This window comes from Salmo salar, chromosome 16, assembly GCF_965601325.2.
Source record: "Salmo salar chromosome 16, fSalSal1, whole genome shotgun sequence".
Classification (NCBI taxonomy): Eukaryota; Metazoa; Chordata; class Actinopteri; order Salmoniformes; family Salmonidae; genus Salmo; species Salmo salar.
Window position 1 is genome coordinate 73,263,552 of NC_138306.1, and position 60,436 is coordinate 73,323,987.

General features: G+C 41.6%; 1 long non-coding RNA gene and 1 other non-coding gene across 2 annotated transcripts; both read left to right on the top strand.

Annotated features, from left to right (window-relative positions):
* The first annotated feature begins 7,155 nt into the window (after positions 1–7,155).
* LOC106574518 (uncharacterized) lies at positions 7,156–14,345 on the top strand. The gene is made up of 2 exons (XR_014380966.1): positions 7,156–7,454; positions 9,681–14,345. It is a non-coding gene; the product is annotated as an uncharacterized LOC106574518 (transcript).
* A 2,451-nt stretch (positions 14,346–16,796) lies between these two features.
* LOC106574517 (uncharacterized) lies at positions 16,797–46,673 on the top strand. The gene is made up of 2 exons (XR_014380967.1): positions 16,797–17,376; positions 43,535–46,673. It is a non-coding gene; the product is annotated as an uncharacterized LOC106574517 (long non-coding RNA).
* Positions 46,674–60,436: the final 13,763 nt, after the last annotated feature.

Below are 60,436 nucleotides of genomic sequence, written 5' to 3' on the forward strand. Positions count from 1 at the left end.
TCTTTTCCATGGTGAAGAGTTTGGAATCTGATTGATAAATTGCTTCTGTGGACAGGTGTCTTTTTTACAGGTAACAAGCTGCGGTTAGGAGCACTCCCTTTAAGAGTGTGCTCCTAATCTCAGCTCATTACCTGTATAAAAGACACCTGGGAGCCAGAAGTCTTTCTGATTGAGAGGGGGTCAAATACTTATTTCCCTCATTAAAATGCAAATCAATTGATAACATTTTTGACATGCGTTTTTCTGGATATTTTTGTTGTTATTCTGTCTCTCACTGTTGAAATAAACCTACCATTAAAATTATAGACTGATCCTTTCTTTATCACTGGGCAAACATACAAAATCAGCAGGGGATCAAATACTTTTTTCCCCCACTGTAAGTGTTTCCAGTTTTAGAGATTTTTGTTCGTTCCAGTCACTGGCAGCAGAGACACAGGAAGGAGAGGCGGCCGAACGAGGAATTGGCTTTGGGGGTGACCAAACAGATATACCTGCTGGAGCGCGTGCTACAGGTGGGTGCTGCTATGGTGACCAGCGAGCTGAGATAAGGGGGACCTTTACCTAGCAGGGTCTTGTAGATGACCTGGAGCCAGTGGGTTTGGCGACGAGTATGAAGCGAGGGCCAGCCAACGAGAGCGTACAGGTCGCAGTGGTGGGTAGTTTATGGGGCTTTGGTGACAAAACGGATGGCACTGTGATAGACTGCATCCAATTTATTGAGTAGGGTATTGGAGGCTATTTTGTAAATGACGTCGCTGAAGTCGGGGATCGGTAGGATGGTCAGTTTTACGAGGGTATGTTTGGCAGCATGAGTGAAAGATGCTTTGTTGCGAAATAGGAAGCCAATTCTAGATTTAACTTTGGATTGGAGATGTTTGATGTGAGTCTGGAAGGAGAGTTTACAGTCTAACCAGACACCTAGGTATTTGTAGTTGTCCACATATTCTAAGTCAGAACCGTCCAGAGTAGTGATGCTGGACGGGCGGGCAGGTGCAGGCAGCGATCGGTTGAAGAGCATGCATTTTGTTTTACTTGTATTTAAGAGCAGTTGGAGGCCACGGAAGGAGAGTTGTATGCCATTGAAGCTCGTCTGGAGGGTAGTTAACACAGTGTCCAAAGAAGAGCCAGAAGTATACAGAATGGTGTCGTCTGCGTAGAGGTGGATCAGAGATTCACCAGCAGCAAGCGCGACATCATTGATGTATACAGAGAAAAGAGTCGGCCCAAGAATTTAACCCTGTAGAACCCCATAGAGACTGCCAGAGGCCCGGACAACAGGCCCTCCAATTTGACACACTGAACTCTATCAGAGAAGTAGTTGGTGAACCAGGCGAGGCAATCATTTGAGAAACCAAGGCTATTGAGTCTGCCGATGAGGATGTGGTGATTGACAAAGTCGAAAGCCTTGGCCAGGTCAATGAATACGGCTACAAAGTATTGTTTCTTATCGATGGCGATTAAGATATCGTTTAGGACCTTGAGTGTGGCTGAGGTGCACCCATGACCAGCTCTGAAACCAGATTGCATAGCGGAGAAGGTGCGGTGGGATTCGAAATGGCCGGTAATCTGTTTGTTGACTTGGCTTTCGAAGACTTTAGAAAGGCAGGGTAGGATAGATATAGGTCTGTAGCAGTTTGGGTCAAGAGTGTCCCCCCCTTTGAAGAGGGGGATGACCGCAGCTGCTTTCCAATCTTTGGGAATCTCAGACGACACGAAAGAGAGGTTGAACAGGCTAGTAATAGGGGTTGCAACAATTTCGGCAGATAATTTTAGAAAGAAAGGGTCCAGATTGTCTAGCCCGGCTGATTTGTAGGGGTCCAGATTTTGCAGCTCTTTCAGAACATCAGCTGACTGGATTTGGGAGAAGGAGAAATGGGGAAGGCTTGGGCGAGTTGCTGTGGGGGGTGCAGTGCTGTTGACCGGGGTAAGGGTAGCCAGCTGGAAAGCCTGGCCAGCCGTAGAAAAATGCTTATTGAAATTCTCAATTATAGTGGATTTATCGGTGGTGACAGGGTTTTTTATCCTCAGTGCAGTGGGCAGCTGGGAGGAGGTGCTCTTATTCTCCATGGACTTTACAGTGTCCCAGAACTTTTTTGAGTTTGTGTTGCAGGAAGTAAATTTCTGCTTGAAAAAGCTAGCCTTTGCTTTTCTAACTGCCTGTGTATATTGGTTTCTAACTTCCCTGAAAAGTTGCATATCACGGGGGCTGTTCGATGCTAATGCAGAACACCACAGGATGTTTTTGTGTTGGTTAAGGGCAGTCAGGTCTGGAGAGAACCAAGGGCTATATCTGTTCCTGGTTTTAAATTTCTTGAATGGGGCATGCTTATTTAAGATGGTGAGGAAGGCATTTAAAACAAATAACCAGGCATCCTCTACTGAAGGGATGAGGTCAATATCCTTCCAGGATACCCGGGGCAGGTCGATTAGAAAGGCCTGCTCGCTGAAGTGTTGACCCATTACGGATGCAGGCAATGAGGCAGTGATCGCTGAGATCTTGGTTGAAAACAGCAGAGGTGTATTTAGAGGGAAAGTTGGTTAGGATGATATCTTTGAGGGTGCCCGTGTTTACGGCTTTGGGGTGTTACCTGGTAGGTTCATTGATAATTTGTGTGAGATTGAGGGCATCAAGTTTAGATTGTAGGATGGCTGGGGTGTTAAGCATGTCCCAGTTTAGCTCACCTAGCAGCACGAGCTCTGAAGATAGATGGGGGGCAATCAGTTCACATATGGTGTCCAGAGCATAGCTGGGGGCAGAGGGTGGTCTATAGCATGCGGCAACGGTGAGAGACTTGTTTTTAGAGAGGTGGATTTTTAAAAGTATAAGTTCAAATTGTTCAAATTGCCCATGACTCACTACCTGGTTAAATTTTGAGAAAAATATCACAAAAATACAAAAAGTCATATGAATGTTAGAAGGACCTTGGGCTGGTATCTAATGTCCTTATCATCAGGATATTCATTCCTTGGAACATGTTAATCATGTTCAGCTTTGTGTAGGAGAAGTGGAATTTCAATAGCATCCACTTCATCAGCAATAACAAAGGCGAATGCCATGTCTGACATTATCGTGTTTCGACTTCCTGTCGGTGCACACGTACCTCGTCGACTTCTGGCTACAGTCGGCTACTTTCGCCTTCGCCTCAAACGCACCCATTACCAAACCAGTCAGGTGGTTGTTCAGTTAAACGAGGCTTCAGATGTCATTGATCACGTGCTTCTGATAAAGGGATACCAAAGATTTTTTATAACTAACCTAAGAGGGATCACAGACTGTCGTTTCCAATGGGAGCAAGTTAATCATAGTGAATGATTTGCACGATCTAGCATGTATTTGCATATTTCCGTTAGGGGACGTCTACTCTGTGAAGTGTGCAATAACTAAATTCGCCCTTCCATTCCTTCTAAACAATGCAATTCTCTGAAACTTTGGCAAAGGGTTAAGTCTAAAAAAAATTGTCCACTCTGTTCGTAACAGTTTTTTGTTTTAGGAACAGAAATCTGTATTGAGATCAAATATTTAATTGATGTGTGAAATGTCGGCCAAAATACATCTCTCTCCAGCTTCTCCCAATGCCAGCCACTGGGCTTCCTCTCATTACCATATTTGGTGATGAGCGGAAATGCCAACCAGATGGTTCAGATTTATATATCCGGTGAAACATCTAGCTCATTGTTCTATTTATGGTCATACATGCATCGCCATACTGTTTTTAAGTAAACTTCTTAGCGAGGATATATCAGTTATCCTCTTAAAGCTTTTGTGCTAAATCCACTGCAGTGTTTCAGGTACCATGTTTATGACCATGTCACAGCAATGTGTAGGAGGTAGATTCGTAGATGTTGGAAATGTGCTGAAGGGCATGGGACAGAGGATTGTGCCGTTTCGGCGGAAAAAATTGTGTGTGTCAACTGTGAGGGTGCCCATGTTGCTGGGGATCGGAAGTGTTCAGTGCAAGAGAGGCAGGTTGAGGTGGCCAGAGTCAGAGTAGTGCAGAAGGTGTCTTCTGCTGAGACAGTGAAGAAAGTAGAGGAGGATGGGTCAAGGGTGAGCAGGGCTGGTCCTAGCCATTCTGCCACCCTAGGCAAGACAGAACAATCCCCCCTCCCCTGCAAAACTAGAATAGTCCCAGTAAGCAAAATGAGGTTGAAAAGACATCTAAAATAAATATTTCCCAACTTTGAAGCTAGGTTGATTTTTGGTTCTGAATGAAAGTTGAAAACATGTATTTTCCATAGTTTAAAATACATATTTTCCAGACATCGAAATCAGGTTGATTTTAGGTTCTGAATGAAAGTTGAAAATAAGTATTTATAGAATCAATGTCATGGACCTCACCAAATCTAAACCAAACATAGACATCTATGTTTGGACCAAATCAATGCTGATCCAGACCGGCTCAAATCTGAACCAAACATAGATGTTAAAAAAAAAGTCCAAAAGATGTCAGCCTTGGTCCGTGCTTACTGGGTAAATTGACATTATCAGTGGTTTCAAGTTAGTACCAGTACATTTTTGATCAGCTGACTATGGCGAAAAAAAAAATACTTCTGTGTAAACACATTGCAAGTAGCTGCAGGATAACTCCTGATAAAATTGTGTAGCTGATATTCAGAGCTTAAATAGCCAAATTGATTAGCCACAGGAATCAGGACTAATAAAGCAAATGCAACAGCTTGTTTTGCAAACGTGGGCGTACCACATTGATGGGAATCCATAAAATTCCATTGCGGGCCGACACAGTAGGCTACAACCCCACAGGTTGAAACTCCTGGACAGCAGTTGTGGGTATCATAATTGTCCATTCCATTTTGTCCTGTCTTGATTTTAGGAAATGTTGTTTGTTAAAAAAAACGATTTGTTTGGGCGCCATTTAAGTTACGCCATTTGATCAAAAACCAGCATGATGTATAACGTGTCGGTGTCATTATATTGTCATACTTATTATCTCAAGCCTACAGAAGGCTACAGAAAAGGCCACATTACTGTTTCTACCATATGCTATATCCAGGGGTGAAATAAACATGTATTTCTTCCCGGTACGGGACCAAGCGTGTTCACCAGCATGTTTTATGGTCCTAATCATAGAATTACATATACAATCCCTATTAATTCAATAGCATCTCTGTGGGCCTAGTTATACAGATTTTTCATAATGTATTACCTTTTATTGTTGCATAAACACAACCAGTCAAGAAGTTTTCATCTGATTATCAAACAATCACTTCCAAGGGCTCCTTCATAGGCTACCTGCGCACAGCCATCAACTTGCAATATATTTCCAGCTTCAGAACAGTGGTGAATGGAAAGAGACTTCTGTTACACAAAACACCAAAAGGTGTAATGACAAATTTGGCAATCGTTATTAGGGCATACTTTATGAGTCCACTGCCGCGTTTTGGTGTCGGCCACTCATCTCTGCCTTGGCAAAATGTCACAGTTCGTAAAACCACATCCCATTTGAGTGTAGGCTACAACACCCGTTTTCAAGTCCATTAGCTCATTTTCATGTCTCTGCCATGCGGTAACCGGTAATGATAAAAAGTGATGTAATGGCCTAAAGTTTTCTTGACATGTTGCTTTAATTATTGTGAATGGCTCATGTTTTACCCTAGCTATATCTGCTACATGCTTTATGTCAGATTTTTTGTTGTTGACGGAATGTTGATGGAGCGACGCAGCGATTCATCTCTCTAACAGCATCCTGGAGAGGAGCGCTGCTGCGCTGGGAATGTACAAGCGAAATATTTTGCTCACCTGCCTTTGACAAAGTGGCCACTGCTTATCACAGGGCGGCATCAGCGCTCACCTATACTGAACAAAAATATAAACGCAACATACAACAATTTCCAAGATGTTACTGCGTTACAGTTCATATAAGGAATTCAGTCAATTTAAATCAATGCATCTATGGATTTCACATGACTGGGAATACAGCAATGCATCTGTTGGTCACAGATAACTTTAAAAAAACAAATGGACCTCACAATGGGCCTCAGGATCTCGTCACAGTATCTCTGTGCATTCAAATTGCCATCGATGAAATGCAATTGTGTTCGTTGTCTGTAGTTTATGCCTGCACATACCATAACCCCACTGCAACCATACGGGAGGCACTCAGTTCACAATGTTGACATCAGCAAACCGCTCACCCACATGACGCCATTCACGTGGTCTGCAGTTGTGATGCCGGTTGGAGTACTGCTAAATTTTCTAAAATGTTTTTGGATGCAACTTATGGTAGAGAAATTAACATTAAATTATCTGGCAACAGCTCTGGTGGACATTCCTGCAGTCAGCATGCCAATTGAAGGCTCTCTCAAAACTTGAGACATTTGTGGCATTGTGTTGTGTGACAAAACTGCACATTTTAGAGTTGCCTTTTATCCCCAGCAGAAGGTGCACCTGTGTAATGATCATGCTGTTTAATCAGCTTCTTGATATGCCACACCTGTCAGGTGGATGGATTATCTTGGCAAAATTGAAATGCTCACTAACAGGGATGTAAACAAAATTGTGCACAAAATTCAAGAGAAATAAGCTTTTTGTGCATATGGAACATTTCTGGGATCTTTTATTTCAATTCATGAAACCAATACTTTACAAGTTGCGTTTTTATTTTTGTTGTGTAAAAAGCCCATATGCCACTGTTTTGGGGCAAAATTATGTGAGGTTTTTTGTGTTGTTGGAGATGTGTCTTGGTCAGTTCAGCTCAGAAAATTCTTCCCTCATCAATCTGCAGGTTGCACGAGTGTCTGGCCCTGAGGGTGGAGGATCTTGAGTAGTAGATAGATCTGTGCCAGCACAGAGGGATATGTCAATGAGTGACATGCTTCAGTAAGATTGGCTTCTTAGCAATGCTTATCATTGATCAACTTATCAACTGTACCTCACAGAAAATAGATGTTGTGGTGGCAGCTGCAGAGAAGTACTTGGGTGTATGAGATTTGACTTCAGAAGAGTTACAGGGTGTGTTGAGTAGTGTCTGGTCTTCCCAGGCCGTTGGCATGGTGCAGGAGCCGATGGGGTTAAAGTAGTGGAATGGGGCAGTGGGTTGGAATGGTTTACCCCACCCACATTTTGTATCACAAAGTAGAATGGATTTATACTATAGTCCAGTTGGTGGCGATAATGCAACATATTGGAAGCCAACCGCCATTAAACCCCACCGAAGAAAAATAAGAAACTGCTTAACGATTTCGACACATGCCTCGGAGCTCGATATCAAACGCAACATCACTAATCAAATGTAGCGAAAAGCTTAAATTGCTAGCAACAAAATAAGACAAACCTGTTGTGTATAGAATAGCACAAAATACTTCGTTGTTTTTACCCGCAACGCTTCTGGTGGGATACAAAACATACAGAGAAAATGGCGGAACTTCAGGAGGAGGCAGGACTGCCCGAAACCATTCGGGAGAACCGAGATGAAGAGGAGCCGGCTAATTCAAAGGTATCATAATGGCTCTGAGACTCCGATTTTCACTTTGAAAGAACCGAGTTGCCGGATCAGACTATTTTTTCGGGATGTTTAGTCCGGCAATAGCTAGAAGGAATCCAACTTTTGTAAAATGAACGTCAGATTTGACTTTTCATAGTAGGTTAGGATAATTAACGTAACAGGTTAGTTAGGGTTTGCTAAAATTCCGAAAATTATACTTTTGATGTTCATTTGACTAGTCCCTTTAATTCCGGAAAATTACAGATCCGAAGCTTCTGCGCATGTTGTATCACTTTCTACACAGGTGTATATTTTCTATGCACAGATGACAGGCTACTCAGGCGAATGTGCTCGTTTAATAAAGTTAGATCAAAGCTGAACGTCTGCAAGATTACATAATGATCACAGTATTCTACAGAACCGAATACAATAGGATAGAACAAAGTTACTGGTCTTACATTAACATTACACTATGCTATTATTTGGTTCTGTTATGTAGAATTCCAGATTTTTTTTTATAATGTGATCTTGCAGACATTGAGCTTTGATCTAACTTTTATTAAATGAGTAGCCTGTTCTCTATGGGTGAAGGAGAATAATACACATGCGCAGACGAGCGGATTTAGTGATTTGGAGGCCCCAGTCAGAGGCCAGTCTAAAGAAATGCGTATTGTATTCCCCTAGAGTCTAAGGTCCCAGGGCTGGATTTCTACTAAGCTAACATGTGGAATTGTTTTACGATGGTCATACCAAGGATCATTTAGCTATTTGATTTAGAATTTTAGGACCCTAGTAGGTATAAAAAAAAAAGTATTTGACGAAACATTGATTTTGGCCTTACTGCTACTAGACCATAGAAATGCATTGAATAACAGATTCATACATGTAAAAACAGATAGTAAAAAATGTCATCGAAAGGAAGTATGTTTCGGTGTCTGTCCTATATCTGAGAGATACAAGAAAACTCAGGATTTAAAAAAAAAAAATCCATTGGAATTGCCTGTATACCTTTTTACATGGAAATGCCCTATTCAATTTTTGGCCCGGTTCCGGGTTACCTTCAGACGAGTCCTGTGACAACGTTCGGACGCTACAGAAGCTTTTGTGAAAATACCGATTTTTCAGGATGTCTCTTGGTCTGACAAACTCCTCTGTAGCTCGGGCACCTTCCACCGCAGATACGGAAGGCTGACATGGGCAGATTTGGTGGATTGAGATGCAGCCCATGTTAAAAAAAAGGTATCTCTAGCTTATGTCCAGCTCATGAAGCCCCTTGATGAAATGAAGCCTGGGGAAATTGCCTCTTCTGCCTGATGGTAAGTCTGCCAGTGTGCGCAGAATGTGATCTGCGCAGAAGCTTCTGGAAGCTCCGGATCTTTTCCTTTCCAGACTAAAGATCCCGAAAAAGTCGGATCCGCAGCCACAGCCTTAAAAGTATGCCAAACAAAAGCCATTGAGTGCAAAGTTAAACAAACCATACAACTCCATGCACATCACAAGGATTACGTTTAACAATTTCCACAGAAAATTTGACAAAAACACATTTACTCAAAGACAGTGCAGATGTAAAGTGGGACTTTTTCCGAAACAAGATCAAAAGATTTCTGCAGAAAGAATTGGTTGTTGGCTATGATATTACACCTCGAGTTTAATTTATTTTATTTTGGTTATTGAATTACAGTAAGTGAAGTGGATTAACACCTGGTAACATAATGATGGTAACAGAATGACATCATGGGTCCCAGATCTGTCCAATACAGAAATCCATAGTTATGAATGTCATTCTCTTCATGATGATGTATCCTGAATAGACACAAAGGTAGAAAAATGTAATATCTTCCTTTGCATGTTTGGGTATTATGCCTATTCTACAGACTGGCTATTATTCTAATGAGGTCCCCAAACAAGACCACATTTGGTTTGTCTCGACCCAACTGTGGTTTGTGACTACTATGAATTCCCATTGCAGCCAGTTTAGTTGCAGTCATTCTGTTATAATTTTGGGGTCATTCTGTGCCTTAATTTAAAACAAATATAGACTCTTAGCTTTCATTTGACACCAAATTCAATGTATAGACTTAATTTATTTTAGATATTTATTTTATATGCTATCTATTCTAATTTGGACTTTAATCATAATGAAACGTAGGATATATTATCGATTACAAAATGATGTTGTTTTGGAGAACAGAGACTATAGGCCTACTAGTAATTATGCTATTTTAAATGTATTTCCAGGCAGAGAAGATGGACACCCTAGAAGACCTGCAAGATGACAACCTGATCGAGCGGGAACACTTCCACAGTTCTAATAATGAGCAGCAAGATGGACATTTGGCAGTTAGGAGGAATGTAATATTAGACCGAACTAAATTCAACCAAAGACAACAGGAAGCAGGAGAGACAGCTGATGATTTTATCACTGCACTTTATTGTTTGTCAGAACATTGTGGTTATGGAGCTCTACTCAGTGAGAAAATAAGAAACAGGCTTGTCATGGGCTTATGTGACAGAAGACTGTCCGAGCAATTACAAATGGACCCAGAAATAACACTGGATGAAGCTGTCACACGCATTCGTCAAAAGCAACAGGACCTGCCGGAGAATACCTTCAAAGCTACCAGTAATGTGGCAAATGTAGAGAGTGCGCTTTCACATAGCAAACAGCAATGCCCAGCCAATACCCAGTGCCAAACAGAAAATAATCAAAACTCAGAAAGACCACAACAACCCCAAACAACGCAGGAGAATGAAGAGGAGCCCCTAGATACTGATGACTTCATTGAGGGTTTCAGACCTGGAGGAGAGAAGCCTCACTACTGCGCCTACTGCGGTCAGAACTTTCAAAAAGTAAGGGATCTTATAAGACACCATCGAACACATACAGGAGTGAAAGAAATGTTCTGCCCTGATTGTGGGAAAGGTTTTACCCGCTCTGATAATCTGAAAAGGCACCAGAGGACACATAAGAAAGGGGGTGATTGTCTTTACTGTGATAAAAGCTTTTCTGAACCGGGAGAACTAAAAATACACATGGAAGTACATAGTCAAGAAAGGCCATACCTTTGCCCCGACTGTGGGAAGCAATTCAAACAGTTATGGGTGTTGAAAAATCACCAGCTAAAACATACAGAGAAGATCTCACCACAAGAAAGGCATCACTACTGCTCCGACTGTGGGAAGAGCTTTACACGAAGGCATAGTCTTAGAAGACATCAGCAAGAAACACATACAGATGAAAAGCCGTACCACTGCTCTAATTGCGACAAAAGTTTTGCGGGACGTGAGAGACTTAAAAAACATCAACTAACACACAAGGAAAAGAAACATAAACATTACCGCTGTTCAAGGTGTGATAAAAGATTTCCTGACATGGCAAAACTAAGATCACACCTTCCAGTACATTCTGTAGACCTGGCACTCCACTGCTCGGACTGTGGAAAGTGTTTCTTAAACAAGACAAAGTTTGAAAGACACCTAAGAATACACACTGCAAGTGGAAAAAAGCCATTCCTCTGCACTGACTGCGGGGATGGTTTTACAACTTTACGACGGTTGGAAGAGCATCAGCGAACACACACCGGAGAGAAACCGTACCACTGCACTGAATGCGGGAAGCGTTTTGCACGTGAATGGACATTAAAGAGTCACAAGCAAGTGCACAAGTTAAAACACTCTGGAGAAAGAGCAGCCTATCCTTGCTCTGAATGTGGAAAGTCCTTCTCCCGTTCACGTGATGTGATGACTCATGTGAGAAGGGTGCATAATAAAGAGAGACCTTTCCAGTGCTTCTGCTGTGAAAAACGTTTCTTCCAAAAGAACTTCCTTACAGTACACATGAGAATTCACACTGGAGAGAAACCGTACCAGTGCTCAGACTGTGGACAAAGCTTCTCCCAAATTGGCGACCGAAAACGCCACCAGAAGAGGCAACACTCTAAAGAGGAGACTTGACCTCTATACAACAGTGTGGAAGGCCCCCTAATTTGGGAAAAAGTCGATGACTCCGTCCTCCTCCGTGACCTGGAAACCGATGAGTGGTCGCCATATGTAGGAGATTGCCTCCTTTGTCAAAGGAACATCAGGGAAGAATCTCAATTGCATACTCCTCGCATGCCCTCGCCTCCTTCTCAAAACCCATTGGAGGAGAAGGTCATAGGGGAGGGACCTCTGGTTTTCTCATCCAATGGGTTTTTTGAAGGATTCGATGAGAGGGTACGTAAGGAGTACGCAATTGACATTCTCCCCCCGTGTATCCTACAGGCTCCCAAACACAACTAATCTTCTATTTATAAAATGTCTGGAACAACCAGCTAAACTTGTTTTTACCACTTTACACATATTTTGGGATTCCTCCTCTGTAAGCATCATTTGCTTGATGACGCGCAAGTGGAGTAGAAGAGTAATTTCATACATGCTATGGTTTGTTTTCACGTTTCCTCTCACTGATTACTTTTGACCTTTTTCAAAAGGAGGCGAGGAGAGTTTGCGAAACCAATTGAGAATCTCCCACAGAGACGCTCAATATGAAAGCACTACAACAGTAAAACAATCATATGCTATTACAATATTGGCAGTCTTTATTGTAGTTTTTTTTTGTCAAATTTGTCAAACAATTATTTGAATATTTTGTATCAAAAGTAAACTATTTTTATAAATGTATATTTTTATTTTATCACCCTCGTAGTTTTCACCCGGCAAATTTGTATTTGTTAATCCTCCCCTGCACAAAGCATCCCATAGGCCTTGCGGGTAGGAGCGTTGGGCCAGTAACCCAGAAGGTTGCTGATCAAATCCCCGAGCTGACAAGGTAAAAATCTGTCGTTCTGCCCCTGAGCAAAGCAGTTAACCCACTGTTCCCAGGGGCGACAAAGACATGGATGTCGATTTAAAGCAGCCCTCCGCACTGCTCTGATTCAGAGGGGTTGGGTTAAATGCGGAAGACACGTTTCAGTTGAATGCATTCAGTTGTACAACTGACTAGGTATTCCCCTTTCCCTATGGCCTGACTCCTGTGTGCACTTGCATGTGGGTTTTGACATGATTGGCTTGTCTGAATTGTGCCCTGCAGACATCACACCAGAGAGAACAGTCTATGACTAGGGTGGCTGGAGTCTTGGGCAATTTCTAGGGCTTCCTCTGACACCACCTGGTATAAAAAAAAAAATGTAAAAATGTAGAGGTCCTGGATGGCAGGAGTTTGGCCCCAGAGATGTACTGGGCTGTACGCACTACCCTCTAGAGCACCTTGCCGTCGTAGGCCGAGCAGTTGCCATACCAGGAGGTGATGCAACACGTCAGGATGCTCTCGTTGGTGCATTCCCGCCACCTACTGTGCTGGAGTGTGGGCCAGAGACACTGCTAGCAGCCGCAATGGCAATGGGCACGGCTTGTAGTAAGTTACTCATAGTGGGTGCGGCATGTAATAACCACAGTCTGCAGATATACATTATTGAGGCGTTTGGGTAGCCAGGCAATCCATATCAAAGATGATCTATTATATTGACAAGAAAACTGAGTTGACTGTTCTAACAATGATTGAAGGCAGGTGAGATCAGGTGGGACCATTCCAATGAGACGGGGGTCACCATTGAGACCAGGGTCTCATTCTCAAGGGAGCCCTGTGAACATGAACACACAATTCAGTACAACATAAAGCAAAATAACAACATCAATACAACAAGATTAATCAAAACAAACACAATGATCACATCTCCCTCAAGATTGATCTAAACTGTCCAATGGTGACCAGCGAGTCCAGTTTCATGGTGGCCTGAAGGCTATTCCGCCCTATGGGACTCCCAATCACGGCCGGTTGTGATACAGCCTGGAATCAAACCAGGGTCTGTAATGACTCCTCTTGCACTGAGATGCAGTGCCTTAGACCGCGGCGCCATTCGGGAGCCCTCTGCTGCATAAATAATGTAATAGGCCAGGGAGATATGTATACTGTAGCTAAGAAAGTACTACTAAGTGTATGTTTTGTTGTAAGCTGTTAGTAGCCCATGTGCCTCAGCCTAATAATTTGGTCTGTTTTCACACCTACTGTTCTGATTTGGTGATGCACATGTAGCCTATAACCTGTTTTTGAGAAATGTAATCATTGAATATTGTAAGAGCTTTCATTGTCTGTTTATATAACCCCTTTATTTATCCTACGGTTTTGACTTGGTGTACAGGGCGAACACTAAGAACGGCCCATGTTCTGAATTCTGTTGCTGTACATTTCAAAACAAATAGTTACCTTGACAACGTCTGTCTTAGCTCGCTCATTAATGTCTTAATTGAAATTATGGATTGCCTCTTATCCGCTTGTCTTCCCCTTATGACATAGTTTCTACATCTCAATTGTCAGTAGAAACCACATTTGTTTAAGCAAGTCAGCCATATCACCTATGTTTTTTTTTTAAAGGCAGTAAATGAGGCTGAATGAACTGTTTCCCTGCTAGACAAGGCTCCGCTGATAGCCAGGTGTAGCAGTGATATAGTGCAATTCATGTATTGTTTAGTGTTGTGTAGTGGCTTAGCTGGCATACATCCCACATTTGTTTTATTTTTTTGGCCCCACCAAGATTTACATGCTAAAATTGCCACTGCCCAAATCAATAAAGTCACACTGCGGTTTTCCTGCTGTTCAATTGTTTTTTCAACCCAAATAAATGCCTGTATTATTCAATCATAACTCAATGTATAATACTGTATCAGTCCATTGTTTTTATTTTTACATTTGAGTATTTCTAGACAAACAATTTAAACCACCATTGACATCCTTGTATCCACAGCCTTGTCCATGTGTGAGTGGGTACATGTTCCAACCCCAGCCCTGTGTTTATCAGACAGGGGCAGGCTATAGAAAGTGAAACATATGTAGCTACAATCCTTAATTAAAACAATAACAAGGGGCTCACTCTGCTGTTATTTTACTTATACTGTGGTGTTATAGTTAAGCAATTACATGTCGTTTTTTCAGAGGATGCGTAACAATCAACGGAAGACCCTGAGCAGAAAAAGTCAACCAGACGACATACAGGAGTGCAGAGATGCACAGCCATCTACAGATGGCCAAAAAGGAACATCTTGTACACCATTGAAACAAGCAAAACTACAACCAGGAGGACCACACACCTCACAAAGCCGGCTTAATCACCTGGTATTTGACTTCATAGAGGATGTGCAACCCTTTTCACTAGTAGAGGTGCCTTCATTCCGCAAGCTAGTAGAAGGAATCAGTGGGGGAGAAAGGTCATGTGTAGAAAGACCTTTGATTCAATGAATTGAAAGGAATTTGAGTCCATGAAAGAAGCTCTCTGAACCAAACTCCAGAGTGTAAAGTCAGTCTGCACCACAGCAGACATCTGGTCTGCCCATAACAGAAGCTTTTTCGGTATGACATGCCACTGGATCGAGGAGGACACCTTGGAGAGGAAGGCAGCTGCTTTGGCTTGTGCGAAACTAAGAGGACGTCATACCTACAAAATAATAATTTTGTTAATAAAGCCGCATAAACATGGTCTCTTTTTTTGCTTTCTCAAGGCAGCTCCAAAATGCAGGTGTTTCAGCCTAGCTCAGTGCTTTCTGTGGTGGTGGGGCAGCCAGTGGAAAATATGGAGCGTAGGGGTTGGTAATGTTCTCTAGTTGCACCGTGATTGGCTCAGCATTCTGTCACTCTTGGGGAAAATACGTCACCACCAAATCTACGGGAAAAGCTTGAAAATTCAAGCTCATTGGGTGCTGCCATAGACTTACATTAGAAGTGCCCATCCAAGAAGGCTCAAGGTCAATGGTCAAATCATGTTATATCTAGCGTAGCTTTGATTGGACTCATCATGTCATCATCATGCATCAAGTTGGCAATCTATTGGCAAATCCTTTTCAATCCTTGTCATATAAAGAGAAATTATAGATAAAATGTATCATCGGCTATTAGACATTACATAAGTTGGAAATCGCAAATTCAACAATGAGTGCTAAGGCACCACTGCAGCCCCGGGTTCAATCCCAGGCTGTGTCACAGCCGGCTGTGACCGGGAGACGGCGTACAATTGGCCCAGTGTCGTCCGGGTTAGGTGAGGGTTTGGCCGGCCGGGATGTCCTTGTCTCATTGTGCTCTAGTGACTGCTTGTGGCGAGCTGGGCGCCTGCAAGCTATCTTTTGGTCAGTTCGACAGTGTTTCCTCTGACACATTGGTGTGGCTGGCTTCCGGGTTAAGCGAGCAGTGTGTCAAGAACCAGTGCGGCTTGGCTCTCGACCTTCGCCGAGTCTGTAGGGGAGTTGCAGCGATGAGACAAGATCTTAACTACCAATTGCCTATCACGAAAAAGGGGGGAACGCCATGGCCCAGAAAAGTTTGAATACATTGGCAAGGCTGTCAATCCAGCATGACTTCTGCCGCGTTCAAAACAACTGGAATCTCGGAACTGGGAAATCTCAGACTTCAAAAAGTTAAAGACAACTGGGAACCCGGATGAAATTGGCTCCGACAGGGAAAATACGTAAAATAGTTTTGAACAGTCATCCAACTCGGAATTCCAAGTCGGGATTTGGGCCTCTTTCTAGTGCCCACAAGAAGGACCCCCGTCCCACCTTTCTGTTCAAGTGAGCACAGCACAACAAGGTGAGTCCAAAAATGTCTTGAATGCTGCTGCATAAATTATGTATTATGCCAGGGAGATATGGATACTGTAGCCAAGAAAGTAGTACTAGGTGTATGTGATGTACTAAGGTGTTAGTAGCCCATGTACTAAGGTGTTAGTAGCCCATCATAACTTAGCCTACTGTTCTGACTTGATGGTGAACATGTAGCCTGTTTTAGAGATATGTAATAATTGAATATTTAAGATATTTATTTGTTTGTTTATATGTCCCCTTTATTTATCCTATGGTTTTGATTTGGTGTACAGGGAGAATTTGTTCTAAATTCTAGCGGTGTACATTTTCAAAATACTGAACAAATAGTTATATTGACTACGTCCTTCCTAGCTTGCTCATACATTTCTTAATCGAAATTACGGATTGCCTCTTATCCGCTCGTCGTTCCCTTATGCCATACTTTCTACATCTCAATTGTCAGTAGAAACCACATTTGTTTAAGAACAAATTCTATCAGCAATGTTTTTTTAAAAGTCAGCAAATGAGGCTGAATGAACTGTTTCGCTGCCAGACAAGCCTCCGCTGATAGACAGGTGTAATGGTGGTAATGATTCACTCCATGGTGCTGAAAAGAAAGCTCTGCTGTTGGGACAGATTCATGTAGGCCCTAACAGTTTGTGGGCACCGTTTGTCACCGTTATAATGCAATTAATGTATTGCTTAGTGTTGTGTAGTGGCTTTGGTGGCACTGAAAAAAAAAGATTTTTGTGGGGTTTGCCCCACCAACATTTACAAGCTAAAATCAACACGGTCTCTCATTGACTTCTCTAAACCCAACAAACCCCGGCCTTGTCAGCTTCGTTTTCTTCGCAAGCTTTCCCGGAAGTCTCGCGATGTTTCGCCTCTGGTTTTAGAAAATCAATACTCTGTATTCAGGCGTAAAGTGAAACGTATGCAAGCAGTTTACGACACTTTGTTCTCAGTCGGTAGTTAAGCTTCCTGCGTTTTCTTGTTCTTTTTTATCCGTAACACGTTCTGATGTGAGAGAGGAATACCCGACAGTGGATAGACGTGCAGCAGTACAACAACGGTCTTGTGAGATTTTTTTTCTCCCACTTTGAATCAAATCTACCAAAACGCTTAAATTTGCTACCTGCAAAAGCAGACACAAATATTGTGTATAGAATAGAACAGCAGACTTGGTTGGTTTGCAGCCTCTGGTTTTACCCGCAACCCTTCTTTTGGGATACAAAACACACCATAGAAAATGGCGGAACTTGAGGACGCAGGACTGCCCCAACCAATGCAGGAGACCCGAGATGAAGAGGAGCCGGGCAATTCAAAGGTAACAATGACGCTGAGACTCCGATTTTTCACTTCAAAAGTATACCAAACAAAAACCATCGATTGCAAAGTTAAACAAACCATACAACTATTTGCACAATAAGTACTTTTTAACAATTTCCACTGAAGATTTTACAAAAACACATTTACTCGAACAGTACAGATAACGTTTGTTAACAGAATGACCTATAATCTCCATCAGTTTGTGACCACGTTTTCCAAAAACTCTGCTCCGAATTAGGATTCAAAGATGTCGCTAGAAAGAATACGGTGTCAGATATGATATGAAGACTCAAGTTTAAAATATATATATATATATAGATTTATCTTATTGAACTACGGTAGGTGAAGTGGATTAACACCCAGTAACATAATGATGTTAACAGAATGACATCATGGGTCCCTGATCTGTACTATACAGAAATCCATAATTATGAATGTCATTCTCTTCATGGTGATGCATCCTGAGTACACAAAAGCTAGAAAAATGTAATATCTTCCTTTGCATGTTTTAGGTGTTCTACACACAGGCTATTATTCTGAGTTCTGTCCCCAAACAAGACCAAGTTTGGTTGGTCTGGACCAGACCAAATCTGTACCTATCATAAACATCTATGTTTCACAAGTTTGGACATTAAAGTTCAGCACGGTAGTGTAGAGTACAATATAGTTCAGGAGAGTACACAGTAAATTATACTGAACCTTAGTGTACTAAACTCTACTGTACAGTACTCTATTGTACCGGACTATACTCTGCCCTACTTTTATTTTACTGTACTGTCCAAACTTGTGAAACAGACATCTGATTAGTTCAGATTTGGACTGACCAAATTTCAACTACATTTCAACGTCCAGGGTCGGTTGGTGCTCAGTGGGTGGGGATGCTGATTACAGTAAATGGAAAGAGAGGGGGCTAATGTGTAGGTGTCAGAAAGTGCAGGGGTAGTTAACATTAATTGGAGAGAGAGACAGGGAGAGGGAGGGGTTGTCCAGATGTCACAATCTGGCTTTGACCACCACCTGACAGAAAGAGAAAGTAGGTCTACCTTTACTTCTGTGAACTTAGCAAATATTTTAAAGATATGTGGTTTTTTGGTGACAGACTTACTTGCATTTACAGAAGGAAAATAATTTCTGCAAATCTACATTTAAATGTTGATATTAGTTGGCAGGTGTCTTTACACATGATTGTGTTTTTATCTATTTCTAATACATTTTATGACTTTCTGCTAGATGTTTCTAAGACCCCGTGTCCATCTGTTTGACCAGTGTTAGGTTCTGAACAAACAGAGTAGAAGCTAAAATGGACGACTAGAAAAAGCTCAAACCAAGTTTATTCAACCCACTGGGTGCTTTAGCTGCAGACACAACATACAAGTCACACAAGCATATATTTATACCTTCCGACTAGGCAAGTCATCTCCTTGCATGTCTAAGATAAACAATCCTTCTCTGTTAGGCAGAAACAAAGTAGATTCCTCTTACTGGTATTGTCATTGCTTGCCTATGATCCTTATGGGTGTGGAAGTGTGTGTATGTGAGATAGGACTGTAATCAAATGGTGTTCGGGGTGGGCCCCTATGGCCCCCCCTCCAAGCAGTGTCTTCTCTCTTCAACTGGTGACCTTATCTTGAGTTGAGTTCCACATCCCCCATGGTCCTAGTTCCAAAGCAACTGGCCTTCCTTCTCAGGAACTGAAACTAGACTGTTTGTCTTTGCCTCCTTGCTCAGGAATATTCATATTCAGCAACAAGTTTGAACAGAATATGAACTTTCTGAATATGAACTTTCTGCACTTCTCCTTTTCACACTAACTTTCCATACACAGCGTTCCTATTCACACTTCATTGACTCCCAACATATTCATTTCTTATACATGTAAAGTAATAACTTCTAGTATGGTAACATATATTTCAAGTTCGAATCCAACACTCTCCTTTTTGAATAGTATCTCCATACTGTTTAACATTTTATATAAACGTTAACATTACTTATAAATGAACATAAAATAAAACATTATTATTCCCACATTTCTTTTATATATTCACACCTCTGAGATTTATGGCCTCTGGTTATATAATCTGATTCCATGGCATAAGGCCCTGGCCTCAAAATTCTAATCCCACTCTTATCTGCCACTACCCCTCCTATTGTACAGCTGATAATGACATTTCAGCTGGAGCTTTTGATTTCTCTTCTTCCTTTGGGTTCCTAAGAGAGTGATGGCAAAAGACCTGAAAAGAAAACACACAATGAGCTGCATTAGTAATGCTTTAAGCTATGCATAATCATATATGGCAAAAACCGAAGTTGGATTACATGACGTTTCCCACTCTCCCATAGCCTGGGCCTATACCTTCGGGATACTGTTCTGCTTGTACTCAGACATTCCCCTCAGGCTGCAGGTTTACAGGAGGTGTTCCCATGCCTGTCTATTTGGAATGGTGGAAAGATAAGTGGTGTTGGGAGAGTGTCTAACTGTACAAAACTCTGAGTGACATGTTTCTTAATCACACCCTGCAGGAGATGCGTTGCTACTAACACAGATAACTTCCCTTCTGGTGAGGTGGCTTCCTGTATACAGGGATCTGTGGCTAGTCTTTCAAGAATTTGCCTTCCTCGATGAACCCCTCACTAAAAGTTGATAATAGCGTCTGAAATGACATTATCTCTGCTACTACAGTGGTTGCTCCACTAAAAGTTTTGTGATTATGCTGCGGTACTTAGATGTAATTTGTGGTTTAGTACGGTACCCTGCATCACCACTTCATTGCTCCAGACCAGCGCAAGGGGGAGTTAGAGCACTGATTATGCTATTGGGTCCTACTGTGTCTAACTGACAATGAATGGGTGACATAAACCTAAATAGAAACGGATAATTGTGCACGACTAAAACTGTTGCTACACTAAGGTTTTATTTTGTTAGGATTATTTTGCTCTTACTGTAATACTGTAGGGCACTCCCGACCGGTCACGTTGTACAGTGCCTGAGTGGCGCAACGGTCTAAGACACTGCATAGCAGTGCAAGATGTGTTGCTACAGATGTTGGTTCAATACCTGTGCCGGCCTCAACTGGGAGACCCATGAGATGACTGAAGGTTTTTGGTTTTTCTCCCTCTAAAAAAGATAATTAAATCATTCTAAATAACAAACTGGCTTTATTTACTAATTTGTAAATAATGTCTCGCCCCATGTTCAAGAATATCCTTTTTCTAACTCATTTTACGTTATTTGAAAACAAAATCATCTCCAAAATATTATTTTTTACATTTACATGGGGCCTGATCAGAGCCTGAAGGTACGGCGGTGCCGTTCCCCTCACAGCTCCGTAGGCAAGCACCATGGTCTTGTAGCGGATGCGAGCTTCGACTGGAAGCCAGTGGAGAGAGCGGAGGACCGGGGTGACGTGAGAGAACTTGGGAAGGTTGAACACCAGACGGGCTGCGGCGTTCTGGATGAGTTGAAGGGGTTTAATGGCACAGGCAGGGAGCCCAGCCAACAACGAGTTGCAGTAATCCAGACGGGAGATGACAAGTGCCTGGATTAGGACCTGCGTCGCTTCCTGTGTGAGGCAGGGTCGTACTCTGCGAATGTTGTAGAGCATGAACCTACAGGATCGGGTCCCGCCTTGATGTTAGTGGAGAACGATAGGGTGTTGTCCAGGGTCACGCCGACGCTCTTAGCACTCTGGGAGGAGGACACAAGGGAGTTGTCAACCGTGATGGCGAGATCATGGAACGGGCAGTCCTTCCCCGGGAGGAAGAGCAGCTCCGTCTTGCCGAGGTTCAGCTTGAGGTGGTGATCCGTCATCCACACTGATATGTCTGCCAGACATGCAGAGATGCGATTCGCCACCTGGTTGTCAGAAGGGGGAAAGGAGAAGATTAATTGTGTGTCATCTGCATAGCAATGATATGAGAGACCATGTGAGGATATGACAGAGCCAAGTGACTTGGTGTATAGCGAGAATAGGAGTGGGCCTAGAACAGAGCCCTGGGGGACACCAGTGGTGAGAGCACGTGGTGCGGAGACAGATTCTCGCCACGCCACCTGGTAGGAGCGACCTGTCAGGTAGGACGCAATCCAAGTGTGGGCCGCGCCGGAGATGCCCAGCTCGGAGAGGGTGGAGAGGAGGATCTGATGGTTCACGGTATCAAAGGCAGCAGATAGGTCTAGAAGGATGAGAGCAGAGGAGAGAGAGTTAGCTTTAGCAGTGCGGAGAGCCTCCGTGACACAGAGAAGAGCAGTCTCAGTTGAATGCCCAGTCTTGAAACCTGACTGATTAGGATCAAGAAGGTCATTCTGAGAGAGATAGCAAGAGAGCTGGCCAAGGACGGCACGTTCAAGAGTTTTGGAGAGAAAGGAAAGAAGGGATACTGGTCTGTAGTTGTTGACATCGGAGGGATCGAGTGTAGGTTTTTTCAGAAGGGGTGCAACTCTCGCTCTCTTGAAGACGGAAGGGACGTAGCCAGCGGTCAAGGATGAGTTGATGAGCGAGGTGAGGTAGGGGAGAAGGTCTCCGGAAATGGTCTGGAGAAGAGAGGAGGGGATAGGGTCAAGTGGGCAGGTTGTTGGGCGGCCGGCCGTCACAAGACGCGAGATTTCATCTGGAGAGAGAGGGGAGAAAGAGGTCAAAGCACAGGGTAGGGCAGTGTGAGCAGGACCAGCGGTGTCGTTTGACTTAGCAAACGAGGATCGGATGTCGTCAACCTTCTTTTCAAAATGGTTGACGAAGTCATCCGCAGAGAGGGAGGAGGGGGGAGGGGGAGGAGGATTCAGGAGGGAGGAGAAGGTAGCAAAGAGCTTCCTAGGGTTAGAGGCAGATGCTTGGAGTTTAGAGTGGTAGAAAGTGGCTTTAGCAGCAGAGACAGAAGAGGAAAATGTAGAGAGGAGGGAGTGAAAGGATGCCAGGTCCGCAGGGAGGCGAGTTTTCCTCCATTTCCGCTCGGCTGCCCGGAGCCCTGTTTTAAACAAAGCAATTTATTAATTTAGAATATTTTAAAAGCCTCTTGGATATTCTCACAGATATTATTAACCCTGTTATTAGCAGGTGAATGTTTATTGGTCATGGTTCCCGAGTGGAGCCAAATGGGATTGCCTTGCAGTTCTCCAGCTGTATCCACTGAAGCGTGCGAGGTTCAAGGCACGAGGGCAGGGGGCATGGGATGGACCGCAGAGCTGCGCACAGAAGATGGACCTAACCTATGGGGAGGGGGGGGCTACCCAGTGCGGCACTTTAACCTGTTTGGGCTAGGGGGCAGTATTGAGAATTTTGGAAAAAATATGTGCCCATTTTTAACTGCCTCCTACACCAACTCAGAAGCTAGAATATGCATATTATTGTTCAGGTTTGGATAGAAAACACCCTAAAGTTTCTAAAACTGTTTGAATGGTGTCTGTGAGTATAACAGAACTCCTATGGCAGGCAAAAACCTGACAAGATTTCATGCAGGAAGTGGCCTGTCTGACAAGGAGTCTTGCATCTGTTTATTGAAGAGTAAGGATCTTAGCTGTAACGTGACAATTCCCAGGGCTCCAATAGGCTCTCAGAACCCGGGAAAAACCTGAACGATGACGAGGCAGCCTCTGGCTGAAACAGATTATCGCCTTATCCAAGTGGCCGATCAGAGGACCATTGAATGAGGCGCATGCACGATTCGCCCCCGTGGAGAAATTTCATTCGGCTGTTTAGCTTATTGCAGATTCCCGGTCGGAATATTATCGCTTTTCTACGAGATAAATGGCATAAAAATTGGTTTTAAACAGCGGTTGACATGCTTCGAAGTACGGTAATGGAATATTTAGACATTTTTTGTCACGCCATGCGCACGACCGTTATTTACCATTCGTATAGTGTCTAGAACGCTCGAACAAAACAGAGGATATTTGGATATAACGATGGATTAACCTACATTTGTTATTGAAGTAGAAGTCCTGGGAGTGCATTCTGACGAAGAACAGGAAAGGTAAGAACATTTTTCTTATAGGAAATAGGATTTTGGTGAAGGCTAATCTTGCCGGGTGTCTAAATAGCTAGCCGTGATGGCTGGGCTATGTACTTAGAATATTGCAAAATGTGCTTCATCTGAAAAGCTATTTTAAAATCGGACATATCGAGTGCATAGAGGAGTAATGTATCTATAATTCTTAAAATAATTGTTATGGTTTTTGTGAACGTTTATCGTGAGTAATTTAGCGAACTGTTAGTAAATTCCCCGGAAGTTTGCGGGGGGGTATGCTTTTTCTGAACGTCACATGCTAATGTAAAAAGCTGTTTTTTGATATAAATATGAACTTGATTGAACAGACATGCATGTATTGTATAACATAATGTCCTAGGTGTGTAATCTGATGAAGATCATAAAAGGTTAGTGCTGCATTTAGCTGTGGTTTGGGTTTTTGTGACATTATATGCTATCTTGAAAAATGGGTGTCTGATTATTTCTGGCTGGGCACTCTCCTGACATAATCTAATGTTTTGCTTTCGTTGTAAAGCCTTTTTGAAATCGGACAGTGTGGTTAGATTAAGGAGAGTCTTGTCTTTAAATAGCTGTAAAATAGTCATATGTTTGAGAAATTGAAGTAATAGTATTTCAAACGATTCAAAAATCGCGCCACTGAATTCAGGTGGCTGTTACGTAGGTGGGACGAATTCGTCCCGCCTTGCCCATAGAGGTTAAGGGGCTTTGCACTAATAATGGCGCTGACTAGGGAAATGTTCCCGGCTGTTCTTAGTGCCAGTCTGCACATTCAAACTAAAACAATAACTAATAATGGCATCTTTATGCTTTTGTTAATAAAATAATGATAAAAATACTCTTTCAAAATGCCAATATTTATTTAGTTTATTTAGGATCCATAACGTATTACTATGGGAATACATTTCACTGAATTACAGAAATATTGGAACAAAGTTGTCTAATGAAGGTAAACAAATTGTTGCTTACTGGAAAATACTCTTTTAAACACACACGGTCACGTTGTACAGCGCCATTATGGCTTAGCAGGTAGCTGGACAATAGACTTGCCTTGAAGGAGGGTAGTGGGAGAATTCTATCGTCAAATGCATTTCTAAGTTAGGTTGGCTGTATCACAACCGGCCGTGATTGGTTGCAATTTCAGTTTAATCCACCAGAAAAGACAAAACAAAATACAACAAAAAGTATTATTATTCTGTATCACATCCGACAGTGATTGGGAGTCCCATAGGGCGGTACACAATTGGCCCAGCGTTTCTCTCCCTCTAAAAACAGAAATATATTTTATTTTGACCTTTATTCAGATTACAATCGCTTACTTTTGTTTTTTTGATAATGAAATAACCTCAAATATCGCTACATTATCAGGTTGATGGCACAGTCATATAGCGGTACCTACATAAAGCTGAGTGACTCACTCGTTCATGACTTTGGATCAAAATAAATAAGTACCAACATTCTTTCTGATAGTCTTTAACCTGTTAGGGCTAGGGGGCAGTATTTACACGGCCGGATAAAAAACGTACCCGATTTAATCTGGTTATTACTACTGCCCAGAAACTAGAATATGCATATAATTATTGGCTTTGGATAGAAAATACCCTAAAGTTTCTAAAACTGTTTGAATGGTGTCTGTGAGTATAACAGAACTCATATGGCAGGCAAAAACCTGAGAAGATTCTGTACAGGAAGTACCCTCTCTGACCATTCCTTGGGCTTCTTGGCTCTGTTTATTGAAAACTTAGGATCTTTGCTGTAACGTGACACTTCCTACGGCTCCCATAGGCTCTCAGAACCCGGGAAAAAGCTGAATGATGTAATTCCAGCCGCTGGCTGAAAAACATTAGCGCCTTTGGTAAGTGCTCTATCAGAGGACCATCGGACTGAGGCGCGTGCACGGGGCGACACCATGTTTTTATTTTCTCTCTCTTTGTACTAAAACACGATTTCCCGGTCGGAATATTATCGCTTTTTTACGAGAAAAATGGCATAGAAATTGATTTTAAACAGCGGTTGACATGCTTCGAAGTACGGTAATGGAATATTTAGAATTTTTTTGTCACGAAACGCATCGTGCGCGTCACCCTTCTTTACCCTTTCGGATAGTGTCTTGAACGCACGAACAAAACGCCGCTATTTGGATACAATTATGGATTATTTTGAACCAAACCAACATTTGTTATTGAAGTAGAAGTCCTGGGAGTGCATTCTGACGAAGAACAGCAAAGGTAATAACATTTTTCTTATAGTAAATCTGACTTTGGTGAGGGCTAAACTTGTTGGGTGTCTAAATAGCTAGAATATTGCAAAATGTGCTTTCACCGAAAAGCTATTTTAAAATCGGACATAGCGAGTGCATAGAGGAGTTCTGTATCTATAATTCTTTAAATAATTGTTATGTTTTTTGTGAACGTTTATCGTGAGTAATTTAGTAAATTCACCGGAAGTTTGCGGGGGGTATGCTAGTTCTGAACGTCACATGCTAATGTAAAAAGCTGGTTTTTGATATAAATATGAACTTGATTGAACAAAACATGCATGTATTGTATAACATAATGTCCTAGGTGTGTCATCTGATGAAGATCATCAAAGGTTAGTGCTGCATTTAGCTGTGGTTTTGTTTTTTGTGACATTATATGCTAGCTTGAAAAATGGGTGTCTGATTATTTCTGGCTGGGTACTCTGCTGACATAATCTAATGTTTTGCTTTCGTTGTAAAGCCTTTTTGAAATCGGACAGTGTGGTTAGATTAACGAGAGTCTTGTCTTTTAAAATGGTGTAAAATAGTCATATGTTTGAGAAATTGAAGTAATAGCATTTCTAAGGTATTTCAATAACGCGCCACGGGATTCCACTGGCTGTTACGTAGGTGGGACGAAATCGTCCCACTGGCCCTAGAGAAGTTAATACAGACATCTTTTGGTTATCCTGACCTGGATGCCATGTACAGTTTTATAATAGCCCATTATGGGCTATTAGCAGGACAATATACCTTTACCAACACCTCTCTGTATTTTGATACTTTGTGGATGGGGCCTCCCCAGTGGCGCAGCTGTATATCACCACATTGCAATGCAAAATAAGTTGCTACAGATACCCGTGCCGGCCGCCACCGGGATACCCATGAGGCGGCTTTTGGTTTTAATTTAGAATCCATCCTATCCTCTGTTTGTAAATATAGCGGAGTCACATCATATTTTTTTATTATACTGTAGGCCTACCATAGGCGACATGAGTCTCACTAGTGTTGAGTAATGTGCTGTTAAAAGTGGTGTAGGTCTTATTTATTTAAAGAGCATATTGAAGTTAGAAGCAATAGGATTTGAAGCAATAGCCCACAACTATTTTAGCACCGTTTCGTGCTGCTCTGAGACAAGCATGGGGACTGGTTTTGATAAATCAATGAGATTTTTATTTTGACTGAATCTCCGTTTAGGTATTGGTTAAACTACAATTATGGTGTAGAAATGTTATGCTCTTACTGTAACCTTTATTTAACTAGGCAAGTCCGTTAAGAACAAATTATTATTTAGAAGGACAGCCTACTACTTCCTCCCCGTTGGGGAATTGAACCCCGGTCTCCTGCGTGCCCTCACAACACAGGGAGGGTGGTTGTGTTGTGCTATATATACTTCTGTGAATATCTGAACATTGCATCCAAAAATAAACTGCTCACATTCTGGACATAACTTTGTAAGGACTGTGTTTGTGTAAATAGTTTCTGAAAAAAGTGTGGCCATCTCAAATGCTGATTGTTGCGTCATTCGAAACTGGCCGTTCTAAACGAGCGTTCTAAATGAGTGTTCTAATCACACGGGGTGTGATCGTACGCTTCAGGGACCACTGTAGAACAATCACACCCCGTGTGATGGTACGTGTGAAAGGGTTAATGATGACAGAAGTGATTTAGTTCAGTTACCTTTGCCTTCTTGGGTACAGGAACAATGGTGGCCATCTTGAAGCATGTAGGGACAGCAGACTGGGATAGGGAGAGATTGAATATGTCCGTAAACACACCAGCCAGCTGGTCTCCGCATGCTCTGAGGACACGGCTAGGGATGCCGTCTGGGCCTGCAGCTTTGCGAGGGTTAACACATTTAAATGTCTTACTCACGTCGGCCACGGAGAAGGAGAGCACACAGTCCTTGATAGCGGGCCGCGTCGGTGGCACTGTGTTATCCTCAAAGCGGGCAACATGGCACCCCCACACTATTCTTTGCTCTACCATCATCAGCAAGGGTTGTGTCAATGTGTTCAACATATTGGACATGTTTAGGTTGTGGTATCACTAGGGCTGTGGCGGTGACAAAATGTCATCAGCTGATGCAAATAACTGCCGGTCTCAAGGTAATTGACCGTTAATTAACGAAAACACATTTAGCATCTCCTTCCTTCAACACACAGCCACTGATGCAGACCCTTGGAACATCTACTTTTAAAAAGTCTAATAAATCCATGTAATATAGCCTACACCTTCACAACAAATCCATGATTTATTTTAGACATGTCTAAAGAAGCAGGACATGAAGAAAATGTAGTCTATTTCAGAAGAACAGAATAGCATACTCTGAGTTGTCCTTATGTTCGTTCCTGATGTACAGTTGAAGTCGGAAGTTTACATACACTTAGGTTGGAGTCATTAAAACTCCATTTTCAACCACTCCACAAATTTCTTGTTAACAAACTATAGTTTTGGCAAGTCGGTTAGGACATCTACTTTGCATGACACAAGTAATTTTTCCAACAATTGTTTACAGACAGATTATTTCACTTATAATTCACTATCACAATTCCAGTGGGTCAGAAGTTTACATACACTAAGTGGACTGTGCCTTTAAACAGCTTGGCAAGATTACGGAAAATGTCATGGCTTTAGAAGCTTATGATAGGCTAATTGACATCATTTGAATCAATTGAAGGTGCACCTTTGGATGTATCTCAAGGCCTGCCTTCAAACCCAGTGCCTCTTTGCTTGACATCATGGGAAAATCAAAAGAAACCAGTCAAGACCTCAGAAAAAAAATTGTAGACCTCCACAAGTCTGGTTCATCCTTGGGAGCAATTTCCAAATGCCTGAAGGTACCACGTTCATCTGTACAAACAATAGTACGCACGTACGGGGGGAAAAAAATGCTATGAAATGTATGCATTCACTACTGTAAGTCGCTCTGGATAAGAGCGTCTGCTAAATGACTAAAATGTAAACGTAAAATGTAAGTATAAACACCATGGGAACACGCAGCCGTCATACCGCTCAGGAAGGAGACTCATTCTGTCTCCTAGAGATGAACGTACTTTGGTGCGAAAAGTGCAAATCAATCTCAGAACAACAGCAAAGGACCTTGTGAAGATGCTGGATGTATATCTATATCCACAGTAAAACAAGTCCGATATCGACATAACCTGAAAGGCCGCTCAGCATGGAAGAAGCCACTGCTCTAAAACTGCCATAAAAAAGACAGACTACGGTTTGCAACTGCATGTGCTGACAAAGATTGTACTTTTTGGAGAAATGTCCTCTGGCCTGATATGAAAAAGTAGAACTGTTTGGCCATAATGACCATTGTTATGTTTGGAGGAAAAAGGGGGAGGCCAAGCCAAAGAACACCATCCCAACCGTGAAGCACGGGGGTGGCAGCATCATGTTGTGGGGGTGTTTTGCTGCAGGAGGGCCTAGTGCACTTCACAAAATAGATGGCATCATGAGGCCTACAAACCTGACTCAGTTACACCAGCTCTGTCAGGAGGAATGGGCCAAAATTCACCCAACTTATTGTGGGAAGCTTGTGGCAGGCTACCCAAAACGTTTGACCCAAGTTAAACAATTCAAAGGCAATGCTACCAAATACTAATTGAGTGTATGTAAACTTCTGAACCACTGGGAATGTGATGAAAGAAATATAAGCTGAAATAAATCACTCTCTACTATTATTCTGACATTTCACATTCTTAAAATAAAGTGGTGATCCTAACTGACCTAAGACAGGGAATTTTTCTAGGATTAAATGTCAGGAATTGTGAAAAACTGATTTTAAATGTATTTGGTTAAGGTGTATGTAAACATCCAACTTCAACTGTAGCCTTGCCATATGGCTGTGGGCACTCTAGTTCATTTAGTGGACAATATTTGCTTAGAATTCCATGGCATTATATTTTATATTATTTTATAGTTTGAAGAATACAATTGAACAAAGCAGAAAACATTTTTTACATATTTTCTCCAAACGATTTTGAGGCAGTGCACACATGGCTATTCTGTGTTGAGCGGTTAACAAAGAGGTAGTACTATATGCTTAATTTAGAGTTATTAATGTAACTTTAGTTGTTCTACAAACGTTGGGCTATATGTTTTGATTTTTAATACATTGTAAGGCTGCATGATACGACTCTAATGATGATTTGAAAAAAGTCGCTTGAAAGGCATGAGCTCTGCTTTGTTTTTTATGCAGGCTGTACACACTTTATTTGTTTCACACAATTTGACAAGCACTTAATAATGCCTCAAATTTCACAGGGGCATCCCCTTTGTGGTCATAATGCACCCTAAAAATATCCTTGCCTTTTGTGGCCGTTGTGCCCTTGGCCCGGAGTGCTGCGTTGTGCACGTCTCCCTGAGTGCTGCGTAATCCGAAGTGCATCTCACTCACATGGCTCACCATCACGTGATTGGGTCTTTCTCATAGGCTACAAGTGAAGACTGATACATCGGGGATGCAACTGCGCGCGTCCTTATCTATTTCCGATGTACATATTGAAGATATTGTAAGAATTGTCCACATTTACAATTCGTCAGCCAACAAGATGAGCAGTCCTAACAAACCGCAAAATCACTAGCCTATGTCCATCTACTGTCCTCCATAGTACAAAAATCAACATTCTGTGCCATAAATAAATATTCCAAACATAGTCTGGGACAGTTGTGGGATGCGATAGATCCCAAATTAATACGACCACTACCATCAAACCTTTTTTACGCGACGTGGCTGACGCAACCAATCAGAACGTTTAGCTTAAAATGTTGATAAACTATTAGGCTATTTATTCACATTATAAGTGCAGAAATGTGTACATGGTAGTAGGCTATAAGCGCAAATGTTCCATTAGCGGAAAACACCATTATCAAAAGTGACCGCAAATGTGATTAGGCATGTAATGCTTTTATTATAAAGATGAATTTTTAATGTGAAAATTATCTCCCCCAAACTTGAAACTCATGCGCTGCTTATGTATGCCAGTTAGGCTCTACACCCATTGTAAAGCGGATTAATATGCTTCATTTTGTTATTTGTCAACTTCAGTTGTGATTCAAAATATATAGCCCTGTGGGCTTGGCTACATGAGGTATGACTATGATTCGAAAAGTAAAAAAAAAAAAGGCATTGTTTCTTATGCTAGGCATCATTAACAAGTGATTATATATAATTCACAAGTGATAGGGTAATATTGTCACCTATCAGACTATTTTGATTTAATCTTGTATTTACATATACTTAATATGTGGGAAATTTGTTTTGATTTAGAATGGACCATTATCTTGCACCAGTCTCGAAACGGGGGCAGCTGGAAAATAATACATGTCATCTATGCACTTAAATAGCGAATGGAGGAAGCTTTTCCTGTGGTTTATTTTAATGCCAGCCACATAGGCTTTACTCTTGTTGTAAAGATAAACAATGTGCTTAATATTAGGAAAGTTGAGAAATAAATATAGTAGGCCTAGTCTATAGTCTGAAAGTTATTAACTGACCCTCAGCTGATTGAGAACCCTGGCACATAATGTCCATTTAAGGCAGGAGAGAACATGTAGTTTAATTCCTTAGATTCTCAGTGCCATTACGTTACTTCCATACTCCTTTCTGTACCAAGATTACACCTTGTTCTGAACAGCCTATGTCCAGCCTATGTACTAGTCCTGTTATCAAGTGGTTCCACCCAGATTACTGTGCCTTTAGTGACCTCTCTGGTCTCTGTGGTATTAGTCCTGACTCTACCCCAATGTACTCTCGTGTCTTTGTATTTGGCCACCCATTCTATGCGGTTTGTCAATCTATCCCTCTTACATGTGGCATTGTCCATTATAGCGACTGACACAGACTAGGGTGGTTAAAGTAGCTCCTAGACCCCACCCAACTGCTTGTTTACAGTGGAATCTGCTCTTACTAAGGCTGCCGCCTTGGCGATTCCCTATGGCTATTTTATCTGTATGACTCGTATGCGCTTCACATTTCACTACTGCTAATTTACTGGGTAATTGACACGCTTCAAATAATGCTTCTACTTGTCCATTTTTGATTGATGTTCCTGTCACCCCTGTCGTGGAATATTGCCTCAGAAATATAACACTCTTACAAGAACTTGTAAATTCAAAATAGGCTTTAATACAAAGTAACAAAGCCGTGCTGGTCCACGGAACAACCAACTTCCCTGAGCACTGGCTCTGCTTTTATACACATACAGTATATGAGTACGTCCCATATGTAAATGAAGTTACTTCCCTTAGTCCTTCTGCCACCATTATCTTTTAGTCTGAGTTCTTTGCTTGTTCACGCCCAATAACGCCCATATCTGCTTCCGGTTAGATTATAATGGTGGCGGGACCCCTTCATGTCATACAAAAATAATACATGCATTGCATGCTCATGTTTCACCTGTTGGTCATTTTGCTACCATCCTACTTTCTGTGTCCTTCTGACATTGGCATGTCCAGTTGTCATAAATGTACTTATGGCCTTGGCTAATGTACTCATGTTCGTTTAGCTTAATGTAATCTTTGGCACGTTACCCTTTCAAAAATAGCAAATGTCCCGGGTGTCACCTTCTCTTCCTATGGCCAATGTACCTATGGCTTTGCTACTTCAGCATAGCAACTACACCTATTTATATTACATTAGCTCCCACATAAATCCCTCCTCTGGGACTAATTAGTCCCACAAACTAACACCTAAGTAATACCAAGAGGATGGAGGCAAAAAGACATCAACTGCATACATACAAATATAAGATAAATGATAAATGAGTGTGAAGAAGGCACACAAACCAACTGGACCAAACATCTCCAATCAATAACACAGATAGGAGTAAAAGATCCAGTCAAAAACAAAAATAAAACACTTATAATAAACCAATGTACTATGAAGAAGCAATGAGGATGCAGTGCATAGCCTTGCCTGAGGTCATCTCAGTTATGTAGAATATAGAGAGGATAATACAATGAATATGATACTAGTAAAAGTAAATCAATAACATACCTTCAGTTATAAAAGTAACAAGACAACGTTCTAAAATAAAACACCTTAACACGATCCTCCCTTGCAGACACCTCTCTAACAAAAGATTATCATTGATAACCAGACCTGTTAGAAGATTAAGGACATGGTCCGTAGACACTTGTAACCGGAATACCCTCTGTTACCTAACATGTTAAAAGTGATCCTTATTTTAGAAGGCAAAACTAGCTTTAATTAAAATATAAAATATATATGTATAAAACCAACCAAACACAATAGAATAGAAGGTACAATGATACACACAGGTATACTAGAAAATATATCATTTAAGCACACTCCTCATCCTGACAGATAGGACAATCCCCTCTTTGAAACAGCACAGAACAAAGGATCAGCATGATAGAGATGTCAATATTGTCCTTGGAGCACCACTTGTAACGACCACGCATATGACATTTTTTGTTGACATGCACAAGTACACATTTATCCGAATTTGGTACTTTAGCATAAACAGGAAGACCATCTTTACGAAAGTCATGGCAAGCATAACCACCTCCCGGAGTCACCCCATGTTGCTTAGCATCACTAGGATCCCATTCAGTGGCAGTTATCTGTTGAATCAACCTAACTCTTGCACAAAGGCCTGTCCATCCTTTTGGTAGTGTTGCCCTTAGTCTTTTCCACCTAGCCCATAGAGGTTAACCTGTTTGGGCTAGGGGGCAGTATTGAGAATTTTGGAAAAAATATGTGCCCATTTTTAACTGCCTCCTACACCAACTCAGAAGCTAGAATATGCATATTATTGTTCAGGTTTGGATAGAAAATACCCTAAAGTTTCTAAAACTGTTTGAATGGTGTCTGTGAGTATAACAGAACTCCTATGGCAGGCAAAAACCTGACAAGGTTTCATGCAGGAAGTGGCCTGTTTGACAAGGAGTCGTGCGTCTTGCATCTGTTTATTGAAGAGTAAGGATCTTAGCTGTAACGTGACAATTCCCAGGGCTCCAATAGGCTCTCAGAAGCCGGGAAAATCATGAAGGTTGACGAGGCAGCCTCAGGCTGAAACAGATTATCGCCTTATTCAAGTGTCCCATTAGGTGACAATGGAATGAGGCGCGTGCGCGATTAGCCCCCCGTGGAGTATTTTCATTGGGCTGTTTAGTTTATTGCAGATTCCCGGTCGGAATATTATTGCTTTTCTACGAGATAAATGGCATAAAAATTGGTTTTAAACAGCGGTTGACATGCTTCGAAGTACGGTAATGGAATATTTAGACATTTTTTGTCACGCCATGCGCCATGCGCACGACCGTGGATTACCATTCTGATAGTGTCTAGAACGCACGAACAAAACGCCGCTATTCGGATATAACGATGGATTATTTTGGACCAAACCTACATTTGTTATTGAAGTAGAAGTCCTGGGAGTGCATTCTGACGAAGAACAGGAAAGGTAAGAACATTTTTCTTATAGGAAATGTGATTATGGTGAAGGCTAAACTTGCTGGGTGTCTAAATAGCTAGCCGTGATGGCTGGGCTATGTACTTAGAATATTGCAAAATGTGCTTCATCCGAAAAGCTATTTTAAAATCGGACATATCGAGTGCATAGAGGAGTAATGTATCTATAATTCTTAAAATAATTGTTATGGTTTTTGTGAACGTTTATCGTGAGTAATTTAGCAAACTGTTAGTAAATTCCCCGGAAGTTTGCGGGGGGTATGCTTTTTCTGAACGTCACATGCTAATGTAAAAAGCTGTTTTTTGATATAAATATGAACTTGATTGAACAGACATGCATGTATTGTATAACATAATGTCCTAGGTGTGTCATCTGATGAAGATCATCAAAGGTTAGTGCTGCATTTAGCTGTGGTTTGGGTTTTTGGTGACATTATATGCTAGCTTGAAAAATGGGTGTCTGATTATTTCTGGCTGGGCACTCTCCTGACATAATCTAATGTTTTGCTTTCGTTGTAAAGCCTTTTTGAAATCGGACAGTGTGGTTAGATAAACGAGAGTCTTGTCTTTAAATAGCTGTAAAATAGTCATATGTTTGAGAAATTGAAGTAATAGTATTTCAAACGATTTAAAAATCGCGCCACTGGATACCAGTGGCTGTTACGTAGGTGGGACGAATTCGTCCCGCCTAGCCCATAGAGGTTAAAGCAGAGTCAGTATAGTTAACCTCTCTAGGGTATGTGGGACGAAATCGTCCCACCTACTCAACAGCCAGTGGAATCCCGTGGCGCGATATTCAAATACCTTAGAAATGCTATTACTTCAATTTCTCAAACATATGACTATTTTACACCATTTTAAAGACAAGACTCTCGTTAATCTAACCACACTGTCCGATTTCAAAAAGGCTTTACAACGAAAGCAAAACATTAGATTATGTCAGCACTAACCTTTGATCTTCATCAGATGACACTCCTAGGACATTATGTTATACAATACATGCTTGTTTTGTTCAATCAAGTTCATATTTATATCAAAAACCAGCTTTTTACATTAGCATGTGACGTTCAGAACTAGCATACCCCCCGCAAACTTCCGGTGAATTTACTAAATTACTCACGATAAACCTTCACAGAAAACATAACAATTATTTTAAGAATTATAGATACAGAACTCCTCTATGCACTCGCTATGTCCGATTTTTTTAAAATAGCTTTTCGGTGAAAGCACATTTTGCAATATTCTAAGTAGATAGCCCGGCATCACAGGGCTAGCTATTTAGACACCCAGCAAGTTTAGCCCTCACCAAAGTCAGATTTACTATAAGAAAAATGTTATTACCTTTGCTGTTCTTCGTCAGAATGCACTCCCAGGACTTCTACTTCAATAACAAATGTTGGTTTGGTTCAAAATAATCCATAGTTATATCCAAATAGCGGCGTTTTGTTCGTGCGTTCAAGACACTATCCGAAAGGGTAAAGAAGGGTGACACGCCCGACGCGTTTCGTGGCAAATTTTTTTGAAATATTCCATTACCGTACTTCGAAGCATGTCAACCACTGTTTAAAATCAATTTTTATGCCATTTTTCTCGTAAAAAAGCGATAATATTCCGACCGGGAATCTGTGTTTTAGTACAAAGAGAGAGAAAATAAAAACATGGGGTCGCCTCGTGCACGCGCCTCAGTCTCATTGTCCTCTGATAGACCACTTACCAAAGGCGCTAATGTTTTTCAGCCAGGGGCTGGAATTACATCATTCAGCTTTTTCCCGGGTTCTGAGAGCCTATGGGAGCTGTAGGAAGTGTCACGTTACAGCAAAGATCCTCAGTTTTCAATAAAGAGAGTCAAGAAGAACAAGAACTTGTCAGACAGGCCACTTCCTGTAAGCAATCTTCTCAGGTTTTTGCCTGCCATATGAGTTCTGTTATACTCACAGACACCATTCAAACAGTTTTAGAAACTTTAGGATGTTTTCTATCCAAAGCCAATAATTATATGCATATTCTAGTTTCTGGGCAGTAGTAATAACCAGATTAAATCGGGTACGTTTTTTATCCGGCCGTGTAAATACTGCCCCCTAGCCCTAACAGATTAACACAAATTTACCCTGTTCTATCATCTCCACTATTTTATGATGAGTGCTTATAATCACAGGATACCCCATGGTGATAGTTGACGCCTTGTCATAAGCATAATGCAATGCTGCCAACCCTTGATAACATGGTGGGTAACCCTGAGCTACCGGATCCAGTTTAGAACTGTAGTAAGCGATAGGCTGTTTCTTCCTACCACTACATGTTTCCTGCATAAGAACAGCTGCTGCATAATTACCACACCTATTTCCTATGTATAATAAAAATGGTTTAGTGTAATCTGGGGCTGCTAGAGCTGGTGCCGTTTGCATCTCCTTTTTAAGTGTTTCAAATGCAACCAAAGCATCAGTGTTCGTCTAGTTGTGCTCTCAGATTAAGCTGTCCTGCTTCTTTCATTATTTCTCTCAAAGGAGCTGTCTTGACTACATACTCCTCTATCCAGTCAGAGTTAAATCCTGTCATTCCTAAAAAGGTCATCATTTGAGCTACCGTTTGTGGCAACGGTGCTTTGCTAATACCCTCTAGCTGTCCTGGAGCTATTGCTTTAGTTCCATGAGCTATTGTCCTACCTAAGTACTCAACCTGGGGTTGACAGTACTGACGTTTTGTTTTAGAGACTTTGTGTCCTCCTTCAGCTAATCGTTGAAGTACCTTTAATGAGTCAGAGTGACACTGTTCCACTGTTGAGGCACAGATTAACAGGTCATCCACATATTGGATCAAAGTGCTATCAAGCATTAATTCTTCCAAATCAGATCTTAGTATTTGATTGAATAAATGCGGGCTATGCCGAAATCCCTGGGTAAGTCTCGTATAAGACAGAGTTTTGCCTCTATATCTAAATGCAAACAAATGCCTTCATTCCTCTGCCAGGGGTACACAAAAAAAATGCTCCACGCAAGTCAATCACGGTAAAGTACTTAGCATCAGGGGGAACATTAGTCAACAGTGTGTGAGGGTTTGGAACTTCCGCAGGACAATCCTGTGCAATATCACTGACAGCTCTTAAGTCATGTACCAGTCTCCATTTTTTACCATCGGCTTTAAGAACAGGTAGCAAAGGTGTATTGCAAAGGCTTGGCATCTCTATCAATACACCTGCCCTGAGCAATCCTTTAATCGTTGAACTTATCCCTTCAGCTTCAGGCTTCATAGGATACTGGACTTTCCAATGGGGTTTAGCATCCGGTTTTACTTTGATGTTAACAGGACTTGCTGATTTTACTAACCCAACATCTGTGTCATGTTGTGACCATACCTCTGGTGGTATGATATTTTCCATTTCTTCTCTAAGCTCACTAATCAGTCCTATTCCCTCACCTAACAATACCTTTTGGATTGCACTGACCTCTATTTCCCTAGGATCACCAATTATCATTGTAGTGTTTTATTATCTTGATAAATGCCTTATCTTTTGAATGGAAAATCAATGGATTGTCTGTTTTATCCCATCTCTTCCTCCTAGCTTTCTTCATCATAGGTCCTAGATCCTTTGATGTAAATCCCTGATTTACCAGCAATGTAATGTGAGGGACAGAGTCGGAGACATTGAACCACTTTTGCACAAATTCAGATCCGTCTCTGTCCATCACATCCATTGCCGCTCCCTGCTTCCCAATGATTACATACTGAGACATTATTGGTGCTTTCCTACCATTTGCCCCCATAACCCAGAGTTGTTCTAGCAAGGGATCCTGATGAGGGTCAAATTGCATTGTGCAGTGATATTCAGATATTTCCATCATTCAAAAAGTTCACCCAAGTGTTTATCTAAATCGCAATTGCAACATTTGGTTAAAAATAAGGCCTAGTATTGTTGCCCATATCGTGGCAGTGTGGAAATGATCTCACATGAGTGCAGTAAATGCAGAAATTTATGGAAATGCAGGAAATGATTTTAGGCTGAAGTTGAATCGAACAGTATAAAACAATCTGAATAGAGAAAGACCCTTTGAAATCATTCAGAATATATGTGTTGCCATCCTTGGGTCACGCACTACTCATAAAGCAAATTTAGAACTTTTATTAATCAATAACATCAAAAATGTGAAAAATACCATGATATTTTGGCCATATCACCCAGCACTTCGCTGTACCATTCTGAGTCCGAGGGAATAGATGCCAAAAGGTCTGCAAAATCTGCTACTACTGTTGTGATTTTCAATGCATTTTTGTTTATGCCGTGAAAACTCAATTTAAAAGGCATTTTAGTTCGTTCTTTACTGGAAATAAAGGGCTGTTGCATCGGGCTGGGCCTCGTACCGCTATTTCTTATCTAACTAGGCAAGTCAGTTAAGAACAAATTCTTATTTACAATGACGGCTATGCCTCGCTCTAGTAATATTGCCACCGATTTCTCAGCCTCCAGTTTAATAGGATATTGCTTTATCGGTGGCAGTGGATGTACCTCCACCACAACAGGCTTGCAGCCTTCCAATCTGACCGCAATCTAATGCATCTTTTGCCAATAGGGGATGATCCTGAAACAACTATTGTTCGGCTTTCACCGTCTGTACTGCGAATTTTAATTTGGTACCTTTTGAGAATCCACTCCCCTGGCTTTTTGCAGAGATTATCCAACTCCAACATTGGTTCCACACCTGTCGCCATGTAAAATTAGCATGGTATTGTTACTGGTCCTATGATATAGGACATGGATAATAGTTGTATCGCTTTCGATTCCGCCCGTTACCCCGCTGAATGTGGTACTTTTTCCCTGTCGCAAATTTAGCTAATTTCTCATCGTAAGGAATCGGTGATATCTGAGCGCCGGTATCTACTGGAAGTTGTGTGAGACGTGGCCTCCTACGTCTCCTTCCACATAGAAACCGTTATCTTGCTGAACCACAATCGACTGCACAGAGGCCAGATATACAGTACCAGTCAAAAGTTTGGACACACCTACTCATTTCAGGTTTTTTTCTTTTCTTTTTTCCTATTTGCTATATTGTAGAATAATAGTGGTGTGCCAACTTTTGACTGGTACTTTATATAACAAAATAGTCCCAACTGCTGTTAACCTCTTACATCTAGACGTTCCGCTAGCGGAACACCTGCTCCAATATCCAATGATAGGCGTGGCGCGAATTACAAATTCCTCAAAAATACAAAAACTTCAATTTTTCAAACATATGACTATTTCACAGCATTTTAAAGACAAGACTCTCCTTTATCTAACCACACTGTCCGATTTCAAAAAGGCTTTACAGCGAAAGCAAAACATTAGATTATGTCAGCAGAGTACCAAGCCAGAAATAATCAGACACCCATTTTTCAAGCTAGCATATAATGTCACAAAAACCCAGAAGACAGCTAAATGCAGCACTAACCTTTGATCTTCATCAGATGACACACCTAGGACATTATGTTATACAATACATGCATGTTTTGTTCAATCAAGTTCATATTTATATCAAAAAACAGCTTTTTACATTAGCATGTGACGTTCAGAACTAGCATACCCCCCGCAAACTTCCGGAGGAATTTGCTAACAATTTACTAAATTACTCACGATAAACGTTCACAAAAAGCACAACAATTATTTTAAGAATTATAGATACAGAACTCCTCTATGCACTCGATATGTCCGATTTTAAAATAGCTTTTTGGTGAAAGCACATTTTGCAATATTCTAAGTACATAGCCCGGCATCACAGGGCTAGCTATTTAGACACCCGGCAAGTTTAGCACTCACCAATATCAGATTTACTATTATAAAAGTTTGATTACCTTTTGTTGTCTTCGTCAGAATGCACTCCCAGGACTGCTACTTCAATAACAAATGTTGGTTTGGTCCAAAATAATCCATCGTTATATCCAAATTGCGGCGTTTTGTTCGTGCGTTCCAGACACTATCTGAAATGGTAAATCAGGGTCGCGCGCATGGCGCAATTCGTGACAAAATAAATCTAAATATTCCATTACCGTACTTCGAAGCATGTCAACCGCTGTTTAAAATCCATTTTTATGCCATTTTTCTCGTAAAAAAAGCGATAATATTCCGACCGGGAATGTCCATTTAGCTAAACAGAGGAAAGTAAACAAAGCTTTCGGTCGACGCGGGCACGAGCCTGAGTCTCACAGTACTGTAACCAGCCACTACCCAAACGCGCTACTTTTTTTCAGCCAGAGCCTGCAAAGCCACGATTCTGCATTTTGCCGCCTTCTGAGAGCCTATGGCAGCCGTAGGAAGTGTCACGGGACAGCTAAGATCCTCACTCTTCAATAAACAGAGACAAGAAGAACGACACCTTGTCAGACAGGCCACTTCCTGCATGAAATCTTCTCAGGTTTTTGCCTGCCATATGAGTTCTGTTATACTCACAGACACCATTCAAACAGTTTTAGAAACTTTGGAGTGTTTTCTATCCAAAGCCAATAATTATATGCATATTCTAGTTACTGGGCAGGAGTAGTAACCAGATTGAATCGGGTACGTTTTTTATCCAGCCGTGAAAATACTGCCCCCTAGCCATAACAGGTTAAGAATCCCTCAGTTTTGTCATTCGTGGTCACTCATCCTACCCTGTTTCCTCAAGAAACTGATACGTTCTTGTCCCTCCTTTACTGGGTCTGGTGCTTCTTTCATAATGCTAAGCATTTGGCTCACGCTCAGTGGCTGATGGCGATGCTGAATTTGGATCCGTACTTGGGGCTGTGCGTCAGCTGGGATAGGATTATCCTCCCCTGGTAATATTTGTCTTGTATAATACTTAACTGGGGTCGCATGCGTTCGTACTGGACACACATCTCTATGATTACCTGGATCATGCTGATCCACTATCCAAGACTACTATGTCCGGGCTCGTAATGTGCCCGTCCTCCGCGTCTTGCAACCCATATCGCTATTTTTCCTCTGTAAGAGAGGGGTATAACGGTGGCACACTAGATGTACCTGTTACACTTTGTAGCCTGGGGCGAACGGTGGAGGAGTGGCAATGGCATATACAAGTATTCTGATACTATTGAAGCGAAACCATAACTTGTTTTATTTGCTTTTGTCTATCCTCAAGGGCTCCCTCTAATTTTTACTCTATTCTAACGCATTAGCCAATTCCTACTTCTGTTCATCTAATCTGTGCACTCACCCTTCGGATATGCCTAGTTTCTTTTATTGCTCCATTTTATCTGGCAGGTTTTTATTTTTGAACTTTTTAAAAATGTTATCCTTTGCTGATAAAGTGCTGTGGTTAGGATACCTGTGTATTGTGGTCTGAACCGTTCTTTGATGTCAGTGTTCCACAATACGATGGCATCCATACACTCTTGCCTGGATTTCAACTGTCCATCGACGGGATGTGTACCAATTTTGTCCGATTTTTGGCTAACTTTCCTCACCACTTAGTTGATACTTGGTGCTGTTCATGTGCCTTTTTCAACGCTTCTAATGCTTTGGTAACGTTCTCCCTTTCCACCCCTCCCGCTCCAGGATTCTCCTGGCTTCCGGACACCATATCAGGTATTATTGGCTCCGCGCCACCCCCAACGGTGTTTAGGTTTCTGTACCCACGGTTCTAACACTCACCTTCTATTAATGACTTTCCCAAGGCAGTGATGCCCACTCCCCCAGAGAGTAGTAACAGTGTAGGCGCTAAATTATTTGTCACCCGTCTGAACAGTTTTGGTGTTGGACGACACTGTGTTGTATTGTATGCCAATTCACCATAGACTATTGTGGATGACTCACCATGGAGAGGGCCGCTTTCCAGAATTTACAGGCAACCTTCTAGCACCATCCACATTCCCACTCACTGACAATGTTTCATCTTTAAGCACAGATATCTGCTATTCTCCACCGTATGCACTTCGTGCCTTTCTCCTCCTACATGGACTACTTCTCTACATCTTACTGTACTAGTATACAAGAATGACAGTTTATCCATACACACACTTTATGGCCACCACAGCTGGGGCTTTCACCCCCCTGGGACCATCGTCCCACTTACGGATCTCTCAGGGAACCAACCCCACCCGAGACCTATCCTACACGGAATCTACCCTTCACCGTGGGGTCGCCCACGGATCTTTCAGGGACCCAATCCTGGACCTAGCCTTGCAGAACCCACCCTAACCCTATGACTGTTCGTAACACAATGGGACTACTGAAGAAAGGTTTCCTAGGTCCGTATCCTATAATATATGTTCAGCCTATGATTCTCATCTCCCCAAGATGTCAGAATGAGTGGAAACAGGTGTAGGAATTGTGCCTACCTTGTTGTTGGTGTCGGCTCCTGCTCCACTGATTCAGACTCTCCAGTTCGACTGTAAATCACGGTGAATCACTAGCAACATCAACTGTTAAATTCCGAAACTCAAATGGATGACTAGAAAAAGCTCAAACCAAGTTTATTCAACCCACTGGGTGCTTTAGCTGCAGACGCAACATACAAGTCACACAAGCATATATTTATACCTTCCGACTAGGCAAGTCATCTCCTTGCATGTCTAAGATAAACAATCCTTCTCAGTTAGGCAGAAACACAGTAGGTTCCTCTTACTGGTATTGGCATGGCCTGCCTAAGTCTATGATCCTCATGGAAGTGGGGTGTGTGTGTGTGGGGGGACTGTAATCAGGTGGTCTTCGGGGTGGGCCCCTATGGCCCCCCTCCAAGCAGTGTCTTCTCTCTTCAACTGGTGACCTTATCTTGAGTTGAGTTCCACATCCCCCATGGTCCTAGTTCCAAAGCAACTGGCCTTCCTTCTCAGGAACTGAAACTAGACTGTTTGTCTTTGCCTCCTTGCTCAGGAATATTCATATTCAGCAACAAGTTTGAACAGAATATGAACTTTCTGAATATGAACTTTCTGCACTTCCCCTTGTCACACTGTAACTTTCCATACACAGTGTTCCTATTCACCATTCATGTACCCCCAACATATACATTTCTTATACATGTAAAGTAATAAATACATTCTAGTATGGTAATAAGTATATTTCAAGCTTGGATGGAAAATGGTTGAACATTTGATATGCCTATAATTCTGAACTATAGGCTCTTAACTTTCATTTGACACTTCATATGCTAGTGATCATGGGGCTTTTTACATGGAAATGTCCACTACTACTACTGTCAATGAACCTTCTCTAGCCTAGATCACTAGCCAATGCAATGGATATGCTATATCATTGTGATCGCTAAGCCTAATGACAAACAACAACATCATCATTATCATGTTGATACTGCTAGGTATTTCAAATGATTAGACTTAGGGTCTTCACATCTTTACAGTAGTAGCTAAGTTATTTGTTTAGTTATTTATTGTATATGCTATCTATTCTAATTTGGACTTTAACCATAATGAAACATAGATAATATAGCCTATTACAAAATTATGTTGTTTTAGAGAACAGAGACTATAGGCCTACTAGTAATTATGCTATTTTAAATGTATTTCCAGGCAGAGAAGATGGACACCCTAGAAGACCTGCAAGATGACAACCTGATCGAGCGGGAACACTTCCACAGTTCTAATAATGAGCAGCAAGATGGACATTTGGCAGTTAGGAGGAATGTAATATTAGACCGAACTAAATTCAACCAAAGACAACAGGAAGCAGGAGAGACAGCTGATGATTTTATCACTGCACTTCATTGTTTGTCACAACATTGTGGTTATGGAGCTCTGCTCAGTGAGATGATAAGAGACAGACTAGTCATGGGCTTACGTGACAGAAGACTGTCCGAGCAATTACAAATGGACCCAGAAATAACACTGGATAAAGCTGTCACACGCATTCGTCAAATTAAACTTGTGGAAAAGCAACAGGACCTGCCAGAGAATAACTTCAAAGCTGCCAGCAGTGCGGCAAATGTAGACTGTGTGCTTTCACATAGCAAACAGCAATGCCCAGCCAATACCCAATGCCAATCAGAGAAGAATCAAAACTCAGAAATACCACAACCCCAAACAACGCAGGAGAATGGAGAGGATCCCCAAGATACTGGTGGCACTGATGAGTGGATTGAGGGTTTCAGTCCTGGAGGCGAGAAGCCTCACTACTGCTCCGACTGCAGTAAGAGCTTTAGAAAAGTAAGGGATCTTATAAGACACCAGCGAACACATACAGGAGAGAAGCCTCACCACTGCCCTGATTGTGAACAAAGTTTTGCTCGATTAGATCGTCTTAAGTCACACCAACTAACACATACAGGAGTGAAGGCTCACCAATGCCCTGATTGTGACAAAAGTTATTCTCAATCGTATCATTTGAAAAGACACCACCAGCGGAAGCATATGAAAGGGAAATACTTCCACTGCAATCATTGTGAGGAACTTTTCTCCAGACCTAAAGATCTAAAAACGCACATGCATGTACATGCTGGAGAAAAGGCATACCTTCAACAACAAACTCATACAGGTAAGAAGCCTTACCACTGCTCCGAAATAAACCAGTGCGCCGACTGTGGGAAGAGCTTTCGACAAGTGGGGGATCTTAAAAGACACCAACGAACGCATACTGGAGAGAAGCCTTACCACTGCCCTGATTGCGACAGAGGTTTTGGCCGATTAGATCGTCTTAAGTCACACCAGCTAACACATACAGGAGTGAAGGCTCACCAATGCCCTGATTGTGACAAAAGTTATTCTCAATCATATCATTTGAAAAGACACCACCAGCGGAAGCATATGAAAGGGAAATACTTCCACTGCAATCTTTGTGAGGAACTTTTCTCCAAACCAGAAGATCTAAAAACACACATGTATGTACATGCTGGAGAAAATGCATACCATCCACAAGACACTCAGGCAGAAAAGAAACCTTACCACTGTTCAAGGTGTGATAAAAGATTTCCTGACATGGCAAAACTAAGATCACACCTTCCAGTACATACTGGAGACCTGGCACTCCACTGTTCTGACTGTGGAAAGTGTTTCTTAAACAAGGCAAAGTTTGAAAGACATCAAAGAACACACACTGGAAGTGTACTATACCTTTGCACTGACTGTGGGGAGGGTTTTACAAATATGCAACAGTTAGAAAGGCACCAACGAATGCACACTGGAGAGAAACCATACCACTGCACTGATTGTGGGAAGAGTTTTGCTCTTGAAAAAACATTTAAGTGTCACAAGCAAGCACACAAGTTCAAACTCTCTGGTGAAAGAGCAGCCTATCCTTGCTCGGAATGTGGAAATACTTTTTCTCGTTCATGTGACGTGATGACTCATGTGAGAAGGGTTCATAATAAAGAGAGACCTTTCCAGTGCTCCTGCTGTGGAAAAAGATTTTTCCAAAAGAACTCTCTTACAATACACATGAGAAGTCACACTGGAGAGAAACCGTACCACTGCTCAGACTGTGGACAAAGCTTCTCCCAAATTAACGACAGAAAACGGCACCAGAAGAGGCAACACTCTGGAGAGGAGACGACCTCTATTCTACAGTCTGAAAGGCAAAGTCACAGAGACACTCAATAAGAAAGAACTACTACAACAGAGACACAAAAATGCAATATAGTAACAGTATCACTGTGTTATTGCAGATGTGTTTTTTACTTTGTCAAACACAATTTGTTTTTTATTAACAGTAAAATGTATTTTATAAATCACAGTTTTTAAAATCTCTTATCACTCTCCTAGTTTCCACCCTGCATAAATGGTATTTATCAATCCTCCCCTGCACCTAAAGCATTCCATAAGGCCAAACAACCAAATGGGTAATTATTTGCCCACTTGAACTACCCAAAATACTATTACAAAGATTACAACTGTTGTAAATATCGGCTATTAGAACTAAGGTGAATATCAGCAATGTGATCATCAGAGTATAAATCATTTACAAGCCAAGATGTATGGAATAATTTGGGAAATACAATTTGAAAACTAACAACAATTTGTCAGTATTCAAACTGGTGAACAGTTATTAGATGTCCATGTTATTCAGGTTGGCATGTACTCTCTTATTTCTTACCTCTGAAAGAGCGGTCAGACAATAACGGTAGCTACTGACAGTTTTTTTTATTTGGATTTTTTTCAATTTTTTAAGTGTCTTGAATCATAAAAGCCTTTTCCACATCTCTTGCATGAGTATGGTCTGACTCCTGTGTGCACTTGCATGTTGGCTGCGACATGAATGGCTTGGCTGAATCTTCTCCCGCTGACATCACAGCTGAAAGGCTTCTCTCATGGACTCGCCTTTTGAGATCACTGATGAGTTGAAAGTCTCCCACAACCACTCCGCTTGTGTAGTTTTCTCACCTGTATTGATCAGCTCATGTATTTTAAGAGATTATTTTGTAATAAGTCTCTTTCCACAACAGCCATAAACATTGGGCTTCACTCCAGTGTGTAATTTCTGGTGATATTCAAAAGTAGCATTATGGAGAAGTTTTTCCGCATGTGAAACAAATGTATCTGTTTTTCCTGTGTGAATTCATCCATGTGTTTTTAGAGAACTGATGGAGCTGAAGCCCTTCAAACATATCTCACAGCTGAAAGGTTTTGGTTGTCTCATTCCTTGAGTGTGTTAACCATTACTTGTGTGTGAGAGCTTGTGATTTCTCAGTTGATAATTGTAATAAATTCTTTACACATACAGTGGAGTCTGTAATAATAACTGTATAAGATAAATAACTCAAATACTGAGCTTTTTTTTTATATACTAATACAATTGCTCAGAGAAAGATTTTGTTTAACAAGTAATACTTTCTCTCAAAGGTAGGAGTCAACATTTTTTTACACCCCTAAACATAAAAATAAAGTTGTTAAAAGTTTTGTATTTGGCCCCATATTCCAAGCACGCAATGATCAAAGCTTGTGACTGTACAAACTTGTAGGATAGATTTGAAGTTTGTTTTATGACTTTTTTATTTAACCTTTATTTAACTAGGCAAGTCAGTTAAGAACAAATTCTTATTTACAATGACGGCCTACCAAAAGGCCTCCTGCTGGGATGGTGGCTGGGATAAAAAAGAAAAAAGATGTATAAATATCAGACGAAATGCACATCACAACAAGAGAGACAACCCTACATAAAGAGAGACCTAAGACGACAACATAGCAAGGCAACAACGTTTTGGTTGTGTTTCAGATTATTTTGTGTCCAATAGAATTGAATGGTAAATGATGCAATGACAATCACGGATGACAAAGGGAAAACCAGATGCGTCTCGCTTCCGGACAAGCTAAACACCACCTTCGCCCGCTTTGAGGATAACGCAGTGCCACCGTTGTGGCCCGCTACCAAGGACTGCGGGCTCTCCTTCTCCGTGGCCGACATGAGTAAGACGTTTAAGTGTGTTAACCCTCGCAAGGCTGCCAGCTCAGAAAGTTCTTTGTTTCTGGCCATTTTGAGCCTCTAATCGAACCCACAAATGCTGATGCTCCAGATACTCAGCTAGTCTAAAGAAGGCCAGTGTTATTGCTTCTTTAATAAGAACAACAGTTTTCAGCTGTGCTAACACAATTGCAAAGGGGTTTTCTAATGATAAATTAGCCTTTCTAAAATTATAAACTTGGATTAGCTATTGGCCATTGGAACACAGGAGTGATGGTTGCTGATAATGGGCCTCTGTACGCCTATGTAGATATTCCATTATAAATCAGCTGTTTCCAGCTACATTAGTCATTTACAACATTAACAATGTCAACACAATTTGATTTGTTTTAATCGGCAAAAAAATCGCTTTTCTTTCAAAAACAAGGACATTTCTAAGTGGCCCCAAACTTTTGAATGGTAGTGTATAGACTGTTCTATTCTACTGTATTTTAGTCAATGCCACTCCGACATTGCTCAATCTAATATTTATATATTTCTTAATTCCAATCTTTTACTTTTAGATTTGTGTGCATTGTTGTGAATTATTAGATAATACTGCACTGTTGGAGCTAGGAACTCATGCATTTCGCTACACCCCCAATAACATCTGCTAAATATGTGTATGTGACCAATAACATTTTATTTGATGATTACGGATAATCCAGAAAGAATTGTGAATAATTGAGTTATAAAGTTATAGGGTCAAAGATCATACCCCTAAGACATGCTAACCTTCCCTGTTATTGGTAATGGTGAGAGGTTAGCATGTCACACCTCACAACAGTACAGCCTCTTCTTTGTGTGAATTTGATGGTGTCTTGCAAGGCTTTCCTTAAAACTGAAATTAGCTCCACAAATCTCACGTTAATTGCGTCTCCCGTGTGAACTACCTGGTGCTCATTTAACTTGGCTGGCTGCAGAAATGTCTTGTCACACTGGGAGCATCTGTATGGGCGTTCTGTACATTCGGAATCTGTATGTACAGCTCTAATATGTGTTTTCAGGTTGAGATGTACTGAAATTCTTTCCACACATCCCACTGGGAAAAGACCAGTGGAGGCTCCTCAGAGGAAGAAGGGGAGAACCATCCTCAGTGGATTTAATAAAAATGTATTTTGGGAAACATAAGTTGTCCTTTTTAGATAAAACTATACTAAATATAGTGCTCAAAAAAAATTAAGGGAACACAAACAACACAATGTAACTCCAAGTCAATCACACTTCTGTGAAATCAAACTGTCCACTTAGGAAGCAACACTGATTGACAATAAATTGCACATGCTGTTGTGCAAATGGAATAGACAACAGGTGGAAATTATAGGCAATTAGCAAGACCCCCAATAAAGGAGTGGTTCTGCAGGTGGGGACCACAGACCACTTCTCAGTTCCTATGCTTCCTGGCTGATGTTTTGGTCACTTTTGAATGCTGGCGGTGCTTTCACTCTAGTGGTAGCATGAGACGGAGTCTACTACCCACACAAGTGGCTCAGGTAGTGCAGCTTATCCAGGATGGCACATCAATGCGAGCTGTGGCAAGAAGGTTTGCTGTGTCTGTCAGCGTAGTGTCCAGAGCATGGAGGCGCTACCAGGAGACAGGCCAGTACATCAGGAGACGTGGAGGAGGCCGTAGGAGGGCAACAACCCAGCAGCAGGACCGCTACCTCCGCCTTTGTGCAAGGAGGAGCAGGAGAAGCACTGCCAGAGCCCTGCAAAATGACCTCCAGCAGGCCACAAATGTGCATGTGTCTGCTCAAACGGTCAGAAACAGACTCCATGAGGGTGGTATGAGGGCCCGACGTCCACAGGTGGGGTTTGTGCTTACAGCCCAACACCGTGCAGGACGTTTGGCATTTGCCAGAGAACACCAAGATTGGCAAATTCGCCACTGGCGCCCTGTGCTCTTCACAGATGAAAGCAGATTCACACTGAGCACATGTGACAGACGTGACAGAGTCTGGAGACGCCGTGGAGAACGTTCTGCTGCCTGCAACATCCTCCAGCATGACGGGTTTGGCGGTGGGTCTGTCATGGTGTGGGGTGGCATTTCTTTGGGGGGGCCTTACAGCCCTCCATGTGCTCGCCAGAGGTAGCCTGACTGCCATTAGGTACCGAGATGAGATCCTCAGACCCCTTGTGAGACCATATGCTGGTGCGGTTGGCCCTGGGTTCCTCCTAATGCAAGACAATGCTAGACCTCATGTGGCTGGAGTGTGTCAGCAGTTCCTGCAAGAGGAAGGCATTGATGCTATGGACTGGCCCGCCCGTTCCCCAGACCTGAATCCAATTGAGCACATCTGGGACATCATGTCTCGCTCCATACACCAACGCCACGTTGCATCGCAGACTGTCCAGGAGTTGGCGGATGCTTTAGTCCAGGTCTGGGAGGAGATCCCTCAGGAGACTATCCGCCACCTCATCAGGAGCATGCCCAGGCGTTGTAGGGAGGTCATACAGGCACGTGGAGGCCACACACACTACTGAGCCTCATTTTGACTTGTTTTAAGGACATTACATCAAAGTTGGATCAGCCTGTAGTGTGGTTTTCCACTTTAATTTTGAGTGTGACTCCAAATCCAGACCTCCATGGGTTGATAAATTGGATTTCGATTGATTATTTTTGTGTGATTTTGTTGTCAGCACATTCAACTATGTAAAGAAAAAAGTATTTAATAAGATTATTTCATTCATTCAGATCTAGGATGTGTTATTTTAGTGTTCCCTTTATTTTTTTGAGCAGTGTATATTCACATCACCAATGAATTAAAACACACTGTTTTGCAATGGAAGATCTACAGTAGCCTCAGCAGCACTCTGTAGGGTAGCACCATGGTGTAGGTGGAGGACAGCTAGTTTCTGTCCTCTGGGTACATTGACTTTAATACATAACCTAGGAGGCTCAGGGTTCTCACCCCCTTCCATAGACTAACACAGTAATTATGACAATATCCAGAGGACATCCTCCAACCTATCAGCGCTCTTGCAGCATGAACTGACATGTTGTCCACCCAATCAAAGGATCAGAGAACAAATCTAGTACTGAAAGCATAAGATACAGCTAGCACTGCATAAATTGTGGTAGTTGACTCAAAGAGTGAGAAAGACAATAGTTCAACAGTTTTGAACAAATTAATTTCTTCCAAAATCAAGGAGAAGCGAGAGAGAACTATATTTGGTTGTACTTTTTTAAAAACTTTCATTAACAAATGCAGCCAGCTAGTTCAGCCTACTCAAACACCTGGCTCAAACAGAGGGGGATGCTATGTTACCTAGCCATAGCCAGCTATCAAACACTGGAACTCTTCCAAGTCAAGGTAAGCTTTTGGTTTTATTCATTTATTCCCACTGGCCCGCCGGTGTAACTGCTAAACTGCTTTCTGACTGTACACTGTACTGCATCATTGTAGCGGGTTTACTAACGTGTTAGTTCTATTTGACTATGATGTGACAGATGTAGGCTGTGTGTAACGGTCATGATATGGTTTGGCTTGGAAAGTTTTTTTTTCGCCAGGTCATGACGGCTTGTGTGTTGTGCAAGGAAGTCCACGAGAAGGGGAAAATGTGAGAGGAGAGCATGTAGATAGTTGCAAGAAGGAATTCAATCAACAACGAGCAAAGTGGTCATGCTGTTTTTATTTGGCTGCTATGAAAGTGAACTGTTTGTTTGTGATCAGGGGTGTATTCATTCCGCAGATTCTGTTAAAGTTTCTAAAACGGAAGCAAATGAGACATGGATAAACATACCAGAATTTGTCCAACAGAATCTCTTATTTGAAACTGTTGGACTAATGATTACACCCTAGATCAGCTAGATGCAGGCAAGAGTGCAAGGCGGTATTGAATGTGTTACTCACTGTCTGTCACCTTGATTACTCAATTCTCTCTGCCAGTTGCACCTACATTGTCAACTTTAATCATAGACTAGGTTGTAACAACCTCATGATGGGTACAGGGAAAATTCAAGTACCATGTAGTAGCCTAAACTTATCGATGTTACATTGAGCTGGATGAATGGAATATGAATGAGAGTCATCCAATATGCTGTAATAGAAATAAGGCCATGCTCATAATAAAAATAATCCTCCTCCCTCATCTTAAATGGCACCGACCACCACTGGCACAGACTTCAGTTCAATGTCTAGTTTTGATTTACATTTAGTTGAGTTGTCAACTAATGTAAATTCAATGTGAAATCAACAAAACATTTCACCATGTCATTGGATTTAGGTTAAAAGTTGGGTGAAAAATGACTAAATGCCCATAACTTGATTTACTTTTTTAAACGCAGTCAGTTTTCGACGGTGAGTCAATGTCATCACATTTTTGGGGTTGAAATTATATGGAAACAAAGTTGATTCAACCAGTTTATGCCTAGTGGGATAGTACAGCCGGTGTACTTTAAGAATGTACTTTGGCAAGAAACCCTGTCCATAAGTGAGGCAGTTTCAGGGTTGATGGCTGACCCATTTTTATGGGTGGCTGACCCAGGTAAAAACCAGGGAGTAGCCTGGTGTAGGATCCTTGGGAAAGTTAGACCCACACAGACGCTAAACGGCTGTCCCATGGCGCTTTTCATAAGAGTAGGTGTGTTAACCCCGGTGTCCTGGCTAAATTCCCAATCTGGCCCTCATACCGTCATGGCCACCTAATCATCCCCAGCTTCCAATTCCCCCTTCCTCTCTCCTGTAACTATTCCCTGTTTTTTTTATTGAACTTTTATTTAGACAGGTGGGGTCACCATTGAGACCAGGACCTCATTCAAGGGTGCCATGTGAACCTGAACACACAACTCAGTAAAACATAAAGCAAAATAACAAGATCAATAAGATTAATCAAAACAAACAATGATCACATCTCCCTCAAAATTGATCTAAACTGTCCAATGGTGACCAGCGACTCCAGCTTCAAGGTGGCCTGAAGGCTATTCCACGAGCTGGGGGCATAAAAACTCAAAGCATTTTCCCCCAGCTTTGTGGAGACCTGCAGGACCTCCAGAACCAGCCAGCCCAGAGACCTTGTCTGAATATTTCTGGATCTCCAATTAATATGTGAGCTGAGGAAGTAGGGGAGTCTCTGAAGAACTGCTTTATATACAAAAAGTAGCCAATGCTGGCCCCTTCTGGTAGTCAGACTCCCAGCCAACAGAACTATACACAATGCAGTGATGTGTATGCAAATTGTCCCCAGTGATAAAACACAGTGCTGAGTCATTGACTGAGTCTAAATGTTTTAAAACAGGCTGACGCATGCATGTAGAATATATCACTATAATCAAGTACTGGGAGAAGCATTGCTTGAACAATCTTCCTTCTACTTTCCAAAGTGAGGCAGGATGTATTTCTATAAAAGAAACCAATATTAATTCTCTGCTTTATTCTCAGTTTTTCAATGTGTGTTTTTAAAAGTTAGTTGATCGTCAATCAAAAACCCAAGTATTATAATGGGGAACATGCTCAATTTGGGCTCCCTTCAAATAAATCAGATTTGACCTTTTCAGACACAAGTCACATGATTTGTATCTGATTTCAAACCACCTACAAAGGTGGTTTGAAATAGCCGATTCGAATCGGATATGCAAAAAATTAGGATTTGAGTCACTTCAAACTGCCAATGTGAACAAGGCTTGAGTCGTTTGCGGAATGCCATCTGCATCCACATATAAATGAATTTGTAATAGACTAACGAATGATCAAATAAGCCTCACGTAATTCAGCACTCTCTTAGACCTCCATACAAAAAAGGCTTTCGCGGAAATATTTAGGACGAAGTAAATCCTCTCGCTTTGCCTCTTCCTCTGTCCATACTCCGCATTCAGACGTAAAGTGAAAAGTATGCAAGCATTTATGACATTTCGATGTGCATGTGATTTGCATCCGGTCATGTAAAATTGTAATTCTAGAGTGGCTATGTCTGCAGAAAATAGTCAGCTTGATTCGTTCTCAATCAGTAGTTTAGCTAGCAGTTAAGCTTGTTTTATTTGTTTTAAAAACCTCAACACAGTGCGTCTGGGTTCGAATAGCTAATCATACAGATGGGATAGATGTGCAGTAGCAACAAGGATCGTGTGAGATGGGCTTTAAATAAATAACATTATTTAACTTTGAATCAAATCTAAGTGAAAGACGAGCAGACAAAACAGATGTGTATACAACAGCACAGCAGACTTCGTTGGTTTTCAGCTTCTGGTTTTAACCGCACCCCTTTCGTTTGGGATACAAAACGGCAGTGTAAACAGAAAGTGGCGGAATTTGAGGACCACGCACTGCCCCAAACAATGCAGGAGAACCGAGATTAAAGAGGAGACCCAATATACTGATGACTAAGCCAATTAAGATGCAAGACAACGCATGTTTCGAGGAAAAGCTTATTGAAGAGGTAAGAAGGTACAAAAAGAGAGACAGTCAGACCCGTGGATATAGGCTATATCTTGGTAGTCTGTATCTATCAATGCCTCGTAAATTCACCAAAAGTATGTTAAAGTATATATTAGGCTATCAATGAGTACGGCTAAGCTATTCTTCACAGTGCCAATGAATTGAAGTTGAACATTGCCAAATGCATCAGTTTAATTAGGAATTCAGTCAATTGAAATAAATAAATTACACCCTAATAATCTATGGATTTTACTGGGGCGCAGCCACGGGTGAGCCTGGGAGGGCATAGGCCCAATCACTTGGGAGCCAGGCCCAGCCAATGATAATTAGTTTTCCCCCACAAAAGGGATTTATTACAGCCTGAAATTCTCCTCAACACCCCGCACCCCCTACCATCAGACATTCCCGCAGGTGAAGAAGCCGGATGTGGAGGTCTTGGGCTGGCGTGGTTACACGTGGTCTGCGGTTGTTCGATTACTTGTGGAATTGTTAGATTACTTGTTACATATTACTGCACTGTCGGAACTAGAAGCACAAGCATTTCGCTACACTCGCATTAACATCTGCTAACCATGTGTATGTGACCAATAAAATTTGATTTGATTTGAGGCTGGTTGGACGTACTGCTAAATTTTGTAAAATGACATTGTAGGTGGGTTATGGTAGAGAAATGAACATTGAATTCTCTAACAGCTCTGGTGGACATTCCCGCAGTCATCATTTCTCTCTCTGTGGGTCTAACCCCAAGAAGTTCTGGAAAACAGTTAAAGACCTGGAGAATAAACCCTCCTCCTCACAGCTGCCCATTTCCCTTAATATTGATGATGTGGTTGTTACTGACAAGAAGTACATGGCTGAGCTCTTTAATCACCACTTCATTAAGTCAGGATTTCTATTTGACTCAGCCATGCCCGTCCAACATTTCCTTATCTCCAAACTTAAAAAAAAAAAAATAGATATATAGATGTATTTAACCTTTATTTAACCAGGTAGGCCAGTTGAGATGTGACTACAAAGTTTCTCCCTGCAGGCAGTTACTGAGTCCGAGGTGCTAAAGGAGCTCCTGAAACTTAACCCCCAAAAAACATCTGGGTCAGATGGTTTAGACCCTTAAGGTTGCTGCCCCTATCATCGCCAAGCCTATCTCTGACCTTTTTAACCTGTCTCTCTTTTCTGGGGAGGTTCCCATTGCTTGGAAGACAGCCACGGTTCATCCTTTATTTAAAGGGGGAGATCAAGCTGATCCTAACTGTTATAGGCCTATTTCTATTTTGCCCTGTTTATCAAAAGTGTTGGAAAAACGTGTCAATCTACTGACTGGCTTTGTTGATGTCTATAGTATTCTCTCTGGTATGCAATCTGCTTTCCGCTCAGGTTATGAATGTGCCATTGCAACCTTAAAGGTCCTCAATGATGTCACCATTGCCTTTGATTCTAAGCAATGTGTTGCTGCTATTTTTATTGACTTGGCCAAAGCTTTTGACATGGTAGACCATTCCATTCTTGTGGGCCGGCTAAGGAGTATTGGTGTCTCTGAGGGGTCTTTGGCATGGTTTACTAACTACCTCTCTCAAAGAATACAATGTATAAAGTCAGAACATCTGTTGTCTCAGCCACTGCCTGTCACCAAGGGAGTACCCCAAGGCTCGATCCTAGGCCCCACGCTCTTCTCAATTTACATCAACAACATAGCTCGGGCAGTAGCAAACTCTCAGATGATACAGTCTTATACTCAGCTGGCCCCTCCCCAGATGTTGTGTAAAATGCTCAACAACAAAGCTTTCTTAGTGTCCAACAAGCTTTCTCTGCCCTTAACCTTGTTCTGAACACCTCCAAAACAAAGGTCATGGGGTTTGGTAAGAAGAATGCCCCTCTCCCCACAGGTGTGATTACTACCTCTGAGGGTTTAGAGCTTGAGGTTGTCACTGGAACGAGCTGCAACAAACACTCAAACTGGAGAGTTTTATCTCAATCTCTTCATTCAAAGACAAACATGGACACTCTGACAGTTGTGGCTGCTTTGCGTGATGTATTGTTGTCTCTACCTTCTTGCCCTTTGCTGTTGTCTGTGCCCAATAATGTTTGTACCATGTTTTGTGCTTCTACCATGTTGTTGTCATGTTGTTACTACCATGCTGTGTTGTCATGTGTTGCTGCCTTGCTATGTTGTTGTCTTAGGTGTCTTTTTATGTAGTGTTTTTTTTTGTCATGATGTGTGTTTTGTTCTGTATTTATATATTTATTTGTAATATTTTTTTTATGCCAGCTCTCGTCCCCGCAGGAGGCCTTTTGGTAGGCCGTCATTGTAAATACAAATTTGTTCTTAACTGACTTGCCTAGTTAAGTAAAACTAAATACATAAAAAATCATGACAATTGCACGCGCCCTCAATTTGAGACATCTGTGGAAATGTTGTGCTACAAAACTGCACATTTTAGTGGCCTTTTATTGTCCCCAGCACAAGGTGGACCTGTGTAATAATCATGCTGTTTAATCAGCTTCTTGATATGCCACACCTGTCAGGTGGATGGACTATCTTGACAAAGGATAAAATGCTCACTAACAGGGATGTAAACTAATTTTAGTTCAGCTCATGAAACATGGGACCAACACTTTACATGTTACGTTTTATATTTGTGTTCAGTGTAATTATTGAATCAGATGTGCTAGATTAGGGTTGGAGTGAAAACCTTACAGGATGGTAGCTCTCTACAAACAGGGTTGGAGAGCCCTGTCCTCGGGCCAATAGATCGCAAAGCAGCATCCCCGCTAAACTTTTTGGAAATGGCAAGTTCACTTTCTCATCCATAAACACAGTCAAGTGCGAATACGGTTCAGCAGCTCAAATCAGCAGAAGGTATGGCATTATTATTAGGAAGGAGGATGTCTACCATGGATGGATCACTAAAATAATAATTATGACCACACTTCCTCAAAAATTGTGTAGGGAGGCCTATAGATTTGGCAGCCGAGCACGAGTTATCAGTGGAGACAAGATGTTGAAATATCTTCACGCCTACGATAAAAACCTCCAGGCTTCCGTCATAAGTCAATTAAATCTGAAAAAAATAAGAATTACAGGGGGCAGTTTGGAAAAACTAATCCTGTGTGAATCGTCCTCTGGAATAATACACATGCTTGGATAATAATTACAAAACCAACATCTCTAATAATACCTGTCTGAATAGGGCTATAACACGGTGCAACGGTTTGAGTGTCAAGAACTGCAACACTGCTGGACATCCAGCCAACGACAGACCAGTGGTCAAAAACGGGTAATTGATGAAAGAGGACAAAGGAGCCTGATACTGATGCATGCAGAGCAACCGAAAGGCTTATGCAGAGCAACCGAAAGGCTACATTTAGTCAACTGGCAGTCCAGTAGCCATAAAAGAATGCACAACTCAAAGGTACGTTGACACGAATGGGGTATGGTACCTGACAACCTTAGTTCCACATCTGCAAATATATATTTTTTCTGTGGGATAATACCCTATGCCACAAGGCTAGGATTGTCCAGGAATGGTTCCACGAACATGAGTGAATCAAGTTTACTGCAATGGCCTGCCTGGTCACCAGATCTCAATCCAATTGAGCATCTGTGGGATGAGATGGAATGAGCTATTTGGAGTAGAGATCCATCCACTACCAGCCCACTTGACACAACTGTGGGAAGCATTGGAGTCAACACGGGCCATCATCCCTGTGGAAAACTTTTGACAACTTGTAGAGTCCATGCCCCGATGAATTCAGGTGTGCAACTCAATATTAGGATGGTGTTCCTAATGTTTTGTACCCTCTTTGTGTATATATATATATATATGATGGTGTATAGACATTATGGAAAGTATTGTAATAGATAAGGTGTTTACAGCACTAGTTATAGAAGATGAGCCTTGACTAGAATACGCATGCTATTGATTTCAGTAGAACAAGCTAATCATTTCCAGTTTAGAGTGGCCGCTTGGTAAATGTTATGTGTGTCGTTTTTTAAGGTACTAATTTATCCAAATATTAGCAACCAAGAGGGTGCACAATGTCACAACTCTTGGTTGCATCGAAGCTAGCAAAATATAAGTAATCTGAACACAAGTGTGACATGTATGTGGAGGGAGTAATTTTTATGTTTGGTCTTCAAAATATCACAACTTATTTCCGCATGTATTGATGATGATTGTGGACATTTATAACCGGTGTTTTGACACTGGGTTATAAATCTAAAATCGTTGACAACCAAAAGCGGCAACAGTATCATTTTCAACTTATGTTTTAGGAATATAAATAATACTTTTAACATTATTTTCAATATGATTGTACTTAATGATGTAAAACCTACTGAATGAGCCCCAAAATTTGCTTTGATTTATGATAACTGAAATCGTGAAAATACGTTTGTCAACTTATACTGTCAATTAACTTTCTCTAACCTAGATCACTAGTGATCTCTAGGCCTAATGACAAACAAATCAGCATTATCATGTTGATACTGTTAGGTATTTCAAATGATTAGACCTAGCTTCTACTCTAAAGATGTGTAGACCTGTTATTTGTTTAGCTATTTATTGTATATGCTATCAATTCTAATTTGGACTTTAACTGTATCGAAAAGTAGGCTATTTTATGTATTACAAAAGGAATGTTGTTTTAGAGAACAGATGATTGGCGTACTAGTAATTATGCAATTTTAAGTGTATTTCCAGGCAGAGGAGATGGACACCTCAGAAGATCTGCAAGATGACAACCTGATCGAGCGGGAACGCTTCCACAGTTCTAATAATGAGCAGCAAGATGGACATTTGGCAGTTAGGAGGAATGTAATATTAGAACGAACAAAATTCAACCAAAGACAACAGGAAGCAGGAGAGACAGCTGATGATTTTATCACTGCACTTCATTGTTTGTCAGAACATTGTGGTTATGGAGCTCTACTCAGTGAGATGATAAGAGACAGTCTAGTCAGGGGATTACTTGACAGAAGACTGTCTGAGCAATTACAAATGGACCCAGAAATAACACTGGATGAAGTTGTCATATGCATTTGTCAAACTGAACTTGTGGAAAAGAAACAGGACCTCCCAGAGAATAACTTCAAAGCTGCCAGTAACGCGGCAACTGTAGACAGTGTGCTTTCACATAGCAAACAGCAATGCCCAGCCAATACCCAGTGCCAAACAGAAAAAAAGAAGCAAAACTCAGAAAGACCACATAAACCCCAAACAACGCAGGAGAATGGAGAGGAGCCCCTAGATACTGATGACTCTGATAAGTGGATCGAGGGTTTCAGTCCTGGAGGAGAGACGCCACACTAGTGCTCCGACTGCAGTAAGCACTTTAGAAAAGTGAGGGATCTTATAAGACACCAGCGATCACATACTGGAGAGAAGCCTCACCACTGCCCTGTTTGCGACAGAAGTTTTGCTTAATTAGATAAACTTAAATTACACAAAAAAATACATATGAAAGAGAAACATGTCACACGGACAGAAGAAACAAAACTGAAGGTAGACCGTGTACACACACAGCAAAGTACCGCCAGCAGAGCCAGGAAGAAGAGTAAAATGCGAGCAGGAAAAATAGGCCAATCACAGCCAGGAAAAGAATTGTCTTGCAAAAGTTCAATTAGAAAGAATCAACACTCAGAAAAATTGCAACAACCCCAAACAACGCAGGAGATTGAAAAGGATCCTGGAGTATGATGACTGGACCGAGAGTTTCTTTACTGTAGAGAAGCCATACATCTGCTCCGACTGCGGTAAGAGCTTCAAAGAAGAGAATCGTCTTATAAGACATCAGCGAACACATACAGGAGAGAAGCCTTACGACTGCCCTGACTGTGAAAAAAGGTTTGCTCGATTAGATAATCTTAAATTACACCAAAAAACACATATGAAGGAGGAATGTAATTTCCACTGCTCTGACTGTTTGAAAAGCTTTGTGCGATTGAAGCAGCTTGATAAACTTTAGCTAACACACAAACATTTTGAAAGACACAAAACACATTTGAGCAAAAGAAAACAATTTCTCTGCACAATTTGCAGGAAGGAGTGTCGCAACATGAAAATACACATGCGAATACACACTGGAGAGACACTGTATCACTGCACTGAGTGTGGGAAGAGTTTTCCATATACAAAATCATACCAAAGACATATACTAACACATAATACCTCTGGAGAAAGAGCAACCTATCCTTGTTTGGAATGTGGAAAGTATTTTACTCGCAGAGATGGCATGTTGAGACACGTGAGGAGGATTCATACTGGAGAGAGAAATCAGTGCAGAGACTGTGGAAAACGATTCTTTCGAAAAGAGACACTGAAGAGACACATGCTAGTTCACACTGGAGAGAAGCCATACCAATGTTCTATCTGTGGTCAACCCTTCTCCCAAGATGGAGACAGAAAACGCCACGAGAAGAGGCACTACTCTGGTGTCTCAGATTTCCTCTATCTATAATGCAGAAGTGGTGGAGGTACAGTAGCCTAGCAGTTAAGATCATTGGACCAGTAACCGAAAGGTTGCTGGTTCAAATCCCCAAACTTACTAGGTGAAGAATTTGTCGGTGCCCTTGAGTAATCCTAATTGCTCCTGTAAGTCGCCTTGAATAAGAGTGTCTGCTAAATGACTAAAATGTAATGTAAAATGTGTTTGGCATTGCAGGAAGTGGGA